Raw genomic sequence first — 56,629 nt, 5'->3', positions numbered from 1 at the left:
TTTCCAAAAATTCGAATTTCTACAATATTGTGATTGAATCATAAATAATCTGTCCCTTTTTCGTAGATTATTTTTATGCATGACGCAATAAGTGGAAGCTTCAAAAAATAGTACGTTTTTAAGATATTTTAGAACATTTTCTCTTTACCTGTCAAATAATCTTCGTATGTCGGAGTCTTCCACGAAAATATCTTTATCATAAGTCACTTGCTGTATTCCTTTTGATAAAATGGTGTTTCGGAAGTAGCGAATTTTCTGCTGTCTGCAGCAGCATGGAGAGAAACACACAAGCCAGTTGAATTGGAAATTTTCGCCGAAAATATTAGTACAATTAGAATTTTCATTAATCATTACCAATTTGCTGTGATCCAGTTGTAAAAACAGGTGATATCGTCTTCCAACATTTTTTGTAGATGATTGTTGTTGAAAGCTTTGTAATATCTGTAATATGTTGCAATAATGCCGATAAAAACAGTTCTACCCAATGAGGAGCGAGTCATCAGTATCATTTTTGTAATCCTTGTTAAACTTTGAAACCTTGAAAATTTAACCTTGACAACTGGTGGAACACAAATTGTATGCTCAGCCTTCTTTGACCAATTAAAAACAGTAAACGACAACTCGTGATCATCGCTTTCAAAATAATCAGGGTCCTGGTCCTGGACATAAAGGGCAAAAAAACATGAACGTTTTAATTTCGACATGGTTGTTTCTTTAGAAATACTGCTAAGGGTTGGATCGATACAACTCATAACGTTTTGACTTTTTCCGGAGCAAATGCAAGTATGCCAATGACCCATATTTCAAGTCCCATATTTCATAAAGTCCCGCTTTGTTCCCCACCACTATATTATATAACACTTTTCACAACCTATACTATACATAATTACTGTTAAAAGTTGTCGGCACTTTGCGGATCATATTCGAATTCGGCATCGAATCATTGAGTTCGCACGAAATATAGCGAAACCTGATTTTACGTCAAATTTTGAAGGTCCATATTTTGTTAAGTTTTGTTCTGCTGATGATCATACTTTGGTGTTAAACACTTGACTTGTACATGTGATCGAAATCGTTGTCAAAAGTTGTCGGCAAAAAAAGAAACACATTCGAATTCGGCCTCGATATATCGAGTTCGCATTAAATTTCAGAAATTGTTGTTTTTGGCCGGTATTTGAAGCCCCATAAATCATAAAGTGCCGCTTTGTTCCCCTCAACTTTTATATATAATACTTGTCACTATTATTGCTATTCATAATTACTGTTAAAAGTTGTCGGCAATTTGCGGATCATATTCGAATTCAGCATCGAATCATTGAGTTCGAACGAAATACAGCAAATTCTAATTTTTTGTCAATTTTTGAAGGTCCATATTTAGTTAAGTTTTGTTCTGCTGATGATCATACTTTGGTGTTAGACACTTGGCTTGTACATGTGATTGAAATCGTTGTCAAAAGTTGTCGGCAAATGAAGCAACATATTCTAATTCGGCCTCGATGTATCGAGCTCGCATCAAATTTCAGAAAATCTTGTTTTTGGTCGGTATCTGAAGCCCCATAAATCATAAAGTCCCGCTTTGTTCCCTTCAACTTTTATATATAATACTTGTCACTATTAATATCATTCAGAAATGCTGTTAAAAGTTGTCGGCACTTTGCGGATCATATTCGAATTCGGTATCGAATCATTGAGTTCGCACGAAATACAGCAAATTCTGATTTTTCGTCAAGTTTTGAAGGTCCATATTTTGTTAAGTTTTGTTCTGCTGATGATCATACTTCGGTTTTAGACACTTGATTTGTACATGTGATGGAAATCGTTGTCAAACGGTGTCGGCAATTAAAGTAACATATTCGAATTCGGCCTCGATGTATCGAGTTCGCATCAAATTTTAGAAATTTTTGTTTTTGGCCGGTATTTGAAGCCTCATAGATCATAAAGTCCCGTCTTGTTCCCTTCAACTTTTATATATATAACTTGTCACTATTATTGCTATTCACAATTACTCTTAAAAGTTGTCGGCACTTTGCGGATCATATTCGAATTCGACATCAAATCATTGAGTTCGCATGAAATATAGCAAATTCTGATTTTTCGTCAATTTTTGAAGGTCCATATTTAGTTAAGTTTTGTTCTGCTGATGATCATACTTTGGTGTTAGACATTTGACATGTACTAGATTGAATTCGTTGTCACAAGTTGTCGGCAAATAATGCAACATATTCGAATTCGGCCTCGCTATATCGAGTAAGCAATAAATTTCAGAAAAACTTTTTTTGGCCGGTATTTAAAGCCCCATAAATCATAAAGGGCCGCTTTGTTCGCTTCAACTTTTATATATAATAATAGTCACTATTATTGCTATTCAGAATTACTGTTAAAAGTTGTCGGCACTTTGCGGATCATATTCGAATTCGGTATCGAATCATTGGGTTCGCACGAAATACAGCAAATCTGATTTCTCGTCAATTTTTGAAGGTCCATATTTTGTTAAGTTTTGTTCTGCTGATGATCATACTTTGGTGTTAGACACTTGATCTGTACATGTGATTGAAATCGTTGTCAAAAGTTGTCGGCAAACGAAGCAACATATTCGAATTCGGCCTCGATGTATCGAGTTCGCATCAAATTTCAGAAAATCTTGTTTTTGGCCGGTATTTGAAGCCCCATAAATCATAAAGTGCCGCTTTGTTCCCTTCAACTTCTATATATAATACTTGTCACTATTAATACCATTCAGAAATACTGTTAAAAGTTGTCGGGACTTTGCGGATCATATTCGAATTCGGTATCGAATCATTGAGTTCGCACGAAATACAGCAAATTCTGATTTTTCGTCAAGTTTTGAAGGTCCATATTTTGTTAAGTTTTGTTCTGCTGATGATCATACTTCGGTTTTAGACACTTGATTTGTACATGTGATGGAAATCGTTGTCAAACGGTGTCGGCAATTAAAGTAACATATTCGAATTCGGCCTCGATGTATCGAGTTCGCATCAAATTTTAGAAATTTTTGTTTTTGGCCGGTATTTGAAGCCTCATAGATCATAAAGTCCCGCCTTGTTCCCTTCAACTTTTATATATATAACTTGTCACTATTATTGCTATTCACAATTACTCTTAAAAGTTGTCGGCACTTTGCGGATCATTTTCGAATTCGACATCAAATCATTGAGTTCGCATGAAATATAGCAAATTCTGATTTTTCGTCAATTTTTGAAGGTCTATATTTAGTTAAGTTTTGTTCTGCTGATGATCATACTTTGGTGTTAGACACTTGACATGTACATGTGATTGAATTCGTTGTCACAAGTTGTCGGCAAATAATGCAACATATTCGAATTCGGCCTCGCTATATCGAGTAAGCAATAAATTTCATAAAAACTTTTTTTGGCCGGTATTTAAAGCCCCATAAATCATAAAGGGCCGCTTTGTTTGCTTCAACTTTTATATATAATAATGGTCACTATTATTGCTATTCAGAATTACTGTTAAAAGTTGTCGGCACTTTGCGGATCATATTCGAATTCGGTATCGAATCATTGGGTTCGCACGAAATACAGCAAATCTGATTTCTCGTCAATTTTTGAAGGTCCATATTTTGTTAAGTTTTGTTCTGCCGATGATCATACTTTGGTGTTAGACACTTGATCTGTACATGTGATTTAAATCGTTGTCAAAAGTTGTCGGCAAACGAAGCAACATATTCGAATTCGGCCTCGATGTATCGAGTTCGCATCAAATTTCAGAAAATCTTGTTTTTGGCCGGTATTTGAAGCCCCATAAATCATAAAGTGCCGCTTTGTTCCCTTCAACTTCTATATATAATACTTGTCACTATTAATACCATTCAGAAATACTGTTAAAAGTTGTCGGGACTTTGCGGATCATATTCGAATTCGGTATCGAATCATTGAGTTCGCACGAAATACAGCAAATTCTGATTTTTCGTCAATTTTTGAAGGTCCATATTTTGTTAAGTTTTGTTCTGCTGATGATCATACTCTGGTGTTTGACACTTGATTTGTACATGTGATCGAAATCGTTGTCAAAAGTTGTCGGTAATCAAGGCAAAACATCCGAATTCGGTCTCGATGTATCGAGTTCGATTCAAATTTTGAATTTTTTTGTTTTGGCCGGTATTTGAAGCCCCATAAATCATAAAGTCCCGCCTTGTTCCCTTCAACTTTTATATATATTACTTGTCACTATTATTGCTATTCAAAATTACTGTTAAAAGTTGTCGGCACTTTGCGGATCATATCCGAATTCGGCATCAAATCATTGAGTTCGCACGAAATATAGCAAATTCTGATTTTTCGTCAAATTTTGAAGGTCCATATTTAGTTAAGTTTTGTTCTGCTGATGATCATACTTTGGTGTTAGACACTTGACTTGTACATGTGATTGAAACCATTGTCAAAAGTTGTCGGCAAATAAAGCAACATATTCGAATTCGGCCTCGATATATCGAGTAAGCAATAAATTTCAGAAAATCTTGTTTTTGGTCGGTATTTGAAGCCCCTTAAATCATAAAGTCCCGCTTTGTTCCCTTCAACTTTTATATATAATACTTGTCACTATTATTGCTATTCAAAATTACTGTTAAAAGTTGTCGGCACTTTGCGGATCATATTCGAATTCGGTATCGAATCATTGAGTTTGCACGAAATTCAGCAAATTCTGATTTTTCTTCAATTTTTGAAGGTCCATATTTAAGTAAGTTTTGTTCTGCTGATGATTATACTTTGGTGTTTGACACTTGATTTGTACATGTGATCGAAATCGTTGTCAAAAGTTGTCGGCATTCAAAGCAACATATTCGAATTTGGCCTCGATGTATCGAGTTCGCATCATATTTTAGAAATTTTTGTTTTTGGCCGGTATTTGAAGCCCCATATTTCATAAGGTCTTGCTTTGTTCCCTTCAACTTTTATATATAATACTTGTCACTATTGATACTAATCAGAATCACTGTTAAAAGTTGTTGGAATTTTGCGGATTATATTCGAATTTGGTCTCGAACCCTAGAGTTTGCATGTAACATTGCAAAAATATTTTTCCGATATTTTTGTGTTCCCATCTAATGTAGCCTTTTTATTTTGTATTTTTTTTTATTCTGCAAACATATTCTAATACGTTTCAGTGTTTCTGTTTTATGTGATATACAGTTATGCATGTTGTAATTACCACTACCAGCCGAATCTGCTTAAACTTATATTTTGGTCCGAGTTGTTTCCTCCGGAACATATCATTCCGAATAGGATCCATTTATTTCTTAAAAATATTGTGATAAGAGATTATTTTCCGCATGGGAACCGGTTGAAAACTGCAGAATATTTTTCTGCTGAAATTCTGCTGAATTCACAGTGGTGCATATGGGCTGTATTGGGCAACCCAAAAATACGGGAAACGGGAACTACGGGAAATACACAAAAATGCGGGAAAGACGGGAAATCGCTTTAAGGTACGGGAAATATTCATTTTGGGGTATGTTTAGGGGAAATTGTTCTAGAAAGCGGAAGCAACGGTAAATATACGCTTGGGGGTGTATGTACGTGAAAATTTATCTAAAATGCGGGACAAAACAGTACCATATTGTCGTCGAGAGTTCATGCGCTGTCTGTCTAAATATGGGTTTCGGTTCGAAAAATAGACAGGAATTTACGGTAACGTCAAATAGTTATTGTTTTTTCTTCCTAGCATTCTCCTTCTCTTCAACAATTGGACCAATGAATTATTAGCACTATGTGGCGGTTCCACGATCGCATTTCAACGATCTAGTGGTCAGCGAAGTCGGAAGTTTTTTGATACGGTAGACCAGGGTGGTTCAAACCCTGTCATGCCGATACATTCCGTGTGGACCACGGACCAATAGCGTATATTTGTATCTAATAGCAGAACGTTTTTGAGTTTTTTTAGCTATTCCAACTGGGGTTGGGATCCCGTGATGCAAACCCTTTTTTGTGCCTTTTTGCTTTGTGCCTTTATTTTAGTAAAAACACTCCTCTGTTTTCAAGCGTGGGCCATGTGACAGTCACTGTAGTGACGAAGCACAGAGCCGACTTAACGCCGCGCAATCCAGTTTTTTTTAGCTAGGTCCCGAAATACCAACTTAGACGGACGTGGTTGTTATTTGACGATGGCACTATGCTTGCTCACGCTGCAAGTTTTTAAATTACTCAAATATAACAATTCGTAATAAAATGAGTCACAAGAAAGGTGACATAAGGAAAACACGGCGGAAACGTATTTCCTTGCCCATCACATAGTGTCTGGTTTGATTTCAAGTAATATCTGCCACGAAAGAATATAATTTGAAGCGACATTAAACGCGAGATGCAGAAAATACAACGGTAATTAATTTTTTTAAATAACTGAAGGCTTTATATATCTTCTTTAAAAGAACGCCACCCATGCAACATAATAATAGTCTGATTAGAACGGTAAACTCTCGTTGTTTATTAAATGTAAAGTAAGTAAACTTGCGATATTTCGATCACTTTTGGGTTTTCTCCAACTTGCGGCCCGCGAGACCTCCTCAAAAGTTTTTTAACCACCCTGAGGTAGACTACTAGGTACCGGTAAAATTTCAAACTACTGTTGTGACTTGTATCCTTTGGTATTTCGATTCACATGTGAATGCATTGAGACTGGAGGCATGAATCTTTATTGTCACACTTCCTCCGGATTAGAGCTCAACCGATATATCAACCCGATATTGCGTGTTTGCCGATATATGATATCGGCAGTAAACGGCCGATATATATATATATATACCAGTTAAAAAACCTAAAAATATTCGTAATAGTTGTTTTATTTACTGTTGATTGTGATTATTTTTAATGGATAATGCACTTATATGTGGTTTAGTATTTTTTTCAATTAAATTACACATAAGGGGGCACCAAAGTCTTCAGTGCTTAGGGCACCAAAGGGGCATAATCCGCCCATGCCTATAACCTATAGCAGGGTTTCTCAAACTTTTGATGTTGCGGAGCCCTTGAAAGGTTGAATATTATTCACGGAGCCCCAAAATAAATGTTAAAATTGTTACTTTCATATTAATATTCCTGAGCAAGTTAAAAGTACTTTACCTATTTCAAAATGCTGAACCTTTTTTAATAGGGTTAACACAAGTTATAAATAAATCTAAATTTTATTCTGAAGCTGTTCTCCCTAAATCAAAAATTTCCCTCGGAATATACAGGTATTGTTACACAATGACGACGTTAATTGCTTTTTTGTTCTCGTGGGGAATTATGAGTTCAATGTGAAAAACATGTTACCATATTATAGTCATCGGCGACGAAATGCTAAAAATAATAATCAATAAAGAGGTAAATCCACAACCCAAATTTCTTGATTGAAAAGCGGCATTCTAAAATATTAAAACTGAAACTTAAAATGGAAGATCACACGTTTGGTTTCAGCAGACTCACCTCAGATTGAAAACGCTTTTATAGACATTGTAAATCACAAAATTTGTTGTTATGTTAGGTTTTCGTCGTAGTAACTGCGAAATCTAAACACAGTCAATTGTGAGCGCGATGTACCTTTTTTTTCATTCCGAAACTACCGACGCAGCCGCACGCAATCAATTGTGCGCGCGATCGGCGATGTACCTTTTTTTCATTCTGAAACTATACCGACGGAGCTGATTGCAATAAAATAATTTTCTATTGTTCGTATTTTGCCCAGACATTGTGATTTTTTAAACGGCGATATCTTGCTTAAAAATAATCTCAAGTGCGAAAGAACAAATCAAGTTTGACAAATCCCAATATCGCAAAAATACGACCCCAATTTATTTGTAGTTGGCATTTTATCACATATTTTATGTCTTTTTAGAATAGTATTCTTTCATTTTAGTAATCCTAATAGTAATCTCGAATCAAACGTGAGTAACGATGAGCACAATTACATTATAACGACGAGACACGTTAAATGCTCCATCGGTCATGGATTGAATATTTTAAGCAACAGAAATCTCGTATTCCTTTTTTTTAATCGCGAAGAATGTTGCGCAGAAATTTCCGAATCCAATTTTGAACCACCTCCCTCTTAAGAATCCTGGCTGTGCTACTGCTTATAAATAATGTCATTTTTTATTCTGCCTCTTTGCCATATTTCGAGGCTATATTGTTGTCAGATTTTATCAAATCTGTTATTGCTTCTTTGAACAGTTACAAAATTAGTCAGTATTTTGAAGAGTAATCGAATAGCTCGCGGAGCCCCTGGGTTTCTCTCGTGGAGCCCCGGGGCTCCGTACGGAGCACTTTGAGAACCTATGACCTATAGTACTGCATTTAAATCAGTTGAGTTGATGTCACGAATTGTACAAAAACGGTATTAATAATTAACTATAATGTATGAAACTCAGAACAAGACTTGGTCATGTATGGATACTATCTCGAGGATCACAATTTACCAAACACTCATAGGAAAACACACATACCAAACGTGGGGCTTTCCTAATCAGATGTCACAATACCTAGCGCATGACTTATGTTCGTTTCTCATAATGACGCGATACGCAGCGTCGCAGGTCACGAGTGTAGAATGAATGAATAACTTGATACTATGTAAACAAGATATCATTATAACGGGCTGTATGTTGCCCGTTTTAGTACAGGAAAATAACAATATGTGATTGGGGTCATATAGCGAGAAATATGAGCTGGTTGTAAGTCAGGCCTGGTTTATGAAATTGAACAAGATACAGAAATATATTGTGTGTAATGATTCGGTAAACACGGACATTATTCTGAAGGTGTACGGTATGTGATAGATAAAATGAATGATTAACCTTGTACTGTGTAAACAAGTACCATTATGAACTGTTGTCTGTTGCCGATTTTGAAGAGCCATACGTACCGACCAACATCATAGGTTGCCATTTAGTACTGGGAAACGACAATCAGTGATTGGGATGGAACTAGTGAGGAAGGTAATTTAGTGGTAAATTGAGGCCCGATTCAATAAATGGATATCTTGTATGTGAACGCGAACATGAGTTGATAGAACATTCTAAAGGTATATATATATATGTGATAGAATAGATGGTGGTCACATCTGTTTCGGTATAAATAATTGAGGTGGAGCTTCATTATAGAGTAAGAGGTAGATTGATTTGTACACTAAGATTTATTTTCCTTTATTTTCCAATACCACCATAAAACAATCAATGCATATACGTTTCGTCAGTGAAAATATTTCTCTTTTTGATGCATCTGCAAACCTCGTTGAATTTTGTCAAAAATAGAATATTGAGTCGATCCAGACAGTAATGAAGATTGAATTAAAAAAAATTCTCTTTCAAATGGTTTTCTACTTCTTTAAATGCTTTGAATTTTGAAATTAGAACCATGATTATTAGAAGTCGGCTTCCCCATAGGAACACCTACATATTGGTGAGTGATCTCTTCTGGGTGATATAACATGTGAGGACACCTGAGCATTGAAGAATAGGCACAACTTTCCCAATGATCGTGCCGATGTGCCAGGATTGTTTAATTGGTTACCAAATGGTTGGCAGTTTTTTATATGATCAAGCCGACTTATCGCACATACACCAGCCGGTAAACAAAAATATATTTTGACGGAAAAGAGCAAGTAGGCTATCAGCTTTACAGAAGAGCACATGCATCACAGCCATTAATGCGCACTGGCCCAATTAGTGATGGCAAAACAAAATTATCGCCCGAACAAAAGACGGAAGCTAGTATGCTCTGCTCGAGGCTGTCATAAACGAGCACGGGAAGAAGGATAATAGAAGTAATTCTTCATATGGGAATGCTTTCATTATTTAGATTGTATAATAATATATAGTACTGTCACAGTAAGATGTATTGAATTAGACAGGTTGAGTGAGTACAACAGATCGATAAAATAAGTTATACGAGTACCTTGAGATCAATACGCGATGATAAGTATATAAGCAAATACATTCAAGAGTACTTGAATTACCGGTAACTGTTCTGTTGATTACCATTGTTCTTGGCTAACGTAAAACATGATGTGGTAATAATAAGTACCGAAATGTGTTTCCTAAAAATTTACGCAAGCTGTGATTTATAAATTCCCAGTAGAAAGCACGCAGTCACTATATAGAGTCATAGACAATTCTCAATAATTTACAAATAGTGTATCACTGCGCCAGTCTGGCAATACCAGTGCGGTATTTATGAACGTATTGCATCTTCGCCTCTTCCATGTCAATATAAGAGATGATTAATGGGAATTTACACCGCCTACGTTTGAGTCTTCAACTATAAACAAACCATTATAGAAAGTATGTACTTGGATAGGCAGTTAAAACTATCGCATTTAAAAAATTATATTTGACGTCCATTGAGTCAGTTTTATAACTCAAAAAAGCTACACTGCAAACACGACATAAAAATAGCCCATGCTCCTTCATTTCTCAAAAGAAGTGTATTGGCAACCGACAACCAGATGACGTAGCTACAACACCGTTAATCGATCGAGTCATATGTACATCATGTGCATAGTTTCTTCTGAAATGCACAGTTAATCACGTCTCGTATAGAAACTCGAGGTAGATCAGATGTAGTTTGCTCACTGTTTTTAGATTCTGAACAACATAAGGCTTACTCAGATTGCGATTTAACAGTTTGAATGTATAATTAAAATATATTTTTTTTATTCTAGTTGAATATATACCGGTATTTACATAAACATATCTATGGCTAGCGCACCTCCGCCGTATTCAGCAACGCCTTACCCAGCACCACAGCAGCCATATCCACAGCCTGGGTACCAGCAGCAAACGCCGTACCCACCGCAACAAGGAGCTTATCCTCCACAAGGACCGTACCCACCACCTCAAGGTGGTTACCCCCCGCAGGCATCTTATCCACCCCAGGGATATCCGCAAGCAAATTATATCACTACCGATACCAGACACGGAAAGCCACAAAATGTTGGTAGGTGATGTACAGATGTATAACCCTATATGGATATCACTAAAAGAATTTTTTTCATTTTCAACTTGCGTGCGTTTAATTACGAGCTGTGTTGAGTGACAAATACCTTTGTATCCGAAATAAAATTTCGCTGACGCATTGTGACGTCAGATCACGTGCCTCACTGGCACCTCGCGTGCGCATATAAACGAATATATATGCAATTAAATGTTAAATATCTGATATATCTATCTTAGTAGTTTTTGTCTGGACAAATTGCACATAGTAGGCAATGTTGAAAATCGTTTTATTTTACAGTAATCGTCCACGAACATGACAACAGACGAAAACAAGATTCAGACGCCGGAGATTGTTTTTTACTTGGATGTTGCGCCGCTGTAATATGTTGCTGTTTAATGGATTAATAAAGTACTGTATAAGACTCCGCACAGCGTCAAAAATTTGCACATTTGAATTCCACGCATGTATGCTAAATACAACATGTTAAAACCGAGAGTGCCGAAAGCTTGCAATTCGTTTTCATCAATCATCATCTGAAGGTTTTAACATTACTAATAAATAGAATACCGTGTTTCCCCGAAAATAAGACCTACCCTGAAAATAATACCTAGTCAATAACGCGAAATTTGGCTTAGTTGATAGCAAGAAATCTCTTCTACACGTTTTGAATGATTAATAATCTATGTTTAATAGTTATTTTAAATAAAAACGTGTTATTTACAAGTGAATGGATATCGGTTTTCATATTCCGTATATTTGAAAATCTCTCGTAATTCTCCACTTTGTAATTTTGTTTTTGATAAATAAAAATATAAGACATCCCCCGAAAATAAGCCCTAGTGTTATTTTTCGTAGGAAAATTGAAATAAGACTCAGTCTTATTTTCGGAGAAACACGATAACATGAATCATCAGTGTAGCCTACTATGAACGAACAGTTTTGCGCTTGGCAATTAGTGTTTAGAACTTTAGTCTGATTTTTATGATGCACAAGTTGCTTAACCCCTTCAATTGAATAACTGTTTGAGGAATTTATCATCGACTTGACCCTTTTAGGTCTGCGTATTATTTGTTTTAGCGTAGGATTAATATCAACTTATGCAATGTGATTGTCTATAACTTGGGCTCTTAATTATGACAATAATCGTCAGGATATATTTATTAATCATGAGAGTACATCTTACTATTGTGTATTGGTAATAATGTTCTTTTACTTTAGCATTGTTACTCATTCATATGTATATATTACTTGTGTGAATAATTGTGGTGTTGTAGTTTGATAATAAAGTTTTTTTTTGTAATTTTGTTGTATTCCACTGACTCCAGATGTATAAGTATGAAATGAGCTATCCAGTGATGAATGATGAGAACTCTCTTGTCTTGATTTGGTTCTGAATTCGAACTGTACAGCATTCAAATGCATGTGAGATCGCCTTCTAGAGGCATTGATGTAACACTAGGACTTCTAGTAAATGAACAGAAAGACCACAAAACATATATATAGTATTTGTAACATATTATACATCGTAAAATTAGTAGGGACGCATAGAAGAAGTTTTCTCAGACCTCGGTGAATGACACAATATCATGTTTACTAATGTGGATCGGTGTGTACCAGTGGGCATTGGCCGAGGGCAAGGGGCCATTGGACTTGCCAACCCTACGACTAAACATGTACAATGACGTCAGGTTATCTGGCACTTTGGAATTATATTCCAGTCTTAATGTTATATTTAAATACAGGTTATTACAAAATATACTTGCTTGTCGAAAATCGAAAATATTCATTCATAGAAATAACATACGGCGTAAAGGTTCTCTAATCAATCTGCAATATTTAGCCGTTCTTTTACAAAAATTTTGTCATTAATTATGAGGCGAGAAAGAGTTATATAATAATCCCATGCGCGGGCCTCCAAATCAGCAACGCTATTATCATGACTGTTCATCGTCGGTGAATGTAAATGGACCTGTACGCAACTGGCCTCTACTTGCATGAGCCATTCTCCAGTTTCAACGTCAATTACTGGTCAAGGTATCAACTCTAATATAAATTACTCCACCACATATTAGTTAATACACCCATGCGCGAAACCTTCTACAACGAACATACTGACAAAATTTTAGAAGTGATGTACATTTAATACATATTAAACATTAAAAATTCTGGCAACATTGTACAAAACTGACTGCATTTTGGACGAAACTGACTTAACTAATGGTGAAATTTACAATATTTTATGCTGTCATTCATGCGCCCAAAATTTCAGTCTTAATATGGGAATTTACAAAAAATCACTTGTATCTGGGATTGATACAAGCAATTATTGATGGCACATCAATCTATACATAAATCAAATTTATTCTGCGAACAATGATTCTCAATTTAGTTCATTGCAAACTGCCCATCCGACAATAAGTGTGTGAGATAACAAAAAATACAGAAAACAAAATCTGGAAGTGGTCAGACTGATTCTTTGCTTTCTTTACCGCATGATCATACTTCTACAACATGGTGAACCACCAAAGAGCATTTTTGTGAGTATTGTTAATGAATTTGGATTCTTCTATTTGAAAGAGTTTGGCTTATTAATACTATACGAGAGAGCAAAACATGCAAAATACACTTTTTTGTGTGGCTTTAGTTTACAAATGGCTAGCGATGAAAAAGCATGAGCCATACAAGAATTTAATTTCTAAATATACATGGTAGTATGCCGGGTCTTAATACTTGAAAATTCAATTAGTGCCCATTAATGGCTAACTCCAGACAAATTGAATTGTTACAATCCAGGAAAGGGACATTAATGACAAGTAAGTAATGTTTTCAAAGAATAAATTGGTCATGTACTAATAAAATGGTGGAATTCAATATTTCATTTCAAGTATTGAAAATATCAGTGAATTTTAATCATAAAAATTTAGTTCTTCTTATAATTCATTTGCATGAAAGAGAATAAATTCATTGTTGGTAAACATTACTGTTTTTGAGAAGTCATTATTTTAAACTCCAATTTTTCTTTAGTAGTCGTAAGCCTTCTACCTTAAAATATAATAGTTCCCATATAAAATGGCCGAGTTACATGCACGCTTAAGGTAGTTCATAAACAAATTTGGAGAAATAGAAATTGATGCAAGAATATTTTGAAGACCAAAATTATAATATACAAATTTCTTTATGGAATAAATTATTGCCTTGTTTTACAAATATCTGAGACGCCAGCAACTTATTCTCATTTCTAACTCAGCAAAATTAATATAAAGTTTCCAAGATTGTGAGTGGACATAAGATTGGGTAACAGAAAAAAATTAGTTTATCATTGATTTCCTCATTTTGAATTCAACCTTCCACCCAATTAAAAATAGGAAACAATTTTAGAAGAACTAGAGAAGACCGTACAATGAAAGTATGCAACGTTACAGAAAACAGGCAAGAAAAAAACAACATTGAAACAATTGCGAGTCTGTACAGAAGATAATATAAACAAAGGCAGAGTTATTTCTATGACACAATACAGAAGCCAAATCCATCAAGATTGAATGAAAGTTGAAAGAAATGACAATTATGATATTCATCTTTGACAAACTTGACTTTACGCAGTACAATTAATGAGTATAGTATAATTAAATACAAGATAAAAATCAGTCAAATTTGTGAGAGGTAAGTAAAAGTATTAAAATATACAAAGGACAGTTATAAAAACATTTCATAATTTTCAATTAGATTACAAAATCGTTTTATGATATATGTAGTGTGCCACTGTAACAAATATAAGAAAATCAAATATTTAGGACTGTCATGTTATAAAATTACATATTTTATTAAAACCAATTTCTTAATATATTCCACAATAAATTCCATATTTTCCATACTTTCAGCCCTTGTCATTTACAGTAGAAAGTGGCAGTTAGAATAGATGATAAAGCAGTATACTTGCGTTCCAAAGCATCGCTTATACAGGATTGTTTTTGCAAAATGTGACTACAGGTAAATACAATCCCGATGATAGAAAGGTTATATATATAAAGAGAGTTTGTTGGTGGTAAAAACTAAAAAATATTTCATTTCATGAAGTGAAGTAAGCACAATGAAGTTCTAAACTTTCCATCCAAAATAGGATTAGATGAATTGCTGTTACTGCTTGAAAATGCGCTACTGGCATCATAAAATGGATTAAGTTCAGTTCAAAAATGTGTCACAAATTCTTTGTAGAAAAACTTTTGAAGAGTATATTTCATGCAGTAGGAATATACATTTGAAAAGCATATGCCAATGAAGTAAAATGTACTGGCAAAAAAGCATTTATGAATTTCATTGTTTTTTACGCTAAATGGTTCACATGGAATGTCTTTTCAATATGCAGGCCAGAAAAAGCAACATTTCCTTCTCAGTAAATGGACATTGGATAGTCAATATAAATGGGGATTTGATTAATATCAATAGCTGTTTTTGCAATTGTTTTTCATTTTTTATCAACAAACATGCCTCTTAAATGTGAAGATAAATCGGAATCTCGTTCCTTCTGCATTTTATGTAGTTTTTTAAGCTCTCTTTTCACATCTTTTTCTAACGTTGGATCAAGTTTGACAACAAGATCGAAATCGGCTCGGCATTCTTTTTCATCCAGTTGAGCAGCATACGCTTTGCCTCGCTTGAAAAGTGCTTTCAAGTTATTCTGTTAAATACATACATAAAAAATCTAAACAAATCTAAAAAAAACAGCATTGCAATAACTGGATAAACGAATTTTCAACACATTCTTATATAGTTGTATTCAATAACCATTTATGATTTGCCAAACATTTTTTTTATCTTGCGACATTAGAGGTAGTGAGCGACTGAGCGTACAAAAAAGTAAAATTTGATATTGCACCATGAAAGCATGGAATTCAAAACCATAAAAATCCTTCGCAAGAACCACAATTCTGTCTCTAGTTGATAGTTATAAGCAAAAATAGTGCAGAACAGGAATATAAAGCATTGAATGTGTATCAATCAGGACTTACTTGACCATCAATTTTTTCCAGTACTTCAGTACAATTGGTGATAACTTCTTGATAAAGTCCCATGCAGAGATTACATTGAGCATGATTCAGCAACAATGGAATTTGCTTTTCATCTAATGAGCACCAATCCGGAGTACCGGGTCTCTCCTAAGATAAATATATATTCATATATAACTAAGATATTCATATAACTTGCATAGATTGCTACATGCCGATAAATTGGTAACATTCAAGGTCTTTATGTACAAGTGGGACAATTCCAAAGCAGATTTTCAAGATAGAAGAAACAATTACATAGAAGCCTGTGTGCGTGCACCATTACCTTCATCTGAATGTGTTTGAGACAAGCAATGCCATTCGCATATCTTTCCATTGCTTCTTTATATTTCTTTTCCTTGAATAATTTGTTGCCTTCCTCATGAGCTCTGATAATTCAAAAATAAAATCCAATTTATAGGATTACAATTGGGAATAAACAAATACTAAATCAATTTGATTGCAATAGAGCTGAACAATAAAGTACAGCACAAGTCGTAAAACAAGTCAATAGAGAAAGAACAAGCTCAGTTGTATGAAATGCATCACAAATTTGTTTGTGTCAGGACATAGCAAGTCTTAATTTCTACTGCTAATGTTACTCTGTCTGGTTATTGCAGTAATCAGGTAAATGACCATAATGGCTTCAGTTACGTTCAATTTCAAACCTTGAGAAACAAAGTCAGACCCATTTTGTGCATCCCCAGTTGACATGACTCGATTAACTATGAAATGAGTTATTTTTGCAACATTTTTAAGTTATGTAAACCTTGGGTTTGTAATCTGTTTATACCTATCTCAATTTAATACCCACTACATGGTTTTTATATAAAAAAAATGAATAAGCATGCACATAAACATTCTACATTATAGACATTTGTGGTCCATTTCTAAAAAGATAAGAATAATTTGAAAAATTCAATACAGAAAAAAGATCATTTTAGCCATAAATCTTCTTCACAGGCAAGATGCCAAGATTATGTCTGATAAGAAAGAGATAATCAATCAAAAAGCAAAGCTGTGTTTTAAGTATGGCCATGTTTTCATTTGTTTACACAGATTTGTTTTTCAAAAGGCTAATCAAGTTCATAAGGATAACATTCTAGCTATGTATAAACAAATACAGTGAATCATGAACACATTAAAAATGTTGGGAGGTATAAAAAGTTTGATGTATAAATAAACATTGCCTAGAGGTATTTTACCAAAAATTGCTTTGGAAATGTAAACAATTATTTTGACATTTGAACAAATATGTTTATTGTTCACGTTTTTGAAAATTCGAAGTTGTATTGAAAGATTTTATCATCATAGAGTAATGTTCATTAGCTTTACTATAGAAAGTAAAAAATGATGTTTTTTAACTGGGTTGAAAATTTTGATTCATTTTTTAGTTTATAATAACTAGGTTTTTCATTGTTTTTGAATAATTCAGATAATAAAAATTACTATTTGTCTTCAAAAATTAAATATTTTTATCAGAGAAAACATGCCCCAATTTTGCTGCGAAGCATTCACAAGGATGAATAATACTCCATAGATTATAATTAAAATACCAACATAATGAAAAAGTGGAAAACGTATGATCATCGAACAATATACCACTACCTACTTTGGTACAACATCTGCCATTTCATTTCCATCCATCTGCCATAATTCTCTTTGATAATTTCCAAATTCTTCGAACTAAAAATAAAACAAACTCAGTTTATTGCAACCACTAAATAATAGTATCCAGGAAATATATATATATATATATATCAATAACAGCTGAATATTGGTATGTTTCGTCTGATGATTAAATGTATTCGGAATTCCAGATCATAAAATATTTTTTGAGGATGTATTCAAAATAGTCCAATATTTGGATATGGCAACATGTTTACAATAATAAAAATGAAATAACATTGTCTGAGTCACCATCACCATCAGTTTTGGCCATAACCAGTTCTATTACAAAAATAGAAACACAGACACATTGAATACAGTTAAAAAGAATATACTTGATAAAAACAATATCATAGGATTCAAGCAATATAGAAGTAAAAAAGGCGGTAAAATAATATTGCAGAAAAATTGAGATTTTTAGTGGTTTGATTTGATTGAGTGGAATCAATGAATTGCACAGAGAAATTCTAAATAACCCAACTATTATGAATTATGATACAGATGTCGCTGAAGATGACACAACTATGATAACACATTCATAAAAAATAAATCATTTTTCAAGTATTACAATAAGATTATCAGTATCAGCTAATCACAATTTTAGACAATATTCTGAAATACCTTACAATTACAAGCTGTTCAATTATCTAAATTCCATCAATAATTACAGGATGAATGGCATACTGATAATTTTAAATGAATAAGTTCCCAGAGGGAATATTATTCAATGACCTGTTAGGTATACTAAAAGTAAAAACTAGAATAAATTGAATTATATTATATTGTATAACATGAAAATAAAATAGGAATGAATGAATAAAAAGGTTACTATCAGCAAAATATAACTCAATATGCTGAATCCCTAGAGATTAAGTGAAATCTAAAATAATCCGCGATTGACCCAGTAATATATTGATGATAGACTGATTAAGATACCAATAATAAATATATCAGTAGAAAACTAGAAATACAGAATTAACATATATCTTGTGGTAGTTCACAAAATTGCCAATTGCCAATTTACCTTGAGCAACTCAAATTCAAAATCTAGAGGTCCAGGCTCCTTCTGAAATTTGTCCAGGTCATGATAACCAAGTCCATGATCCAACAAATTCATACCACATGTGTGAGTTGGCTTGACATTCTTGCCTAAATTAGTTTTTAAAATGAAGTAATAAGAATGATCTTTTACCTATGTGATGGAATATAATTTACACAACTAGTCATAGACAGAAAGCTGATAAAGAAAGCAGGTTTATGAAAATGTTTGAAGTGAGCATAACCTAACAAAAATATCAATAATCAGACTCATTCAGTGATAATAAATAATACCTAATATCGGCCTCGAATATCTCTTTTATTAAATAGAGTATACAGTAGTTACACATATAAGTTTATACATATAATAAATTTGATGAATTTTTAATTTGAAGTATCATGGTATATTTCTACCTAAAAGTTAGAGAGCTGAAAATACGATTTAAAAAAAATTAAATACATAATTAATCAAAGAGAGTAGAAGCTTTTAATGATTTGAAATAATAAAAAGTACGGGATCATATTTTTTGACAGTTTGGTAATTCATATCTTATATTGGTAAAACGAAGATATGAGAGGAAGCTCTTCGAATATTTAAGTTTTATAATTGAGGAACATATTACACCGCATGGAAAACTTGCAGATACATGTTTCAACTTTGTCTTGATTCTCAACATTCAAAATTTTACGCTACTGTAGCAGGAAACATGTTATTTTTCCAATTTATTCGTAATATTCCAAAATCCAGACAAAATAATGTTCATCAAAATCATATATAAATAAAAGTTGCACAATGACTTGATATACATAAATAATAAATCGTCAATGTTTCTTACCCAGATACAAATCTCTCAAACTTTTCGAAGCAGCTGGATATCCGATTACATATTGAATTGGGCATGAAAACACAGCAACTTCACCAACAAGCATAGTTTTGATACATTCTTCCCAGCAATCTAGCTTGAAACTTCTTCCCATGAGAAGTTCAAACGGTTTCCCAAAATTTCTTGAATCATCCAGAACAATTCTGGTCTAAAAACAAATTCAAAAGTGTTACTAAATTGAGTTGTTCTGAAACCCTGCGGTCCGAAAAATAAATTAAGATTGGTTCATACTGGGCCGGTTCATTTAAATTTAAAGAATCCCAACATCTGATCAACAACTAAATATCGAAAACCAGCTAAGATTGAGCTGGTAGGTGATAAACACTTTCTTAAAAAATAATTTCTTAGGAACACCTCCAGTTTCGAAGTTTGGCATGGGCTAAATTTCAATGAAAATATGAATGTTGGGCTGGGTTTTTCAGATACAATAATAGATAATACTAATTTGCCATAATATACATTTAATGAGGCTCCGACACTAGTTTTAGAATTTGAGGTAGTCATTATTGTGGTATCATAACGAATGACATCATCAAAATTCAGTTAGGTATGAAGAATCAGATAAACTAATTTTCAGGCTCACAAAGTTAAGACCTGGTTTTTGTTATCTATTTACTTAACAAAACAAATATCAAATGCTTACCTTGATGTCATGAGCATTTTGAATGGTCTTGAAATGAAAAGTAGCTTTTCCTTTGTCACTAAAACTTGGTTTGTCACCCTGTACGGCAGATATAACTCTTTTTTTAATTCCTGTTTTTCCAATTGTTTCTACCATAGTAACCATGTTGTTACTGCATGGAGAAAAGTTCGGCATTTATCACCAAACTATATACGTATAAGTCTTAAAAATAAAATAAACTATATGCAAGACAACAACTGCAAACGAGAGGCAAACGTGCATGATTAGAAAATGTAAAAAAAGACCAAAGTAACTTCATCAGAGTAGTAACGAAAACAATCTGTATTATATATTGTGCATCATCATTTCTGGACTCGTTCACATACAAAAATTGAAAATTGTCAGATGACAAAATTTACATTTTCCATTAAAAAGTTTGGGTTTCTTTCTTTTGGTAGGCACTTTTTATGCAACTACAGACTATAAAAGCAACAAATTTGTCAACAATACATAACACAACGTACTGATTAAAGTAAAATACTTCATTATGTTAACGCAATTGAACATTTTCATTAAAGTACCAGTATCACGAAATAAGGACCCAAAATTTAATATAATATTAGATATTATGAAGATCATATTGATGCCCATAGCGGTTAGACAAATAGTCTGAGAACTTGAAGACAAACTAGGTTGAATATAATTTTGAGTTGTGTAGGTAACTAAACGTTTTTTCATAAAAAATGAGTAAAAATATGTGTATTCATTGGAACAAAACAGGAGGTAAATTGTTTCACAATGACGAGAAAATAAATTTTTCAAACAATGATGAAGATTATAAAAAGAGCATTTTCATGATTTGGTACTATTAAATACAAAAGACAAGTGGAACTTGGCATAAAAATCGGTGAAAAAAAATACAGAGACATGTTCATATCTTATAAATAAATAAAAGTTTGTAAGTTGCTGGAAAAATTCCGAATTGCTAAATTATGATTTCTTTAAAGCTAGATGCTGCGTTATTTGCATTCTTTTATCAGCAGATCTTTCAGCTAAATCATGCAAGACATAGCTTGTGAATTCTTCAACTGTTTCAGTTCGTAAAATGGAATGGTTAACTCTTGGAGATTCGGGTCGCCGTCGTAAACTATAACCACCAACTACAACGCTAGAAGATGGAGGATTTACATTTGAAACGCTGTCATTTAACGTTGAAATAATGCTGCTCTTCCTTCTGGAGCGTTTCATACTTGTTTTAGATTGGTTTTCCGTAATAATAATATCTCTCAGCGGAGTGGATGAACGTCTGGACGAATTGATGCGAGCGCTTACAGAACGAGATCGAGTACTTCTTGTACTAACTGACATGAAACTTGTGACAGATGATACATCTGATACATCATTTGTGACCTCCGACTGACGAAAAGTGCAGTCACTCTCTTCTCCTTCCGAATCTGTGACGTTTATGGTCATTTTCGTCAAATTAGATGGACAAATGGTCGTATTTGCATCGGACATGGTTGCATTTGGTTCGTGACGATGAGACAATGTCGCAACTGATCTAATATCAGATTGATGTTTATCCAGAAGCATTTTTTTCCCAATACTTTCATCGTGAATTTCCTCAGTCTTGATAAGATTGATTGAAGCAGATTGAGTTGAATTACCAATTATGTGCACATCATGGATATTTTCTTTGATATAATTCTGCAATTCTAAATTTTGTTGTTTAATTTCATTTAAAAGCGAGTTGTTGATGCGATTGTAATCCTTATATCGACAAACAGAAAGGAGTAGAACTAGAAGAGCAAATCCAGAGAATACTTGTCGACAAAGCCACGTTTGTTCATAAATCAATTCAGGTACCATAGCACTGAGTGATCCACTAGCAAAACTTGTATTACCATCAATAGGATTTACATAGTAATAAGTAATCATACGTTCTGCTGCAGCATTCATCATAAGAATAAGGAACAACCAAACTCTGGCACTGCTAGTTCTGGTTGTAGATGTAAGAATGTATGCCATCAATGTCGAACCAACGTAGAATCCGAATGTGTAAATGCTAGAAAATTCACCAAGGACAGTTTTTTGTAACACTGCGACTCTGTCAAAAACTTCGCTAAAAAGAGCCCGTTGTTCACTTATGATAGCCTTGGTCTCAGCATGAGATCTTTGCACATCCAAAACTGATTTTTCCATCGAATTCTTCAATTTTTCTTCATTTTGTAACAAAATTTCTTGATTTTCTAAAGATTTACTTTGTTGAGCGACCATTTCTTTTGCTACATCTGCACTGTTTTCCAACTGTGTAGCAACCTCTGCAGAATTATCAGCAAGACGTGAAATAGTGTTTTCAGTTGCTTCGTGCCATGCTTGATTTTGAAGATGAAAACAAATCTGCTGCGTATGTGTAAAAAATTCAGTATAAGCGTTGAATGCAATATCAGGTATAGCTTCTGAATCTGTGCACGCTGAAATTGGTTTTTCATTAGGACATTCTGGTATATCTCGACCAGAAGCTTGCAAATGACATCGAGCAAAGGCATAAGCAATCCTACGTTGTACCTCATCGGTCAGTTGTCTGCACCCTGCCTGCAGAACACTAAGCGCTTGCATCCAACATTGGCCATAACGCATGTGCTTCGTTTGGTCATATATTTTTTGGAGCTGATTTTTGGCTGCTTCAGAGCTACCAGGTGATTCTACTTCAAGTTTTGAAGCAAGAGTTGTTTGAGAGATGATTAAATGGACAAATGTTATGACTATATACAAATTCATAATGTACTTCCAAACGGGAAAACTCTTGTACTACAGCTCTTATGTAAACTTAAGATAAAAACTAATTTGACAGAACAAGTATCTTCATAAACAAATAAATATCTGGAAAAAAACAAAGAGAACAACTTAATTCCCACACCTCAAAAAATTTGCAAACTTTTTTCTTTTAATGAAAATGAATTTACAAAAACTTCTCATTTTTCCTATTTTTCAAAGTATGAGTAGTGAAAATAGGGACGAACCATACTATTGCTAGCAGGGACTGCAGCATATGCTACCATAAAGAATGGATATATCAAAACACAAGGAAAGCATATTATATCATGCTGTAGTAATTATGCTTGAATTTATTATGATGACTCTCCTCTATGATGCCCCCTTCCTTACAGACTTATTTATTTTCAGAGTAGTCTCAAGTCAGCATCTTCCATTATTTTACACAACCTAGTCCTCGTAATATTGTGTTCTGGTGTACATGAAAATTAACAGAAATCCACATAAATCATTCAAGTTATCTTGACATATTTTTATTAGATTTCAGATAGAATAGTTTTTTTTTGTTATTTAGACCTGGGATGTCAAACTCGTGGGTATTCGAGGGCCGCATTGCATGTTGGGAACTGTGCCATGGGCTGCAAACAGTTTTTGATATATTTTGATAATGAATAATTAAAGCTTATTTTTGAATATGTATAGTTTGTGACATATATTGTGATGTAGTTAAACATCAAATAAAGTTTTGTTATTTTCTCAAATTTCTAATGTCATTTGCATATTAATTTCTTGCATTTCACTATTATTTACTGTATTTATTACAGAAAATCATAAATTTTTATATACAACTATCCAAAAGTCGCAAGTTGTGCTGTGCCTGATATATCACACATCTCGTCAATTGCTAGGGAAAAATATTCAAAGTCAGCAGAAGCAAATTTTATTTGTTCTTTCAAATTTGCAGTCATCTTATCAATTCTAGTAGTAACTGTATTTCTTGTCAAAAATAAATCTTTGAAAAGTGTTTTCAACTGTTTTTACAAGGCAATTTTTTATGAAAGCTCCATCAGTATAAGGCTTTTCAGAGACTGCAACCATCTGGCTAAGTTCATAACTGGCTGAAAAAGTGGCAACATTACTTTTACAGATTGTTTTGAAGCAGGTTTGCAGCTGATTTAGCTGTGCTTTTAACTGCAACAGTTTTATGGTTCAAAGAAGATCTTTAAATTTTTCATATTGAATGCTGTGGTTATTCTGAAATGTCTACTTATATTGTATTTTTTCATTGTACTGATGGAAAAGTGACAAATTAAACAGTGTGCTTTAGAATTTTGAGAAATGCACAATAAAATTGCAACTCACATTTTTCTTGAAAAAATGAGCCTTCATGTACACGTCAACCAACATATGGACGGCAACCAACAGACATGTGAAACAAAAAAATATTTGTGATGAAAAAAACCCTGCGTATGGATTGTATATCGGATCCACCTTTAGTAAATAAAATAAAACAAAATACCACACCTTCAAAAAGATACAATATGCAGTTGCGGCAATCGAGCCTCGTCTTCTATGGCAATTGCTTTGTTGATAAACGTATCTCTACATTTGAGCCTATCTGGGCCAAAACGTCTGTGAGTCGTTTTTTATATTTATTCTTGTGAACGTAGCCGAATCTGATTCAAGTATAACTAACTTCTGAACTCATATAGAAAACCGGTATATAGACTAACTGCAGTGGTTGTTTAGTAATTCGAATCGTATTCCGGTTTACCGTACCAATCAGTCAATATCAGAATATGCTTGTACCGGTACCGTACCGGTACTGTTGCGTTACAATTTTAATAACACAGTAACAGGAATGGTCAATACTGTAAATTATGTTATCAATGTATCAAGTCAGTAAACATGTAAATAGTCTAAATTGCAAAAGTTGATACTGTAATATGGGCTCTCAAAGCAAAATGGACGGTGCGGCGCATCATGCTACAGTGCTAAGCGTTTAGGACAGTAGGAATACGATCGCCACCGCATTTCTGATAACCCTTCGTGGGTTCGAATCCCATGCGAGGATGATCATGTGCTAGAGGATTGCTGGACTCCTCCCCACCGTAGGATGGTTTACGTAACCGCTGGTTGGTTACGGCTGCCTCCACCAATCCACCATCAAGTCCATGCTTCCGAAAACAAATACCGTAAAAGCGCCTAACTTCGGACAAAATTACTATATTTTCGTCAATAACTCGGCCATTTATTGTCCAAACGGTGCCAAAATTGATCGGTAAAACATTCGTGCGGTAATTTACATTCCCTGCAAATTTCGGTTCAATTGGACTATTTTTACTATTGAAATAATCGATATTTCTTGCCATATGACCGTTATCCTTCACTGCCCTAACTTCGGACAATCATTTTCTTCACTGCGTAACCGCGACGCACAGAGAGAAAGAGGCTTCCGATGCGGATGACGTAATCTCGTCGTTGCGTGAAGATAAGACGCTCGATCGTCGTCGTAACGTAACATTGACGTCACGACGAAAATGCATTATTTGAAACTTCCGTCGTCCTATGTTTACATCTTTCGTTCGTCATTTTCGATACTTCAGATGAGTATAATAACACGTTAGTCATTTTAATCAGGAAATGCATACGTAAATATATCTGATGCAAACCGTTTCAATCCACAATGAAGTATTTTAACGGGCTTCTATCGAAGTCTTTGAAGTATTAATATTCTCAACGGATAGCTTTTTTTTATTCTGCGCGGTTATCTTTATAAATGATAATTTATATCAAACACACGGTAAATCCGATTGTAAAGTTTAATTTAAAATTCAACTTAATCTTGTAAACATGTAGGTCCCGTTTATTTGTTGGAGATTAAATTTATTTTTAATTTCGAATAAAATTCACCCAGGCCGTATTCAATAACTGTCATTTCGACTACTAATCATAAAATAATGGTTAAGTCAGTGCACTGTGCCATATGGACGTTGGAATTATCATAGTTTTATATATTCGATTTTTAACGTCATCGATTAAATGTGACATGTATTTTCATTAATGTAATTTTGGCATATATTCATACATGACCGAACAAAATACAAAAATATTACATTGGAACGCCGTCTTTATCTTAACGGAATTTGTCATATTGGCTCCGTTGTGTCTGGCGTCAAAATTCATTTCCGCGACGCAGTGTGACGTCGTGTCGGAAGTGAGCGAAAAATAATCTACGTGAGGTTGACGTAATTTTTGACGCTGCGTGAAATCTTAATATTCTTACGGAATTTATAATTCAGAATTTTAGGTTTTATTTAAATCTCGTACGACATCTTGCGATCACTCAAATGAATTATATACATTGTTGTCGCCCTCTACCGAATGATGGTATTTTGACGATGATAGCTTCAGTAGTAGCGACGCTCTGCGCCGTTGAATGCCGGGCAGTCAGTTTTCGGCAAAATTTCCGTTTTTTTACCAAAAAAATAATTATTCAACATTAAAAAAGATGAGAATAGATGTAGATATAACAGCGCAACCTATAATAATTAAAATTAGCAATATACAGCGCGTTTTAGCCAAGATATGGCCGTTCAAAAATTTTGTCCGAAGTTAGGAACTGTCCGAAGTTAGGCGCTTTTACGGTACCGTAGCCTAACTGGCTAACTAATCCCATACCCGACCTGGACTGGTAACCGGACGAGAGGCCGTGGTTCACCATATGATTACAGGATTAAGCCGTCTTATCAGCTTTCCTCTCCCACGAATAAATATGTAAATCCTATTTTCAACAGGCAGACATGAGACAGGCATGCTTTCATGTTAGAGATAACACAGACTAAACAAATTTTTTCCTTTGTTATTTAGTTTGTAAACTATATTAAGCATAACGTTATCAACACTGCAAAAGCAGAAAAGTGGAGCGATCCTACCTTCCAATAATTACAAGAACCTGCATTGCAGCATTGACTGGATGATAATCTGACACTGAACGGGAAAGACGAGGATATTAATTTACTCACTGCCCAATAACGCGGCAAATGACGCTTTTTTGTCAAATCTAAATACATTGCCAATTCGTATTCATGAACAGGACATTTTTGGTTTCTCCAAATAAATTATCAGTTTAGTCGACATATAAGAGAACCGGTAGGGTCCCCGGCGTTAACGACACTCGAGAAAGCTCGCACAGATTGTTGCTCACTACCGCTCATAGCGGAGCGATGAATTTGAACCAAACGCCTGTAATTAAAAAAAAATGAGCATATTTACAGTTTACACCGTCGCAACTCCCAGCACAAATTGCAGCTGGAATTTCATCATTCTATACCACGTATAGTCGGCGGCTGAGTGTCTTGAATTTCTACAGAAGTCAAAAATACGAATAGCATTATTCTATGAATGGCAAGTCAAATACGACGGGGCGCTGACATTTCAAGACTAAAAGAATAAATATACATCACCACGAGAGACCTTTTTCCTAACGAACATACCCTTTTCAGAGGCGAAACTACAGAATTAAAAACATACAAATGTCTCATATTTATTAGAATAAGTTTAAATATTAAAACTCTTTGTTATATGTCATTCAAAGTTTTGCAAACTACTCAATGATTTATACAGTTCTCTACACTATCAAATATACACATACTACTTGAATGGTAAATTTCAGTACAAAACTTCAGGAGAAACTAATGAAATACATAACATCATATAAATAATGAGTGATAAATTTCCACACTACTCAACAAGAAAAGTGTTAAACACACAATGAAAAATATTGAACTCTACAAGCTTTGGTTACAATTTTAAAAGTCAAGTGACTTCGAAAACTAGCGCGTCCAAACTCGTGAAATTGGTCAAATAAAAAAACTTGCAATAAAATAAGATCGCTCTATTTGCTTATAAGTTACATATTCATAAAGTTAAACTAACAAGAGTCTGAAATACTAGGGATGTTGACTATCAAATTATGACACTATGATTACACAAACACAGTGCCTCTCTCACAATTTTAACACAATATATAAAATTTGGTCATAAAAGTATTCACAGTCTTATTTGCATTATAGTAATATTCGTAATTCATATTGTTAATCTTGAAACTTAGCATGATATGTTGCAAGCTGCAGTTGTCTTCTTAATCTGTCTGCCTCAATTTCACGAAAATATGCATCTTCATCATCTCTTGCAATCATATCTTGTAAATCACCAATTTCTTTTTCCATCTTCTGCCTCAGTCCACGTTTCATTTGACGAATCAACTGTGAGATGCAAAATTTATGACTGTCATGATCGTTATTTACTAACTATATTACTGTTATATTTATTGAATCAATAAACGCTCATTAATATGTCAGTCGCATGATGAGCGAGGCGAGAACACACATTTTAATAATATGAGGCATCTATATCAGGGTGGTCCAAGGTTGGCGGGCCGCAAAATCTTTTGAAAATGTTTCGCGGGCCGCAGTCGGAGAAAACCCAAAAATGATCAAAACAACGCAAATTTACTCACTTTAAATAAATTTAAGAATGGGGTTTTACTGTTCTAATCAGATTTTTGAGGAGGATATAGAAGCCTTTAGTTATTTTAAAATTGCTTGCCGAGAAATAACGTATTTTTGGTATATTTATTTTATCATGTTTGGTTTTGTAATGTCTTAAAATTATATTCTTTTGTGACAGATATTACTTGAAAACACACCAGACACTGTGGTTTAAGGTTGTTATAGGCAAGGAAATGCGTTTCCTCCCAGTTTTCCTAGGTCACCTTTTTTCACACCGATTGTATGATGAATTGTTATAGTTTCGTCCGTCCGTTTAAGTTGGGACTCGAGACTCAGCTGAAAAAAGATCTGGATCGCGAGGCGATAAGTCAGCTCCACGGTTCAGCACTGCTGTCAACATAGCCACAGCTCGAAACTAGAGGAGTGTTTTTACTAAAATAAAGGCACAAGACGTCTCTCCAAATGAGGAGTTACTTGGCGCGAGCTTAAGGTTCGAAGTTTATTTTGCCGGTACCGGTCACAAGTCGTCATTCCCATATTGGCGCCGTTTTGACGTTTATAGATACAACATTGAAATTCCCTGATTTCAACAAACATTAATCACGACATCGGGATTCAAAAAAGTCCCGCGGGCCGCAGTTTGGACCACCCTGATCTATATTATTGTATTGCATTTGAATCAAGTGCAGTTTTACGTATTTTGTGGCGTCTGAAGGTGCCGCAAGACCATGATAAGAGACGCCGCGGTTCGTTCGTGGCAGGTGCTGCCATGAAGTGGTAAGAACTGCGCCTCATTTGAATTGAAAATTTACAATCACCTTCATTTGAGCTGCATCTCGAACTTTTAAATCATTTCGTTCATTTGCAAGAGTGTCTGCCAAAATATTAAACTGATCTTTGTAATAATTTTCAAGGCTTTGTATTTCATCAAGTTGTCGTTTTTGTTGTTCTTCTCTTTTATCTCTTGCATATTTCCGCAATTCTCTCAATCTTGCTCGCTGGATTGACAAACCATCTTCAAAAAGTCGCTTGAATATCTGAACAAAAAAAACAATTGAAGCTTCATTATCAAAGATTGGAGCATCCGGATTTCATAAAAAGAAACATATTATTTTAGAATTAGGACTTCAATTATTTCAAATTCAAAAATCAAGCTACCTCGCTGTAAAATCGCAACAAAACCATAATCATAGCATCTTGATATGACAAAGTTGTCGTACATCTAAGGATGGGCAATTCAGAATATCGAAACCAGAGGATTCGAATCCAAGAGGATCCTATACCTAGATTTTGTTTCTGCCTGTATGGCGCCAGGTTTTTCTATTTTGGGTTTCTAATTTATTAATCAAAGACGAGTGGTTTCTCATGCATCGAAATCTTTCTCGTTTAATTAGGCTTCCCGCTGCTTGTCAGCAGGGAACCTATTGTATTCCTGTGTTTTATTATTATTATTATTTATTTATTATTATTATTTTTTCAAATTGGTCCTACAAACTTGAAATTCACCTCAAATGTGCAGAAGTTCTCAGCTAGCAATAAAATGCAAATTTTTTTTTACGCGGGAAGCCTGTTAAAGCTGCACGCAGCTCTAGTTATATTTGAGCTTGCTCTCAAAGAACCCGTTAGGTACATCCCCACTTCACTATGGAAATTGCTAAGGCTACAAAAAACAAACCAGTCAAGGCAATCATGTTAAAATACCCTTATCAATTAGTAGTAAATTAAACTTAATCTATGATATACAATCTCATGGTGGTTTTGAAACTGAATAAAACAAAAACAAAACTGAATGGAGTTTCATGTTTACCTTTTCTTCCTTGGTTCTCCGCTTCATCATCCTACCTTTCATTTGCAAATGATAATCTCTGAAATCAGAGTGAAATTTAAATGAGAGATATTCCTATTTGAAGTTGAAATAATTCAAGCATTTTTATTCATACAAAAGCGGAATATATTTGAAATGACTTCGAATAAAGAATTAAACATGATTCTACTCAGCATAATAGCATTGCTAACTAAAACTCAATGTTTTTGTCATTACCAAATAGTGAAAATTAATGCTAAACTGAATTTTGCACACCATTGACTACTCTTACTTATAATATTTCCTGATTCGAGCTGTCTGTAATCTCCTGTCTCGTAAAATTCTTTGAGCTTCTTTTTGTTTTGCAGCTCGTTCTTTCACATCTCTGAGATGTCTGGTGTGTTCGTGATCTTTTTGCATTATGCTGGTCAGTAACTCATGCTTGAGATGGGCTTCATGTAACTGAAAAAATAAAGTTGTGTGAAGATGTTGTTTGCGTCACTCAATGCAATTGGACAGTTGAGTTAGTTTTCTGCTTATGATATAGTTCTTATTTTTCTGGATGTTTTTTCTCTGCATAGTGCATGCAGCCATGCCCCTATTTGATATTTAATAATGCATAATTGGTATTATGGTACAGACACTAGTGTTAGGTAAAATTCATTTTTTCAGCTCTAGCATTTATGCAATTTATACAAATTCACACTGCAAAGTGGGAATAGTTAGATTAGAGAATAAGAGAAATCCCACTCATTTGCGATAATATTACGAGTGTATTTTGGAAAATTGCAAAACCTTGTTTAACCGTCATACTGATTATTACCTGCATTTCACCCTGACGCTTCTTGTTTTTATGATCAAATGAAGCTTTTGTAAGATGCTCAATCTGTCGAAATTGTTTGTGCCACATATCATTGAGAGTTGCTGCAGGTAATTCAAGCTGTGGAAATTCTTCGAGTAATTTGGGAAGAAGATCATATTCATTTATCGACTCAATGCCAGCACTGAGTGGTGCAGTAGCTGCGGTATATGGAAGTCGTTTGGGAGCAGATCGCTTGGTCGTAGCTTTGCATTCTGAAAAAAAAATAAAGATATTCAGAATTAAAAAAATGTACAAACATGTGAGAGACTGAGTACCGACTGTTACAGGAATCGTGTAAGTTTGCAAATTGTTTAGTTATTTACATTTTAAAAACAGAGATTGTAATATTATTTGAAAAAAATGCTATCACAGAAGTCCAGAGTAAACTTGAATATTTTGCATGCTAAGTTAGTGATGAGATATGAAGTGGAGTCTTGGATCTAACTATGCTAATATCACAGGATAAAAATCTTAGGTTCATACTTGACCGACCACCCCATCTAGGGTGTAAAACTCAGTATTGGACAGACAAACAAGAGAGGTGTTTAATTAAAATGCTACATTGAAAAATTATCTGAATCTACGAAATTTGGAGTAATTTATTCTCTGAATTTTTTTTTCAATTTAAAACGTATTTGATATTCCAGCTGAACAAAGAGTTAACTTGCTTTCCGGGCTCAGCCAACTTTTCAACTTGGCTGCATCAGTCATATTATTTCTCTTCCTCATTGATTTCCGCGGCACTCTTCTTTTGCCTTGTTTTTGTTGTTGAATTGTTTCTTTTACCTTTTTAGTACAAATATAGCCATAAGGCCTATAAGTAATAGTATAATTTATACAAAGTACTAAAACCAGACTAGAGTTTGCTAACTTGTACATATATTTTCACAACAATCATTACTACCTTCTTTTCAGTGTCAGAAACTTTTCTTCTCATCGGATTCAGTTTTTCTTTTTCAGAATCTTGAACTTCATCCAGATGATCTTGATAACTTCTTGCTAGAATCTGAAAGAACCAAAAAAAGTTTATTTTTTTAAATATAAATTTATATTTTTTTGTTTGTTACTTGCCTTGTTTTTCTCTTTTTGTAACGTCTTCTCCTTTTCAAGTAAGTCTCTGAATTGTTTTAGTTCTTTTGCAGTTTTAGTAGAAACTGTATCTTCAAATCGAACATTTTTACGTCTACTTCTGCCTCTTCTGGGCACAAGTGAATCTGCATAAAATGAATTACCAGGATAAAAATGGCATAATTTTCCAAAATGTTAATAAAATCAGTTAGTTGTCTTCCCGACAAGTAAATTTTCTATCAATATTATCATACATTTGTATCATATATTTATGATGAATGCGCATCAAGGATTCTAAAAAGCCATTATAAAAATTAATGTTTTACCATCCAAAGATTCTTCTGTAGTTGCTGTGTCATCCGCAAGACTAAAATAAGAAAAAATCTGTCATATAAACTATAAATTCAAAAGATTATTTTATATATTCGAACACAGTTACCAAATGAGATTGCTAATACGATAACTTGGTTGAGAATGAAAAAAAATCAATTACTCAAGAATGGAGTGTTTATATAACAGATAAAAAAAAATGCTATGAATGTATTCAGTTTACCTTGTATGAAGATCATCACTTGAAGCTGTCAATTCTGGTCTGAGTCTTGAAGATGAAAAATATTCTTGCCTTATTTTCTTCGATTCTTCAACAGTTTTCTGTAAATTATCCAACATTGCTTGCCAATCCTTTTCTTTTCGAGGTGGAAGCATTGTAGGCCTGAGGGTAGAATCATATTTTTGTTTATTATTCTGCACTGTCATAAATTAAGAAGTTTTTAATATGTATATAATCCATTCAGAAATTTTTTTCCTGAATTGATTTGCATTGACTGTTTAATGCAAGATAATAAATTCACCAGACTAGACTATATTAAATCGAACTAAAACTTATTGTACGTCTTCATATATGTGTAATATATCTGCAACATAAAAATTACCGAGAATCTATATTTCGCTGTGATGAATCATCATCTTCATCTAGTTTTCCTCTTCCACCACCATCAGCAACATCAATGGATTCTGATCCTGAAGATTCCTGATTAAATCTTGAGTGTTCCTTTTTCTGTGCAATTAGGGAAAAATTGACAAGAGAAAAAAGTTGACTAGGATAACAGAACACGAATAATTCTGATTTATTGAATTATTAAAATTTTAACAACTCTCAAATTTTGGTGCCATCACATTTGAACCCACGTACATTTGAACCAACGACAATTGCACCTGCATACTATTGCATCTATGAAAATTTTTTTTACGGATATTCGAACCCATACTAACCCTAACTCATGGATTTTAGCACCCTCATATAAATTGATCCCACGGATATACGGGTGCAAATGTATGGGTTCAAATTTACGTGGGTTCAAATGTACAAGTCACCTCGAATTTTACCTTGAGTAAAAATGACGTATGTTTGTCATCCAATTCAACATCAAGTGCTTGTCTTTGCCTTTCACTATCCATACTACTTCCACTATCACTAATAACTATACCAGAACCAGGAGGAGAGGGAGGTCTCATCGAAGGCACAAAATCTCTACTTCCATTTTGGTCTGTTGAGTTTAAGCCATTTTTAAGGTGAGATAAAGTTGATGAAAACCCGTTTAATTCTTTAGGAAGTGATTTATAGCTGTCCATATCTGATGGAACCGGAGAAATACTTGGTAAAGCATGTTTTAGAGTGTCGTTCCTCGGAGATAAATCAGTGGTTGCACGCAATGTATGATCGGAAAGTTCTCCATCAGAAATATCATCACTTAGTTCAGGAGTGCGACTCAGTTGAGGTTCAAGTTGTTCAAATTTGTCGCTTTGGGATAATTTGTCTTCATCAGTAGCTGATTTACCAAGGGCAATTAACTCCGCTGTACTTGAAAATGTGGGATCCCTGAAATACATAATACAAAAAAATTGTATATTCTTACATTTTTCACAAAAAATGCACCAATCGAAGAAATATGTTTATCTTATTAGGACAAGGTTATTGTACAGAATTATTTCATAACAGTATCAATGATCCCCTCATACTCACCCTTGTGAAACATTCAATTTTTCCATTTCTTTTTGAATAGTTTGCATAGCCATCAGTTTTGCATTATCACTCAGTTGATCTGAATCTATGTCACCTTCATCTGTTTGGTCAAATTGTTCAAATCAAAAATGGTTAACATTTCATAAAATAAGGAAATACAAGATGAGATATTCTCGTTTTCTGAGATCAAATTTACCATCTCACAGGTCACAGCTTTTCAATAATATCTTAGCTCATAAACCTGTGCTAAGCTAACCATGTTAGAATTTATTAAAAAAATGGAATTTTTCTTGTTTAGATCGACATTTAAACTGGTTTATCAAATCCAGGATCAAAAAGTTGAGTTCTGGCTGATCAGAGATCAATACATAACCCATCATCATCAGGAGGACCATTAATTATCAGCAATGATCAGCTCTGTCTTGATCAAAGACTTGTTCAGAGGAAATAACAAATGAAAATTGCTTAGATTCTGATCCAAAAATTTTTTTGAGCTAATATCGTACAAAAAACTTAAAATTCATACCCCCACTGTCACTATCCATTCCAATCTTTTCCAGCAAATAATCCAGTAGACCGTCGAGAATTTCAATCAAGTTGTAAACAGACAATAGATCACAATTTACTATATCTTCAGGTTGTATATGAGACAAATCTACTTTTAAATAATCTTCTGACAATGTTTCAACTATGCATTTAATATTGTGAATTTGTGCTTCTTTTGAGCTACAATCAACAAGAGTTCCTATAAAATACAAAAATATATATATAATAAGCTACCTATCACAAAATTTTCTCAAAAAACCGAAGAAATTATCCAAACAAAATTTGACAACAATCATGAAGACTGTTTTCAATGGTAATAACTTTAATTATTTAGAATGAGATTGAAGAAAAATAGGCTATATAGCAAAAGTACATCTTTAAGTATCAGCCAGGTTTGTTCTTACGTACATAAAAAATCATCCATATTAACAAAGATGATACTATTGCTTAAATGTTCCAAAATATACCGCGATATTTTCAAAATCATATGACTGTGGGAATTCATAAAATTGAAAAACATCTTGATGGGTGATAAAATTGAATAAACTTTATTCGCAATATTAGTAGTAATCATTCAAATGAAAGCTTCATATGCCTGGAATAATAAAAAAATGAACTTTTTCATAAGCTGCATTATAGGTGTCAAATGAGTAATAACCTGGTGGAAAGTCTCCCAAAATTGCATGATACAATGCAAGAAACAAATCACTTGTGCATTCTGAATATTCTTCAATCATGAACTGAATGTTGCATTTCGACAGCAGCTCATTGGCGTATGATACAACATCTGAAATTTGAAAATATAAACAAATTGACACCAATTGGAAAAGTTACACAAGTCATGCCATTCCATTTCCCTGCTGCTTCAGATTCAGTGCTTTCATTATGTTGCTTTTCATCAAGATAATATCTCAAGTTACAGAGTTAATGCGGTACCACTTTGTAATTTTATAGTTATAGATTTTAAAGTTACCTCCTTCTTTAACAATCGTCTCACTTTCTTCATCCATAGTACGAGTAATCCCTATCAAATGCTAGGTGGATGTCATCTCATTCTTCAACTCAAACTGTCAATGGTATGTCCTTGACGAAATAGGCCTATCTGAAAATACACCAGTAGTCTACATACAGACATATGATAAAAATAAATGATTATTATAATTGTAACTCTGTAACTGGGTAAAAAGTTGAGTATAATTCAACCTCATCAAGATTATCCCTTATGTATCCATTTTTACTTTACCTAAAACTAACAACAACTTTATTCCATAGATTACCTGTACACAGTCCAGAAACCAGGTTCAAAATAAATTCATAGTCTGGATTAAACAGTCTTATTTTTCAAATCTTGAATATCATCATAATTCAGAAAAAGAATATGGTACTATGCTCACTTTTTGATCTTGTTTATGGTTGCTCAAAACGATGCGTAATTTGGCACAAAATTGTGGACCGGTTGTAATAAACACCCCTACAAACAAAGATAGCAGTGCAGCATCTAAGAAAATGGATTTAAAAACCAAACCATGAAAATTTGTTGACATGCAGTTGCACAGTTCTAGCTGTAGCGAAATATACTTGCTTTACGCATAAAGTTTGGCCACGCATTTTCGTCTCGCATAACTGAATTTGAAACAACATCAACCAATAATCATCACGGTTTAAATGATTGATTTGTATTGATCTCAAAATAGGCGTGGTTTTAAAATAGAATTTGCAAGTCATCATTGAAATTCTGCTTATTCAGAGGGAAACACGTTATTGTTACTGGTGAATTAGGTACAAGAGCTGTTTTCAGTGGAAAAAACAGTAGGTAAGTATGCCTATGCTTTTTTGTCTTTTCTATGTATATGTCAATATTCTTAATAATGAAGAGTTTCATTTTATTTATTCATTTGAATGACCTAACCGGCGATCTCTATTATTCTATATTCGGGACTGTGTATACCGGTACTGTACCGGTACCAATACAGCAATAGGCTATATATATACGGTACCGTACCGGTAGGCTATATATATACGGTACCGGTAAGCCTATATATATGAAATATGCCGGTACCGATACAGATATATATATATACCCGTTTTCTCGAAAACTAGAGAGCATCTTATTTCAATTTTTTTTCGAAAAATACCGTAACACTATAGCTTATTTTTGGGGGATGTATTTTATTTTCATTTATCAAAAAAAATTACAAAGTAGAGAATTACGAGATTTTCAGATATACCAAATATGAATATTTCTGATAAGTCGAGATTTCTGAATAAATTTGAACAAATCAAAACCAAGGTCTTATCGATCCTTATCAAAAGTTTTACAAGATGAATCTGAGGAATGTTTGTATGAACTTTTTTGTGGTTATTATTTTGTTTCATTTGTTATGTCAATGCTTTTTTATTGTCAGAACTGATCGATTAAATAAATAAAATGTTCCCAATAATTCGTTATGGAGACGAGGATAGCAGTTTGATTAAGAATGAATCGAATAAAAATGATATTCTGGAGTCGTTGAAAAAGAGTGCAAAAAAGAAGAAGGCTGCTAAAAGACTGTTGGATGAAACATTGGTTCCTGGTGACAAAGAGTTTTCCACGACAAAAGAAATTGATGATAATATCGACACCAAAAAGGTCAAAGTTGAACAAATAAAAAATAGTTCTAATCAACTTCCTGAAAAAATTGTTAATAATGAAAAAAGAGATTTGATACATAGCCCTTATAAGAAAAATCAAGATGTTGAAAGTGTTTCCAGAGTTGGGACGGAAGGGAACAATAAATATGACCCATTTGAAGTATTGAAAATGAGACTGAAAGCTCCGAAGGGTGGTTACAATTTTGAAATGTTTAAAGTTGACCACAAGTTGCCAGAATGGATAGAGAATCCATATTGGATTGATATTGATATCAACAATTCAGAGGATTTTGACTTAACTTGCTTCCATGAACTGGTGCAAAAAAATTTGAAGGAAATGGAGATATTTAAACTTTTTCCTGTTCAAACAAGCCTCATACCTGCCTTGCTTTATAATTCCAAATGTTTCATGATCAGTAGACCAAATGATATCTGTGTATGTTCACCTACAGGCAGTGGAAAGACTTTGGCATTTGCGATACCAATTATTAACTGTTTGCTTGAATCACCAATTAATGGAACGAGGGCTTTAGTTGTTGTTCCGACAATTGAACTGGCTAAACAAGTGCATGGTGTGTTTCTTACATTGTCCAAGGGTAGTAATATTAAGTCTATTTTATTGGGTGGAAGCCAAATTGAAACTGAAAAGTATTTGCTTTCAAAAAAATCCAAGTTTGGGTTTGAGATTTTCCCAGATGTAATTGTTACCACACCAGGTAGATTGGCACACTTTCTCGAAGTCCCAGATTTACTTCATCTCAATAAGCTTAGGTTTCTGGTAATTGATGAAGCAGATCGAATATTGGATGTAATTAAACAGTCCTGGCTTCAGAAATTAAGATATCATTTACCTCAATCTGAGCAATCAACAGCGGAAAACGCAACACTACAGGATTTGATCAATCCTAAAAGATCAGTTCAGAAGCTTCTATTTTCTGCAACATTAAACACAGATCCCCAAAGACTAAAAACTCTTAATTTATTTCAACCACGTCTGTTTCTTGCTAAACCAGCGACAGAAAATAGGTCCGTTTCATTAACTAGTCAATATATAACCCCACCAACATTGCATGAACATACTGTCATATGTGAAACTAACATGAAGCCTTTAATTGTCATGGGATTACTGATAACACTGAAAGTGAAAAAGGCACTTTGTTTTACTCGAACTGCGGAGTCTACACGTAGACTTCATCATTTGATAAAGGAGTATTCAAAGTTCAATATATTAAGTATTCCATGTTTGGAATTTTCTTCTCTCCTAACCAAACGAGAGAGAAAACGTACAATGAATGATTTCAATTCTAAAAAAGAGTGTGTTTTAGTTTGTTCTGATGCCGTAGCACGTGGCATTGATGCAGAAGATGTCGAATTAGTGCTTTTGTATGATTCTCCATTGTTTATAGAAACTTACATACACAGAGCTGGAAGGGCATCTCGTGCAGGAAAAGAGGGTTCTGTATACAGCTTGATTAATCCTACAGAAGTGTCTCGTTGTAAGAAAATATTTCGAAAAGCTGGTAGACAGTTACCAGACGAATGTACTGTTGATAAAGATACAATATCCAGATTATCAGTTGATTATGAAAAAATACTTTCAAATGTTCAAAATATTTTGCAAGATTCAAAAACATAGAAAAACAATAAAATAATACTCTTATTGGAATCATTTTTCATTAGACTATTGGATTGATATATTAGTAAATATGTTATCATGTTCACCTTTTAGCCGTTTTTTGATTCTTTCATATTTTTGATTTAAATTGTAGAACAATCTGCTTTCAAAATTGCAAATTTCTACCTTCGTATTTCAAAGCGAAATCTCAAGCCAAAAATGAAAATCATATTTCTGAAATGTAATCATAATTACCATTGCCAAATTATTTCTAGACTTTGTGATTTGTAGAGAATATATCAGCTTACTCAATTATTATGAATCTAGTAGAGCAGATAAAAAGTTTTATGAAAGATGAAAAATTGGTGACTGGAGCAGCTTGCAATGCAGTTGATTTTGCAATTACTAAAGGAATCTTAATGAGGACTTCTGACAGGCGAGATTCCTCAGAGGTAACTGGTTTAAAGCTGATTAATTTAATAAATTTAGCAACTTAATCTGAATCGTGACTTGAATAGTTTCACTCAAAAATCTGTCTGCCGGACCTCTATTTGACTTCTTGTAATTGACTGCATTCAAGGTCCATGTCTGACTTTGCTGGGTTTTGTTCTTCGAACTGATGTACTTGGGAATTAAAGATGGAGTTGGCGACTTTGTCTTAATATAAATATTTAAGGCATGCTCTGATTTTTTAATATGGTATTGGTGAGGCAATTACCTTTTTTAACGTTATTTGATGTGAAAGGCCAATCTTTCCAGAGCCAACGATTTAATATGGTTATTTTGAATAATTGTTAAGTAAAGCTTTAGTATGTGTTATTAAGGTGGTGCAGCATGCACCTTTCACTTTGTTTCCATCTCCTGTCCCAAGCCATCTTATGGATCAAGCAAAAGATGTTCAGAAGGATTTCGGTTTTTTAATGCATGTGTTGAGTCAGGATCAGGATTTCCTAAAATCTGCTTACAGCAGGTAAGTTTGGCACTCTTTTCGATTCTAGATTTGTAAATCTGTTTCTGCATTGTTTGCATCTGCATTAGTTCGGCGTTACTGGTATTTCAATACTTTCACAGTGTACTTGAATCGGATGAGTTCACAAAGAATCTTTTTGATATCTATGAGACAACTCGCCAAGAAAAACCTAAGGTATATCTTCATTCCGATTGAAGTTTTTAATTACGGTAATTCTAATCTAATGTATATTGTTTTTACGTAATTATGGTGGTGTCATATAAATATTGCACCAACTTCATAAACATTTTCAAAATACGTATCGGAAATCTTTTTGAAACATTAACTTAAGTTTAATTTGTTGTTTCAGAAAGCAGAATTAGCGTTGATTCGTTCAGACTACATGCTCCATCAACCTGATCAAAATACCATAAGTTTAAAGCAAATTGAAGTCAACATGATTGCTTCAAGTTTCAATGGGATTGGTACAGAAAAAGTTACTGCACTTCACGAGTATAATTTAAACAGCAATGGCTTTAAGGACTTCCATGACAGGATGCCTGAAAATCTTGCTTTGCCTAACTTGGCTGATGGAATGTTGGCAGCCTGGAATCATTACGGACAACCTAATGCAGTTATTGTGTTCATTATTAGTGACGTAGAACAAAATATATTTGATCAAAGGACATTGGAATTCAAAATTATAGAAAAGAATCCGGATGTTCGTGTGAGAAGATATACCTTAGGTGAAGTTGCTGATAAAGGAAAACTTGATTCCAATTCAAAGCTTTTTATGTGAGACATCTTCTTTGTTTTAACCCTGTTTTCAATTGATTATTATGTAGAATACAGACTGTTGATTCTCTACCTTTTTAGAGCTGGTGAAGAAATAGCTGTTGCATACTACAGAGCTGGGTACACTCCAAATGATTACCTATCACAAAAAGTATGTGTCTAAAATGTTAATTACCGTATATCATCACCTTCAAAAATTTATTATACATTTCTTATTTCTTTTGTTTGGGATATGATTTCATATTCGTCAAATTGCTAGGAGATCTGATATTATACCATTTTTCTAAAGTAAACCTCATACCTTTAATCTGATGAGTGAATATGAGAATACTTTATAATAAGGAATAGAGGGCCAAAGGAGACACTAACCTGGCTTGTGATTATCGTCATGTGTAATGCCGATCAATCTCTAGCACTTATTTGACTGTGTCAACTATTAAGCCATTTTATTTGATATCTGATTTGTAAGTTTGTATTATTGTGATCAAATGTTTTAAATTGGATTGACCAATTTTTGGCACACTTCAAATTATCCATGTATTTAAATTTATGCTGGATAATTTCAGGAATGGGATGCAAGAAGAATGTTGGATTGCAGTGACACTATCAATTGTCCTAGTGCTGGTCATCAACTAGTTGGTGCTAAGAAGATGCAAGAAGTTCTCACACAGCCTGGTGTATTAGAAAAATTTATCAAAGGCGCTGATTCATTGAAACGACTGAGAGATACATTCGTAGGATTTTATGGATTGGAGATGGTACGCTGCTTTCGTTAAATCAATCTTGAGTTGCTCTCTGAACACGTATTGCATTCAGTAATGAACAACTTTCTTAGTAATTAAAGATTAACATGCATCTATCAGAATCATTCCTATAGTTACTTCCATCCAATTGATTATCACTTTTTTAATGTTTGCTATTCATACCACAGGGTGCTGAAGGAGATGAAGCAGTTGCAAAAGTTTTGAAGAATCCTGATAACTATGTTCTTAAACCACAGCTCGAAGGTGGAGGTGAGTGCACAGTAATATCACAACTGTAAAATCGATTACCATAAATGAAACATTTCGAGGATCCTTTCTCAGTTCCAGGTTTTCCCTATTTCTTTGGTGCAATTAGCAACCCCTAATTGCTAACGGTTCAATGTTAATTAGACATTCAAAAATTAGCGTGTGTAAAACACATTTACATATGAGTGAAAGTATGTAACATAATTAAATTCTTATTTCCTCCATCCTGCAGGAAATAATTTATATAATCAGGACCTTGTTGATAAATTAAATGAAGTTGGAAGTGATAAAAGAAGATGTAGTTACATTATCATGGAAAAAGTTAGACCTATGCCGGTTTCAACAATTATTATCAGAGCTGGGTCTGGTCCACAACAATTTAAACCCGTTGAAGGTGTCAGTGAACTTGGCATATATGGAGTCTTTTTGGCGTGAGTATGACTTCATTTATGAAACTCTGGATATGGAATATTTAAATCATTGCATGCTCAGTCGTACAAGAATTCGATTAGACTTATCGTGCTCAGAGCTTTTGATACATGGGCTGTAAACTGGCAATCTGGCATATGAATATGTATTCAAAATATCTGTATAACTCTAAAAGTATATATTTTTCTTGTTTTGCTCAATTTTGTTACTCGGCTGTTACTGGTATTGCTTCAAACAAATCTGAGCAAAACTAACTTTTGCACTCAGTTTGAGATTTTTGCACATTTTTTTGTTTCAACATTCTCATTCTTAGGTCTGGTGACAAGATAATCAAGAATACATGTGCAGGTCATCTACTTCGTACCAAAGCAAGTCATCATGACGATGGCGGAGTGGCAGCAGGTGTTGCTGTGTTAGATTCGCCGTTACTTGTGTGATTGTGTCTGAGTTACTAATCTGATATTTTTTATACTGGTTGTGATATAAGGAACAAGCGGATTTAATGAAGTCAATTAAACAAATATGAGTTGTCTTTGAAATGCTATTTATTTGATTCTTGTCACCCATAGAGTAAGAGACCAACATTTTAACCACTGGTAACATTGCCCACTGTATGCACCTGACTATCCAACCTTCATACACAGTTGTCGTATTACAGCAGGTTTATTGCTCTGCATTGAAAAGTAGAATTATATAAAACTTCAATCAACTGCCATCCTGGTACTCCTAGAAATCTTCTGATAATGCTTCTGGGGTTTTCAATTTTGTGCTTCGTTATGTTTATTTTTGCTCATTTTTAATATTTTAATTCTGAATCAAAGAATAGGTTACTGGTCAAGTTTGCATAAATGTATACATTTGTTTCATTTTCAATCATGTACATTCAAGTAGTAACTTGTGTGTACGCTTGGCTACAACGTGAAGTCAGTAAGTGATATATGGTTCCTTTAAGCCACTCCTGGTGGTAAATGATATCTGCTTCGAGTGCAAACTGACATTAATAATTATTCAACTTTGGTTAACTACGAGTATGTTTAATGGAGGTTTCCTATTCACTAATTTCCTGTATGTTTTGTTGATGAATGAATAAGTGCAATAATGCAATAAGAGTAGTAAAATGTTAAATTTATTCAATAGAAATTAGTGATGATGCAGTATTTCCATCATTAATAGCAGTCTAATATTCAAGTTGCCCCTGTAGATGCATAATTGATGATTCTTATTACATGGGCAATGAAATTCCCCACTGGTGCTACATCATAGTGTTTTCATCAATTTTTTCTATATTTCACCTATTCTGGAATACTGTTTAGCGAAATCCCAATAAAATACCTAGTGCTTTGTTCTTATGTATATGTCGATCAAGTTCCAATATATTCAAGTGCTTATTGTATAAGTTAGTTGTTTATTTATTCAAGATATGACCATATTTTTACACAGATATATCTAATTGAATTTTTTTATTCTAATTCAATCACTCTGATTTTCATGTATCGTATTGTGTTTGATGTTATATTATCAATGTTCCCAAAGAATAAGCTATATTTTTTCTATAGCGTTGCTAATGATTACTTCTCAGATACTACCATCAAGATTGTCAATTGTTCATTATAAATAGTACAATATATAATTCAGAAACTGTGTTTTTTTAGCTGTTTTATTGCTTAAAATAAGTTTAAATTCTGGAAAGCAAATAGATTTATACTTGCAAAATGTGTGATAAAAAAGAAGCAAGCAAGAGATATACTGGGAAGAATATCTTGGCTCCTATGGTTCGAATTGGTACTTTACCCTCAAGGCTGCTTGCATTGAAGTATGGTGCAGATCTAGCATATTGTGAGGTGAGAGATTGCAATGTGATGTTTTGTATTTATCTTATGTTTGCATCCTTATCATTCACAGTATACTTTACATTTCAGGAACTCATTGATTTCAGATTTGCAGAATGTCACAGAGTTGAAAATCGTAAGTTTTTTTTATTGTATTTCGCAAGTGTGTTTGTGGTTCCTTTCACAATGCGCCCACAACCCCATAATCACACAGAGGACTATTGCATGTTTCGGACAAGGGAATGGTTAACTTTTCATGACTATGTGACTGTAAAATGTCCTAATTTTTGATTTATTGTGGCAGCTATACTCGGGACTGTGGACTTTCTACAAGATAAAGACAGTCGACCAATGTTTCAAACATGCTCAGAAGAAAGAGATAAAGTTGTTTTGCAAATTGTAAGCTGATCTTAAACTTTTTTTTTCAAATATATATAATTTTTAGTACAGCGTGATGATTTTCCGATGCATATTCTTATAAGGATTGAATATTTGGCTAATCAATCCCAATTTGATTTATTATATTTTATTTTTCAGGGAACAGCTGATGCCCAAAGAGCTTTGCAAGTTGCTAAACTAGTGTAAGACGTAAGTTCATTATGCTTAGTTTTTGTTATTATGCACATTTATCTATTTTTCTTTTATTGACAGGGAGAACGATGTATCCGGTATTGATGTCAATATGGGTTGTCCCAAAGAATATTCTACCAAGGTGTGTGCACATGGTGGTGATATGTTGTTACATCATTCTTTTAGAAATTTCCCAAATGTTCAACACAAATTTATATAGAGAATGAAAGCAACTTTTCAATTTTCATGAATGTATTTCACATTTAATGTTTCTGAGATTTTAAAGTTTTATATAATTTCGGATTTTCATTTTTCTAATTGATGTTAACAATATTTTTCAGGGAGGAATGGGTGCTGCTTTGCTACGGAATCCAGAGAAAGTAAAAGAGATTTTGACAACTTTAGTAAAGGGAGTTTCAATTCCAGTTACATGCAAAATCAGGCTACTTCCAAAGGTTACTATAATTTGAAGATTGATGTTTTGTGCTAACTTATTTATAATTCCGAGTTGTGTTGTAAATTAAATTATTTATCTTTTAGCTAGAAGAGACAATTGAACTTGTTAAACTGATTGAAAGTACTGGTGTTGTTGCGATTGGTGTTCACGGCCGTCTTAAAGAGGAAAGACCACGGCATCCAGTTCATTCGAATATGATAAAAAAGATTGCAGAAACAGTTTCAATACCAGTTATAGCCAAGTATGTATCATCAATTGGTGAGACAATGTGATATGCATTTGGTTTTACCCATTAATTTATATTTATATACAGCTTACTGCTTCGCCAAAAGATCATATTAAATGATTATGACAACATCTTCATTACACACATCCTGTTGTGTAACTTAGGAAGTAATTTCCTCCGTTATATACTTAGCTTGTACTTTGAATTGCTTTACATAAATCTGATTTCCTTTTACCGAGTATTGGTGCGAGCGTTGAGAATATAGACTACTTAGTTTATAATTTTAATAATTTACCATGATTTTTGATTGTAATTTCCCACTGGATACTTTATTCCCCTTTGGATTCAGATTATGGGTATATGCTTTTTCATTTCCAATCCATTCTTATATATAAATCGAAAAGCAGGTGTTGTTCGTTTGCAGTTTCAAACACACCCTCCTGAGTTGAAGTTTCCACTTTCTTCTCTTAGCAATTCGGTTATGGAGCACACAAAGGGTCATGTTTGAAACTCATTAAAATCGTATTTGTCTCCTTCGCATTCAAATATACTCTCAAATACATCATAGGTTTATGTATAGAAATTTGTAAAAAAAGTGAATTAACTATTTTAATTGACATCAACTGTGTTATTCTTGCCTCAAAATGGGGTAGCTGTAAATCAGGACACTTGAACTATTTGTAGATTGTAATGATGCTGTAATGTAATTTGGGATAATACAACGCATTAGCATGTTTAAAAAGCCTAGATCACAGCTAATAGCCTGTTACTACTTTAGCAATCCTACATTTATGTCCATGCTCAATTGGATGTTCAGTTTTTCCTATTATAGATTCATATAAACAATATGTTAAATATTGAAATACCAAAATATCATGTTTATATACTGTACTTCAAAACTATTTAGAAATGTTAGCTTTCTACCTTTTTGGCCTCTTGTCACATGTAAATATGTTTTGTAGTGGTGGATCTGATGATATCATCAAGCAATATAAAGATATTGAAAGATTTAAACAACTGACTGGAGCTTCCTCTGTGATGATTGCTAGATCTGCTCAATGGAACATGTCAGTATTTAGGAAGGAAGGATTGCTTTCTACTGATGATGTTGTTAAGGATTATCTGAAATATGTGAGTCTAAAAGCTAAAAAGGTCAATGTTAACAAATAAATGCTCCTGATGGGAAATAAGATGCAATGAGGATGAAAATTATTAGCACAGTCAAGTCTCTTTGCGAGACTTATTTAAAATCTTCTACAGCGAGTTTTATTTCAAGACCTTTATGTTTTGTAACCATTTGATTAGATGTGGTTGTTCTGGAGTAATGTTGGTTTATGGGGCAACTATAGGCTTCTATATATACATATATATGACAAGTAGAAGTGCGAGCAGACTGACAAATAGCAAAAAATTGGTAGCAATTGTTGTGATTTGGTAATTTTTCAACTGATAAAAAACATATTTTTATATATTTTTGTGATTGTTTCATATCTTCTTATTTAGGCAATCAAATATAATAATCACTTCATAAACTGCAAGTTTTGTATCCAAGAAATATTGAGAGATAAACAAGAAAGTCCGATGGGAAAACAATTGCGGTCCTCTTCATCACTCAGAGAAATTTGGTAAGGGTTTTTCAATAAAGCTTGAAACGTTGGAAGTCGCTGATGGTTATTATGACAATCCTTGCTCTTTATATTGGATTTAAATTTCTAACATTTAACAATGTCATGATTTTTCCATATCCAACCAATTTATGGGGCCAAAGATTAATGTTTTTACTTTAAAAGTTACACTTAAAATACATGCAGTTGTATATGGGGTATGGAAGAGGAATATGATGCAGCAGAAAAAAGAAGAAATGAATTGCGGGTTAAACTTGGACTTGTTGATGACAAGTCATTAGAGCCTGATGCAAAACGAATAAAGAGATCTGATATTGTGGAGATGAATTTTCAAATTAAAAGGTGAGGGAGTTGAACTTCTTTAGTTTGAATTTCTTGTTTCTGTTTATTTCACTGACAATGAAGCTTTGACTAGGCTTTTTACAGACAATCCATTCGCTTTGAGGCGGGCCGAGATGCTGGACTTATTTTATGATAAAATGCAAATGCATGTTATTTTGGTAAATCTTACCCGATAACTTACATTCTACGTTTCGTGGACTAACCAGGACCCAATCTGCAATGATTCATAATTCAGCAGTAGTACTCTTTACCTTATGCATTTGTTTTTAGATGTGAATATGACTTGAAAAAGAACAAAACACCCAAAACAATTTTGTATGAATACACACTCAAAGAAGAGTTGAAGCCTCCTTTTTATACTACGGTCAGTGAACATACTTCTAGAGAAATTTTCCTTTATTAAACTATGTGAGTAAGGTCATGCATGTGTTTTAACATTCATTTTGTTGAATCACTATACTAGTAAATACAAAAAATGGATAGTCTTCAACTCTGAGACTCTCTATTTTACTTACTACATTTTGCAGGAATGTCGAAGTACAGATAGACACTTTCAATCAATTGTTACTGTAAATGGGAAAAAATATAAAACAACATCATGGTGAGTACCTGGATTTTCAACTGTATCCATAATTCATGTGAGCATGTATGTAGGGAACAAAACCATTTTTAAGCCATTCATTCATTTATCCGAGCTTGACTACTTTGAAGGATGATATTACAAATATATGAACTTTTGCATTGGGATTTTATTCTGAAGCAGTGATATATATATGGAATGCAGCTGGCCGAGAATCCCCGCGCAGTACTTTCGTTCTGCCGCGCTTTGCATAAGTATTAAAATGTTGTGCTTTTTTCTATTTCTTTTTTTGGAGCTCACATGGCCTTCTATTCCGCGCAACTAAGCAAGCTCTTAGAGGGAACGATGGACACAACAACAACACTTGAACCAACCAAAAAGCAAACTAATATATAGGATTTAAAACAGAAATCATATGCCCACTCATCACACAAACGCTAAGATGTCTCAATGTCATCGATTGTTATATTTTTGTAATATATTCTAATTATATCTTTACACAAAACATAACCAAATAATAAAAAAATAACACCGTCAATACTGACATGTCTCAATTTTCTAGGTTATTATAACATAACATTTTAACACATACTAATTCTTCGAATGACTTTGAACTTTAGAAATATATTTAAGTTTTGAATTTTTTTTTTCAATATCACCGGTAACATGATTTTGGCAATGAAATAAGCATAGGAAAATGTGAAGGAAAACGGATTTCAGTTAATAATTTTTAACACTTCCTCAATTCAGAAAATATTCAAAACAAAAATCTCTTTATTTTGCTTTCCGAAAATATTCTCAATATCCTACTATTTTTACCACTTTTTTACGCCCCCAAAAATATAAAAATTGAAAAGATTTTCAGAATTGAATTTAAAATGGTTGATTACCGGTATTCAGTTTTGGTCATTTATGAATGCTGTTATGATTACTTATTTCGCAATTTGCAGAATACTTGTTTAATCAAGCTAAATTTAGTTTTTGCAATAAAGGTTTATTTGTTTAGCGGGATATTTATTTATAGCTTGAATAAATTGATCATCAATATTTCGCTTAATTTTACTGATTTGACATGATAATTGATGTAATTCTTGATATAGATGATGCCCATCTCACACAATGTATACAAATATGACAGAAAATTCTTACACAAATTTGACATTGGCAGGAATAGTCAAATTCAGAGATAAATTAATCAAACCTATCTTATGTAATCATTAAAAATATCTTTTTGTAAACAATTGTCAAGTGGTGGGGTGGTACCAAATTGTTTATATTTTTGTTTGTTTGTTTTTTTATTATTAGATCAATATCTAGTTTCGGTTGCCCATATTTATTTATATGTTTTGACATTTTTTTTTGAAATTATCTTGCAAGAGGTGATAGAGATCATTTATATTTCCAGGTTTATAATACATCTAAATATTTGTATTTATTTGCAAATAGCTGTAAACTTCAGGCTGTATACATATGAACACATTTCAGTAGCACATGAATGTTACTTCCAGTAGTTCAATGAATGATGCAAATTTAAAAAAAAACTTTGATTTCATGTCAATATCTCTTAAGCACACTTTGCTCTAATATTGCAATTCATTGTCTGCGTTTTTCCAGAACAGCATTAATTGGATTAGCATGTCTCATATATTCATACGTTTTTACAATATTGCTTACTTCTGAAATCCGTATGCAACCTGTCCAAAATGCGTTGAAGATGTTGAAATATATTTCAAAAAACCAACACTAATTCAACTATTACATTTTTAAACAGCCAAAGTATGTTCCACATTAATGGTGACATTCAAAGTCTTTTTATTCTCAGAAAAATTTCAACCAACCTTGGGTACATATGTGCGAAATTCAAAAATTTGCATTTAATCTTTATGAATTTCACTGCTTCAGAACCACTTTTAATTAATTAGCCATTGTATATTTTGTCTTGCCGTTTCAGTATTGATAGGTATGCACCTCTTGCTTGTTTATTAGTTTATCTTAACTGGGTGTTTGGTTTATTATTACTGTTATGGTGCCGTGTTATCGTATGTTACCATCTGGATAACCATGTCGCTTGTGTGGTCAAAACACTTCTTCAGGTGAGTGGTTGTCGTATCGTCTTGTAACGGAATTTTTATTGAAAGTTCAATTTTGACCAAGCAAGTACGTTGGATAATTTTTTTTTGATGAATCTTACTTTTCTGTGGGCGATGCTTGATGTAATTCACTACCCAATATTTAAGATGAAAATATTACGATTTTGTTAATAATGTATTGTTCACAAATTCTAATAATAGCAATCTTATATATGATGAATTGTAAAAAATGCTCCTGTCACAGATGACATTCTGCGGCTTTTATCATTATAACATGGCGATGATGGAAACCCAGAAATATGTTAGTTTTCAGACTTCCGTTTTTTTAGTCTTTAAACTAGCTAGTTTAACAGGCTGGAATTATTTGTTTACTGCAATATGTGAATTGAGTATTCCGGTGTCGCTTTCAATCGTTGGAATAGAGAGAACACCTCACCCACGTATGATTGGTAACAACTGTTGCTCTTCTTCCCTAGATGTCTGTGATTGATGCTTGGATAGCTTTGTACATGTAGGCGTGGGTGATTGTGAATTTCTCATAAAAGTATTTTTACTACGAATCCTTAGAATTATTTTGATTATTTTTCTATTTTGAAACTCTTTACTTCCGTTTATATCGTGGTTTGTTTTTTATATAAAGATATAAGTTGATAAAAACCATTGCTGTTTTGTAATTTACACTATTTACTTGGTTTGATTTACCAATATACGCCTGTCCCATATTTTCTGACGTCTTGTGTAGGTGTTTTGTTCCGGTTTTTGTTTGGGTGAAATATTTTATTTTAGTTATTTATATTTTCACTTTCGATTTATGAACATGATTTCCTACGAATTATTCTTTCCTCCTACTGATGTTTTCCGACCTCATCTGACATTCTCCGTCATAGCTTTAATGTCATCAATTGCCCTTATGTGGTGGCGTACTATATTGTTACACTACCAAACTTTCCATGCTGTAAAAATATGGAAATGTTTAATTTTGGGCGCACACGAATTAGAGTCATTTACTAACTATAGCTTGTATCGTTCATTATGTGAAAATTTTTTATCAACGTTTTCATGAACTATCTACGATAGTTTAGTAAAACACCATAACGATCCCCAATACAGTCCAGTATAATCACCTTATTTATTTTTTAATTCCAAATCCAAATTTTATTTTTCTTTATGTGGTGGGCGTCAAGTTGAAATAACACCAATTAACCCTCGACGGACATTTTATTTCGTCAGCAGCCGCTCGCTTGTTCATTAAATGCAAGATCCTAACCATAAGTCAAATCTCGCGTGCATTGTCTTCCTTTTAATCTTCCTAATCCTGTTTCGCTTTCGCAATTTTCAACATTGTCGTCAACAAATGCTCTTACTTTTAAACTAGTATTGCCCATGTAGTGGACGCCCATTATTTTCATATCGGACGTACATGTTACTGCTTGAACAAGTACTGAACTTGGATAAAATGAATCAATTCGGATGCGTGTATCGTGCGCCCGAATTAGTCATCGCACGCGCGTGGTCTTTTTTCCTGCAAGGGCGTTGATGAATCAGTTGATGCCTTGCGACGAATGATTACGTTCGTTTCCAGTAATTTACTTGTTATTCGGTCTGTTTTTAGCACAACAAGATTTACTGTTCGCATTTTTTTACGCAAGAATTATTTGTCGATTTTTGCATTTCGATCTTTATTAATGAGATTCCAAGAAACTGTTGAATCGCGGTTCGTTGTATCTATATTTTAAACAGATATTGCAACCAAAATGTCGTACTGCGAATAATTTTATCGTATAATCGTATGCGAGGTTTGCTTTTTTTCAAACAATAATCTCACGGCGGATCGTAAATGTCTTAAAGATTTGTTTATGACCGCCCATTGTGTAACGGGACTGGAGCTCCGCGTAAGCGCCTGTGTGCTCAGATATCCCGAATGGTTCCATAAACCAATGCCGTAATTAAAATATTCATTTTCCTCAACCAAAAGACTTGTCAAGCTCTAATATCGTTGAATGTACTTTGTGTAATGAATAATCTTAACCTGTGTTGTAAAATTCAAATCCGACGAGGCTTCGTGGTTATTGATGGCGGTATATTTGGTCTCTGTGTAACCGCGAAATAATGGATTCCTGTAGCATACATATAATTTTCCCAAAATATTCGTACCCTTTAATATCGCCTATAACTCGATTAAATAGAATGCATCTTGGTGAAAATAGCAGTTTCGTACTATCCAAATAAACTGTCGACAGATAGATAACCTCATTATTCTCGCTGCTTCAAATCAAAATGACCTCGATGGGCCAGTTAAACAGATATTTCTGTCACGTCATGCATACCAAAACACAGAAGAAAAAAATTACAAGGATCACAAATCTAAACTAAATAACAAAACGTGACCGTGCGAGGTTTCGCGTGTTAGATTTCGAACATTTTTATTAATATATTAAATTTCGATCATTATCCAAGAACTTACCTAAGGTTCTAAGTGTATATAGCTAGGGAGTAAATTTTAGTGTATAATTCCAATCGCAAGTTTATTTTGGTTCATTTCCGCAACGATATTATCACTTCTTGGCGGCGCATGCCGTTAGTCCCGGACTATTATCATCGTGTATATTTGTTTATAAATGAAAAGCATTTCGAGTTGATTCTCCAAGGCTTACTTAACATGTTTTGAGCTACTAGCTCTGTGTATATATTTTTTATCATAATTTGATTTCACGCACTTTCTGTGGAACGTTATCAATTCAATATGGGAATACTGGCGTATAAGTTCAGTGTTCATTTATAAAGTATCAAGTAGTGTATCTCATGAATTTGTGCGATGTATCTTTCCGTGGCTTGTTTGCTATTGTTTCTATTAACATACCACTGAGGGTTCATCCAACTCCATCAAAACTCATGTAACATGTCAGGATTAAGACGATAGCAGTCTTGTGAAAATATTAATATCTTATATTAATATCGTGATATGGCCGGATACATTAGAAAGGTCAATGCTGTTACAAATTTTTGTGGTCTTATCACCTTGTCCTATTATATGATTTTTTTCATTGTTATTTCTTTCTTTTTAACATTTTTGAGAAATTAAAAAAAATTCGAGCTTAAAGCGAGTTGGCAACGCCCAAAACCGCCCTTGAAAAATATATTTAAAAAAGTGTTTATTCAATATTGATTTTCCCGGTTTTCGTTTTAAATCAAATTTTATAATTCCACCTTCCATTATATACAAATATAATATTCTATAGGGAAAGAAACAAAAAACTTGCGGAACAGAGTGCTGCCATTGTTTGTCTAAGAACGCTTGGAATCGACGATGGAAGGATGGCGCCAATAGACAGAAAAGTTCCGTCTCAGAGTACAACTCGTCCGAAGTTTGTGAAGTTATCATCAACTACGTAATGGAGAAATCTTGATTCCGAACATCTATGTTGAATATTCACCTTGCCATCTCTCGAATACAAAAGGAAAAAAGAAATATTTGGCGCGTCTGTTTTCTTCCAGACAAATGCGCTGCCCTAATGATATTTTTTTGTTTCCCCTGATATTTCTGATTATTGTATGTGCAATTTCACCTGCTGCGTTTCGAGTTGCTTCAATTATCATTTGAAGTTTGAATATTTTCGTCTCTGCAACCTCATTTAGTATGAATTAATGCAGACAAATGAAACTAATAGTAGACACGCATCTTCTGAATAAAACATTTTTGTAATTAAAGTTGTATGGTATTTCGGGACAAAGATTGGATGTTTGTAATATTTTATGGGAATTGGACGGAAGTAAGTTCTTGAAGAGTTTCATCTGTGTGTTATATTTTGAAATCGTTTGCTTAGTTTTGAAGAAAGCATCCTACTTTATGTTATAAGGAGGAAATAAAGATCATTGGTACTGGGGTTATCCGGTAGCGGCGATTTCGGACCGATGACGCTAAATCCCTGCCTATGCGACGCGTAAAAAAGCTGGTCCGCATAACACCATCGTGAGTGATTGCACATCTGCGACATTGAAGCAAGTTCTGGTCGGCAAATATTTCAAAAGAGGAAATTATTTGTGCAGAGACAAAAATGTGTTGAATTCTCTTCCTGGAAGGGGTGATTGGCATTCTCGAGATGCCCTGCGTTAACGATCTATAATCTCTCGCCAGGAAAGAATGCTGCCTGAATAATTTTAACCAAGTCTTTAAAAAAGCATTCTGTAATTCGTGTCTAATTTTCTAGACGCAATTATGGCGACTCCGCAGCTGACGGCGTCGAGATGAGACTTGAGATAAGGAGATTGCTTCAGACTATTAATAAAATAATGGCTCAATAATCGCGTCAATTTTCTTCCATTCGACAGTCCGGATCAAATTACGACCAATGAAGATGGATAATTTGTGACGGAAATATTTTTTATTAGGACTCAATATGATATTTTATTGAGTATTCAGCTACTGGGCAGATCCGGGCGTAAACAATGCATCGCCTGACAGATAAAATTACCGCAGTTTGGACGCAGGTTTTTTCAAATGGCCTTTTTGCAAAATGTGAATTGCAATTCAGAACCTTTTTATCTATTGTGCTTTTCTCATATTGAAGTTCAACGAAACAATTTGACTAAAAGCTATTTATTACTTCAACATAAATGACTAAGGCTTTAGACTGATTCGAAACTTCTCTCTTCCGACAAGTCTCCATCCATCACGTTTATTTTACTGCCATTTATGTAAATCTGAAAATTTTCATTGTTATTCATATGATAAATTAAAATGGATGCAAGTTGTAGATCAGTACGTGCAGAACCTACTATCAAATCATTTTTTTAAGAACTTCAATACTTTGGAACATTGTCAGAGGCTAGGTTATCTGCTTTATTTTTTTCTGGTTCCAATTTCCAAGGTTGGATTGGTTTTGTGGAATAACCAATAAGTTTCATGTCATGGAATTAGTCTAAATCTGGCATCTGTACCAAATATTTATAAATATTTTTGTTTCAGCATAAGATAAGGAAACTATTCAGGTCAAATGAGTTCAATTTCCTCCATTTTCTGTCCAGTTTAATCTATTTATTTTTTTTGTAATGTTCTGATACCATTATAAGAAACTGTATATATGAACAGAAATAGACTTTCATACTCCAAGAGGACCACCACCACGATGCAGTATGAATACAAAGAATGCACTTATTTGAATATGTTCGAATATACAAAGATGTTTCTACATATAAGAGATGAATCATAATGATGTTTCTAAATGTATTTTCTATTACAAAAATTAAATTGTGGCTTAAATTTAATCTGACACAGCGATTGTGGCATATTGGCGCCATTTTGTTTCATGTGTTGTCAGTGGTGCGTAACCGTTACAGCTGTGTTCAAAAAAGCGCCAGTTTGTTTTAACAGAATATGTCATCTACTGTACTTGGTGTTCGCTGAAACGCTTTTTATATATCCAACAGGAACAGACTTTTGGAGAAGAGGTTTGCATAACCAACAGACTTGTAGTACGGTGGTGATTGGAGGTAATTACTTATATGTTCCGGATCCGCATAGATATACAGTATAACTTGTATATAATATACTTACAGCACACACATGTCACTAGGGTAAAGTACATAAGTTACGTTATGAGTAACAGTTTGTAAGTAAAACTATGCCACTAGTAACACTAGCATGAAATAACCTAAAATATATTTTAACTCAAAAGAAAAAATGAAATTTAGCTTACCGAAAATGACTAATTTCACGATTTAGTTCATCTAAACTGCAAGTTTATGAGATAACTTCGTTGTAAGAGCGTTGAATTAACAAAATCGTGGGTCATCAATGTGTCACATTAATTCTGGCTTAAACTGAAATTTTGGATACTTCCGTAGTATGTGTACCAGGTTAGGGTTAGGCCATAATTTTAGTCCGATTTTCCCTATTTTAGTTCTATTACGAGTTCGGGGACTGTCTGTGTTAGCCAAATGAATATCTCGCCTGTCCATAGGTTTCAGTCCCTTTACACAACTTGATGTAAAATAGGCTAACAAAATTAGTTACCCGCACATACTTCTGGAGCGCCAAATTTTGTATGTTCAACACAGTCTAAATTCTAACTCGATTCTCTGTTGAATATCCCCACCCGCATATCATTTACATACATTTAAGTTTGTTTATCGTTTGCTACACGATAAATTTATATGAAAATAAACAGAGGTAACAGGATCGCGTCTTCCAGACGTTTTCACACATATTTTCTCAGTAATTACATAGACTACATTATTTTATTATAATTTGCTTAATTTGGCATTGTTGGCGATAGAAGTTTGAAATTGGGCTACACATAGTTTACATCGGTGATCTAAAGTATATACCCTTTGTTTTGCGACCGACAAAAAGAAATGAAGTTTATTTAATACCTGCTAGCATCTGAACATTCCTCACTGATAAAAGTTGTCAATTGCACACATTTTAAAAAAACAAGTATAATTTTTCATTGTTTTGTAATCAACGTCGACACTCACGTCATCCTGTCAAGCAGTGAAATTTATTTTTCACTCTCGTAAAAGTGAATTCCCAATTGTTTTATGGTTGTTGAAAATGGCACCGCGACGGTGACGAATTTTTCCAGGATGACCATTTTTCAGTCGGTAATGAATAATTTAAAAACTCATTCCATCCGGATTAATTTTAATTCATTAGGCTTCGGTTTTATCCCCGGTAAAACGGTTTCG

General features: G+C 33.7%; 7 protein-coding genes across 8 annotated transcripts; 4 read left to right on the top strand and 3 right to left on the bottom strand.

Moving 5' to 3' along the window:
• Window positions 1-10,664: 10,664 nt before the first annotated feature.
• Window positions 10,665-11,553, top strand: LOC120340853 (uncharacterized). Its single transcript, XM_039409239.2, has 2 exons — window positions 10,665-10,949; window positions 11,247-11,553. Exons 1-2 carry the CDS (start codon window positions 10,709-10,711, stop codon window positions 11,351-11,353), a joined length of 348 nt encoding a protein of 115 aa, XP_039265173.1. The 5' UTR covers window positions 10,665-10,708; the 3' UTR covers window positions 11,354-11,553.
• Window positions 11,554-13,069: 1,516 nt separating this feature from the next.
• Window positions 13,070-20,398, bottom strand: LOC120341633 (AH receptor-interacting protein-like). The gene is made up of 7 exons (XM_039410174.2): window positions 20,225-20,398; window positions 19,534-19,729; window positions 18,684-18,808; window positions 17,604-17,677; window positions 16,278-16,380; window positions 15,956-16,102; window positions 13,070-15,624 (listed from the first exon to the last, which is right to left on the bottom strand). The coding sequence occupies exons 1-7, from the start codon at window positions 20,396-20,398 to the stop codon at window positions 15,412-15,414; spliced, it is 1,032 nt and encodes a 343-aa protein (XP_039266108.2). The 3' UTR covers window positions 13,070-15,411.
• A 62-nt stretch (window positions 20,399-20,460) lies between these two features.
• On the bottom strand, window positions 20,461-23,100 carry LOC120341632 (uncharacterized). Its single transcript, XM_039410173.2, has one exon. The coding sequence runs from the start codon at window positions 22,982-22,984 to the stop codon at window positions 21,194-21,196; it is 1,791 nt and encodes a 596-aa protein (XP_039266107.2). The 5' UTR covers window positions 22,985-23,100; the 3' UTR covers window positions 20,461-21,193.
• A 4,399-nt stretch (window positions 23,101-27,499) lies between these two features.
• LOC120341090 (centrosomal protein of 95 kDa-like) lies at window positions 27,500-36,349 on the bottom strand. 2 transcript variants are annotated; one of them, XM_039409524.2, is made up of 17 exons: window positions 36,189-36,349; window positions 35,768-35,896; window positions 35,453-35,581; window positions 34,775-34,993; window positions 34,249-34,348; window positions 33,612-34,104; window positions 33,158-33,282; window positions 32,779-32,937; window positions 32,552-32,592; window positions 32,229-32,371; window positions 32,062-32,163; window positions 31,826-31,943; window positions 31,119-31,369; window positions 30,588-30,757; window positions 30,299-30,356; window positions 29,310-29,528; window positions 27,500-28,245 (listed from the first exon to the last, which is right to left on the bottom strand). In XM_039409524.2, the coding sequence occupies exons 2-17, from the start codon at window positions 35,802-35,804 to the stop codon at window positions 28,075-28,077; spliced, it is 2,535 nt and encodes an 844-aa protein (XP_039265458.2). In that variant the 5' UTR covers window positions 35,805-35,896; window positions 36,189-36,349; the 3' UTR covers window positions 27,500-28,074. The 2 variants fall into 2 exon arrangements, with proteins under 2 accessions (XP_039265458.2, XP_039265456.2); XM_039409522.2 differs by having other exon boundaries at window positions 36,072-36,339.
• Window positions 36,350-36,477: 128 nt separating this feature from the next.
• On the top strand, window positions 36,478-39,316 carry LOC120341092 (ATP-dependent RNA helicase DDX51-like). Its single transcript, XM_078119784.1, has 2 exons — window positions 36,478-36,607; window positions 37,200-39,316. The coding sequence occupies exon 2, from the start codon at window positions 37,223-37,225 to the stop codon at window positions 39,059-39,061; it is 1,839 nt and encodes a 612-aa protein (XP_077975910.1). The 5' UTR covers window positions 36,478-36,607; window positions 37,200-37,222; the 3' UTR covers window positions 39,062-39,316.
• On the top strand, window positions 39,241-43,875 carry LOC120341093 (glutathione synthetase-like). Its single transcript, XM_039409527.2, has 9 exons — window positions 39,241-39,492; window positions 39,865-40,010; window positions 40,112-40,184; window positions 40,360-40,784; window positions 40,866-40,935; window positions 41,351-41,542; window positions 41,716-41,797; window positions 42,027-42,225; window positions 42,537-43,875. The coding sequence occupies exons 1-9, from the start codon at window positions 39,358-39,360 to the stop codon at window positions 42,658-42,660; spliced, it is 1,446 nt and encodes a 481-aa protein (XP_039265461.2). The 5' UTR covers window positions 39,241-39,357; the 3' UTR covers window positions 42,661-43,875.
• LOC120341094 (tRNA-dihydrouridine(20) synthase [NAD(P)+]-like) lies at window positions 43,804-53,664 on the top strand. The gene is made up of 13 exons (XM_039409528.2): window positions 43,804-44,064; window positions 44,143-44,188; window positions 44,357-44,451; window positions 44,590-44,633; window positions 44,704-44,764; window positions 44,964-45,077; window positions 45,163-45,320; window positions 46,268-46,436; window positions 46,809-46,930; window positions 47,117-47,272; window positions 47,543-47,636; window positions 47,800-47,873; window positions 53,182-53,664. Exons 1-13 carry the CDS (start codon window positions 43,936-43,938, stop codon window positions 53,333-53,335), a joined length of 1,416 nt encoding a protein of 471 aa, XP_039265462.2. The 5' UTR covers window positions 43,804-43,935; the 3' UTR covers window positions 53,336-53,664.
• Window positions 53,665-56,629: the final 2,965 nt, after the last annotated feature.

This window comes from Styela clava, chromosome 14, assembly GCF_964204865.1.
Source record: "Styela clava chromosome 14, kaStyClav1.hap1.2, whole genome shotgun sequence".
Taxonomy (NCBI): domain Eukaryota; kingdom Metazoa; phylum Chordata; class Ascidiacea; order Stolidobranchia; family Styelidae; genus Styela; species Styela clava.
This window is presented reverse-complemented; position numbering and strand designations above follow the sequence as displayed.

What these genes read in the sequence shown, in the direction of transcription:
- LOC120340853 (XM_039409239.2), top strand. Translation starts at nt 10,709, where the DNA reads ATGGCTAGCGCACCTCCGCCGTATTCAGCAACGCCTTACCCAGCACCA. An exon ending in CGGAAAGCCACAAAATGTTG is followed by an intron (nt 10,950 to 11,246) that starts GTAGGTGATGTA and finishes TTTATTTTACAG; the next exon opens with TAATCGTCCACGAACATGAC.
- LOC120341632 (XM_039410173.2), bottom strand. Translation starts at nt 22,984, where the DNA reads ATGAATTTGTATATAGTCATAACATTTGTCCATTTAATCATCTCTCAA.
- LOC120341094 (XM_039409528.2), top strand. Translation starts at nt 43,936, where the DNA reads ATGTGTGATAAAAAAGAAGCAAGCAAGAGATATACTGGGAAGAATATC. An exon ending in ATGTCACAGAGTTGAAAATC is followed by an intron (nt 44,189 to 44,356) that starts GTAAGTTTTTTT and finishes TTATTGTGGCAG; the next exon opens with CTATACTCGGGACTGTGGAC. An exon ending in AAATATAAAACAACATCATG is followed by an intron (nt 47,874 to 53,181) that starts GTGAGTACCTGG and finishes AATATTCTATAG; the next exon opens with GGAAAGAAACAAAAAACTTG.
- LOC120341633 (XM_039410174.2), bottom strand. Translation starts at nt 20,398, where the DNA reads ATGCCGAACTTTTCTCCATGCAGTAACAACATGGTTACTATGGTAGAA. An exon ending in AAAATGCTCATGACATCAAG is followed by an intron (nt 19,730 to 20,224) that starts GTAAGCATTTGA and finishes ATTTGTTTTTAG; the next exon opens with ACCAGAATTGTTCTGGATGA. An exon ending in TTTGAGAGATTTGTATCTGG is followed by an intron (nt 18,809 to 19,533) that starts GTAAGAAACATT and finishes AAACTAATTTAG; the next exon opens with GCAAGAATGTCAAGCCAACT.
- LOC120341090 (XM_039409524.2), bottom strand. Translation starts at nt 35,804, where the DNA reads ATGGATGAAGAAAGTGAGACGATTGTTAAAGAAGGAG. An exon ending in CAGCGAAATATAGATTCTCG is followed by an intron (nt 32,938 to 33,157) that starts GTAATTTTTATG and finishes TTCTACCCTCAG; the next exon opens with GCCTACAATGCTTCCACCTC. An exon ending in GGAGAACCAAGGAAGAAAAG is followed by an intron (nt 29,529 to 30,298) that starts GTAAACATGAAA and finishes TTTTTTGTTCAG; the next exon opens with ATATTCAAGCGACTTTTTGA.
- LOC120341093 (XM_039409527.2), top strand. Translation starts at nt 39,358, where the DNA reads ATGAATCTAGTAGAGCAGATAAAAAGTTTTATGAAAGATGAAAAATTG. An exon ending in CTCGCCAAGAAAAACCTAAG is followed by an intron (nt 40,185 to 40,359) that starts GTATATCTTCAT and finishes TTGTTGTTTCAG; the next exon opens with AAAGCAGAATTAGCGTTGAT. An exon ending in ACCACAGCTCGAAGGTGGAG is followed by an intron (nt 41,798 to 42,026) that starts GTGAGTGCACAG and finishes TCCATCCTGCAG; the next exon opens with GAAATAATTTATATAATCAG.
- LOC120341092 (XM_078119784.1), top strand. Translation starts at nt 37,223, where the DNA reads ATGTTCCCAATAATTCGTTATGGAGACGAGGATAGCAGTTTGATTAAG.